The sequence below is a fragment of the Helicoverpa zea genome, chromosome 4, assembly GCF_022581195.2.
Source record: "Helicoverpa zea isolate HzStark_Cry1AcR chromosome 4, ilHelZeax1.1, whole genome shotgun sequence".
NCBI lineage: Eukaryota > Metazoa > Arthropoda > Insecta > Lepidoptera > Noctuidae > Helicoverpa > Helicoverpa zea.
Genome location: NC_061455.1, coordinates 3,798,370 through 3,870,458, shown reverse-complemented (window position 1 = coordinate 3,870,458; position 72,089 = coordinate 3,798,370). Strand labels below are relative to the sequence as shown.

At 36.5% G+C, this 72,089-nt stretch overlaps 3 protein-coding genes across 4 annotated transcripts; 1 reads left to right on the top strand and 2 right to left on the bottom strand.

The window, feature by feature from the left end:
- Positions 1 to 37,742: 37,742 nt before the first annotated feature.
- LOC124629998 (nose resistant to fluoxetine protein 6-like) lies at positions 37,743 to 45,266 on the bottom strand. Its single transcript, XM_047163700.1, has 13 exons — positions 44,990 to 45,266; positions 44,276 to 44,618; positions 43,753 to 43,941; positions 42,654 to 42,733; positions 42,144 to 42,337; positions 41,649 to 41,763; positions 40,743 to 40,957; positions 40,189 to 40,382; positions 39,835 to 39,970; positions 39,509 to 39,695; positions 39,239 to 39,381; positions 38,983 to 39,091; positions 37,743 to 38,854 (listed from the first exon to the last, which is right to left on the bottom strand). The coding sequence occupies exons 1-13, from the start codon at positions 45,168 to 45,170 to the stop codon at positions 38,538 to 38,540; spliced, it is 2,403 nt and encodes an 800-aa protein (XP_047019656.1). The 5' UTR covers positions 45,171 to 45,266; the 3' UTR covers positions 37,743 to 38,537.
- Positions 45,267 to 48,369: 3,103 nt separating this feature from the next.
- On the bottom strand, positions 48,370 to 54,548 carry LOC124629999 (O-acyltransferase like protein-like). 2 transcript variants are annotated; one of them, XM_047163702.1, is made up of 11 exons: positions 54,422 to 54,548; positions 53,408 to 53,487; positions 52,922 to 53,115; positions 52,369 to 52,483; positions 51,262 to 51,476; positions 50,712 to 50,905; positions 50,213 to 50,348; positions 49,845 to 50,031; positions 49,596 to 49,738; positions 49,326 to 49,434; positions 48,370 to 49,190 (listed from the first exon to the last, which is right to left on the bottom strand). In XM_047163702.1, the coding sequence occupies exons 3-11, from the start codon at positions 53,102 to 53,104 to the stop codon at positions 48,916 to 48,918; spliced, it is 1,557 nt and encodes a 518-aa protein (XP_047019658.1). In that variant the 5' UTR covers positions 53,105 to 53,115; positions 53,408 to 53,487; positions 54,422 to 54,548; the 3' UTR covers positions 48,370 to 48,915. The 2 variants fall into 2 exon arrangements, with proteins under 2 accessions (XP_047019658.1, XP_047019657.1); XM_047163701.1 differs by having other exon boundaries at positions 52,922 to 53,487.
- A 13,740-nt stretch (positions 54,549 to 68,288) lies between these two features.
- On the top strand, positions 68,289 to 71,077 carry LOC124630093 (juvenile hormone epoxide hydrolase-like). The gene is made up of 7 exons (XM_047163819.1): positions 68,289 to 68,511; positions 68,679 to 68,906; positions 69,158 to 69,322; positions 69,446 to 69,592; positions 69,776 to 69,986; positions 70,214 to 70,448; positions 70,622 to 71,077. Exons 1-7 carry the CDS (start codon positions 68,329 to 68,331, stop codon positions 70,953 to 70,955), a joined length of 1,503 nt encoding a protein of 500 aa, XP_047019775.1. The 5' UTR covers positions 68,289 to 68,328; the 3' UTR covers positions 70,956 to 71,077.
- Positions 71,078 to 72,089: the final 1,012 nt, after the last annotated feature.

Sequence of the window (72,089 nt, the reverse complement as noted above, 5' to 3'; positions counted from 1 at the left end):
TGCGGATCACGCACATACATGCGGAGAAACACGCACACCCGCGCGTAGATGCGGGGCGAGACGCAAGGTATGGCACACTGAATCCCGCATTGCCGCGCGTGATTTTGAATGGGCGTGATGTGTATATTTGAAAATGGAAGCCGCCGTGTGTGAATCTACTAAACGCACCTACGCGCGTGAGTGCGCGAAAAACCCGCACGATGATGCAGATCTGCACTCCCGCAGGAACGCGCGTAGGTGCGTCGACACGCAAGATGCAGCGTGATGCGGGGCAGTGTGAAGATCACCTAAAAGTTTCACTGTAAGAGTAGTACACGTCTAACTTTAAGTCGGCCGATAGTTTGCTTGGGCTCGTGAATCAGCATGAAGATGAATGGGAGTTCGCACATTATAAAGCTCAGGTATTTCACCGGTATCAGAGCGACATATGGGGTGTCAAAACTTGATTTTAGTGACGATTTTCTTTTTAAGTCTATCGTATCAACTGTCGACCAACTCTTTAGTCTGCAGTGTATACTTGTACTCTAAAAGTTTCAATGTAAAATGGATTTTTAAGACTTCGGAAGTATGTGTCCCGTAGGAGGGTACGCGCTAACAGAGTTTTTGACAGCCGTGATGTTTTATCTCCTTTCAGCGCTTTTAGCTGTCATGGCGTTTTCTCGCTTCTTCGTTTTGAATGTTTTATGTGTAGCCAAACTTATTATCCTACTTATATTGCCGGGGTCTACAAAAATTGAGTTTGGTATTTTTGGGCACGATTTTTTTGCCGGTAGTTTGTGAATTTCTATTTTTGTCGCGTGAATTTACATTACAATAACAACAGACTCGTGAAACTAATTTTTTTATAAATAAGTACCTAAATCTTTTTTTAAACCATGTTGTTTTATACTTCTTTTTTAGTAGTATTTAATAAATGATTCACAGCGCTAGCCTCTTATCTCCATACTTAAACAAAGTACCCAAAACACCTTAACGTGTGAACTTAACATCATATAAAACTTAATTAAAAGCATGTAATCAAATCACGAAGAAACAGCGCTTTAAGCCTAAGCAACCAATATAAATTGACGCGCGCGAAAATTCGGAACTAAAATAAACTGTTCTGAATTTGACGTGATGATCGTCATTTGTCTTAAGAATTAGCGCCACTATAAAGTGCCAAGTAATATTGGTCGTATTGGTAAATCTTGAGTATTTAATTAGAATCAGATATCAAGTCACAGTTGCTACGTTATGAGGTTTCCGGTAATTCTCAGATTATATTGGATCGTATATTGTTCTGTTAAGTACTGTTGTATATAGTTATTATAGCAATCCTATTATGTATTTACCTAATGCCTATTTGCAGCAACAACTAACGCCTTAGGTAATGCGAGTTAAAATCAGTTCGAAACACACCTACTCTTGCCGGTTTAACTGTGTTTTTCATTGTCAATTTTTTGTAACACCCTGGGTAGTTGCAAGATTGACTTGGGCCAATGGAGAGCTATCATATGTAAACGTAATGATCATCTACAATCAGATGTAACATTGGAAGTCTTAACAGGACTGCGCCTCACATATCTATCGATTTCGTACATCAAGTACACGAGACAAAAAAAAACAAAACCAACCACTTAAAGATAACACTTGATCGCAGTCAAGTCCCGATTTCAGCAAACGCCTAACAAGCCAGGGGCAGTTCAAAGAAGGCAACAACCAGTCTAGTAGATTGCTTCCTTCCTCTACCAAGTGCGCCAACGTGACTCCGGACCATGGAAAAATAAATGGCGAGAGGATATGACATAATGGGAAACCTACTAAGAAAGACGTGTCGCCAAAATGCGTGGATTCAGAGGACGAAGAACGTGACTGCGTACGTCCTCATACGCTTTCTTTGGAACCCGCTCATTTTTTAAAATCTAAAATCACCATTCAATCACCAGTAATCATTGACAGATGTCTTATGGGACCACAATATCTCATTAGTCTCATAATATTGCTAATTAAGGTTGGGGTCCTACTTAGTAGCTTATCGTTTTGGTCACGCCTACTGTAGGTCACTTGACCTACTAGAAGGCGCCTGACCGACCTGCTTCATGACATCTCCGCTTATCGTTCCTTCCTCCGTGCTCCGGTCACACCAGTTTAGATGTGGTTCTGACTTAATACAACGCTTTGTATGCCACAGTCTTGTAAGCGGTTGAACATAATGCTGCTTTAAATAAACCGTTTATTTAAATGAATTTGAATTTAATTTTTGAGGTGTAATTTTTAAGGTGTGGTTTGCGGTTTCTTTTATGAAGAGAAAAAGTTAAGAAAAACGAATAAATTAATTCACTTACAGGATCTGTTTCGCAGAAAATTGAGGTATGCACTGTACTAAGCATTTTCCTCTTAAAACTTTGACGAAAAGCTTGTTGTCTATACGTAAATTTTAGGAATTTAGGTAAAGGTATTTCAGAGAAATAAAGGTTATTAGATTCTGAGAGATTTATATCTAATGGGAAGCTGCATAATTTTTGAGTAGATTTTATGTTGCGAACCTTCATGGAAGAGAACTACGTAATGTGAATTATATATTTCATACAATGGTTTCAATGATTCGCAATTCCCAAATAATACAAACAATAATTAACAAAAATTTTAAATGCGAAATTAATATTGTCTTTCTCTCTATCTGTTGCATTTTCACACCAAAACCACTGAACCGATTTAAATATTTGGTACATAATGAGATGCAATAAATGAATAATGATTCAGAAATATCATAAAATTATAAGAAAACAATAAACACAAGAATTCATTATTAGGCACTTATTCCAAGCTTTTACTCATCCAACAAAAGCTACAGCAAAACCGAAAAACCAAACCAAAAAGTCGCAGCTAAATCACAAAATTATTCAAAACTAAACGCGAATAAAGGCGAAATATTCAACAAATGAAGAAGAAGTAACATTTGCGTTTAATGCGGTACTCCTTCAAGCGGAGCACCACTAAATCAAATTAAAATCACAATAAAGAGCAGAACGGTTCTAACTGGCACAGACAATGTTATTCAACTGTAATCTTCGTAATTTTGTTTGAATCACGAACGAGTTTGAAAAGGAGCAAATTAGTTTGAAGATGCATCGATGGAACAGCTGTTAAGGAATGGGTTTTTAAATTTGGAATATGATGAAAAATAGATGAAGAGAGAATGGTGGCCAGCAGAAAATGAGACAGTAAGAAAGCTGTAGGCCTTTGCAATAAGATTACACATACTTAGTATAATATAGTAGGTAGGTACTAAAATATACGAATATTGTAGGCGTGTGAAAATTGGACGCTTTTTATTAGGAATTTTATCTCGTCCCTTAGGCAACCTAAAAAATATAATTAATTGCACGTAGAAAGTTTGACCGTAAAGTTTGACTTCGGACCTTTTAGTCAAAAGGTCATAGACATAAAAAAATCCTAATTATTTCCCCAACCCGGCTAGGGTAAGGTGAATAAATTTTTCATGTTTAAAAGGTAGGTAGCTTATATATATTCACTAAACGATCCCTTTTAACTTTCATATCATTCTTTACTTCTACATACACATATCCCGCGGTTCTACTTGCGTTCTGAGAGAATCTACTGTTGTGGGCAATCGGGCAGAAACTTAATTTCCTATCTGTGGGTAACATCCAACATTACATGCCAAATTACATCTAAATTGAAGCAACAAAGCGAAATAAACAATTGAATTGAATTTCACGAAAACGGGAGACTCATGCTTGTGTGTAGATGTACATTGTCTTTCTATGCGTAAAACTCTGCAGTACTCAGTAGTGGCCGAGTCCTACGTAGATGTTATCATGCTGTCCATGTAGTAGTTAAAGTTACAGTTACGCACACCAGCACCGATTTCGTGAAGTAAACCATCTATGGCGTGAGGAAATTACACGTTTACATACATTAGGACCTGAAACTGATAGACAGACAGACACGAACAAACGAACTAGTTCGCCAAATTGCGAGCTAAATTCAACATTCCTTACGAACTAAAATGCTCAAGACTAACCTAACATTTCCGATCTCCGATATTCCGGGCAGCGCTAGTATTTGTAATATTCATGAGAATATCTCGTAATCGTCTGTTCGGGAAGCAATCATCCAACTCATTCTATTTTATGCTAGTAAGTGGGATATTGGATACTGATAAGTACTGGCCTTTTTTGTGTCTTTTTATTTTCATGTAGAAGTAACATCGTTGAGATACAATTAAAAAAAAAAGGATAAAAAAGCTTTAAGTATGAGTAATCTTCAAGTGCCACTGTTATGTTTTAAAATATTTATAGTCAAGACTAAAATTCTCCTCTCATGAGGAATGTTTTTTTAGACCTAAAAAACAATCGTTTTTGTAGCTTCACTAAGAAAGTCTTCCCATTTTTTATTTTGCGGAACAGCAAATGTTCGATCACCCTCATCCATCTATTACAGGCTAGAACTTCGATAAACCTACTTCCAGATATCTTCCTCCATTCATCGATTTTCCTATTAAGGACACGTCTACATAAAACAAATAAGATTTTATCCAAACAAAACAAAGTAAAGTAAAACAGACTGTTATAATTTTCACCGTTTTTGAAAGAGTCATCATCATCAGCCTAGTCTTTTCCCAGCAATGTTGGGGTCGGCTTCCAGTCTAACCGAATGCAGCTGAGTACCAGTGTTTTCTTACCTCCTCAACCCAGTCACCCGGGCAACCTAATACACCTAGGTAAGACTGGTTGTCAGATTTACTGGCTTCCGACTACCCGTTCATTGAAAAAGTGTTTAGAAAAATATATACCGACTAGGTTAATAAAACGTTTCGGTATTTATGAAATAAATACTTTTCCGTTCGACCTGTTTTTTCTTTTAGACGATAAAATAAATAAATCCTACTATTGTGCTCGTGACCTTTTTGCGATATCGATGAAGGCTTTCCACCACCAATCCGTTATCTCGGTAATCAGAAACATGATACCTACTACCTAATATTGGTAGGAAAATTAGATATTGGAGATTAGCTTGGCTTGTTCTTAGTTTGAAATAGATTGATGTAAAGCGTCTAATGGACTGTTTTATTAATAGATCAATCGTCTAGTCTGTTCTCTACATAGTCGTTCTGGACTAAATACCTCGGAAATGCAACTACATACTGTTGAAAATAAATACTTTTCTGGGAAGAAAATGTCTCAGAGAACATCGTATTTCTTCATCTTGAGAAGTTAAGTTTCTGCACATACGAGGTTTGTGGTCGATGATACTAAAATCAAAGTATTCTAAATCGTTCTTCAATAATTGCTAATAATAAACTATTACAGTAATATTAGTTTCGCCTTTATATCGATATGGAGGTCATTTGGAAAATTTAATCCGAAAATTCTCTTATGGCGGCTTTAAATTAAATTCTGATTGCCTTTAGGGATTGGCCTATGAAATTTGGTCAAATTATTTAATGTTACCCCTTAATAATCCCATCAGTGATCCTTATTCCACAGTAAGGGTCATTAATCTATATCTAATCATAGTTTGGAACGAAAAGGGTATGTAGAAAACCATTAATAATACTAATTGCTCATTAAAATACTTAAAAGATTATTTTCTGAATAGTCTTAAAATGTGGACGTAAATGGGTAATATCTTAGAGATCTCAAAAGAGTTACCTTATAGAAAACTTTGCAATTAGTGCTTCTCTTACTAAAGATGGCTTTAAAACACTTATTTTGAGATTAACTCAAGTTGGATTTTGACTAAAGTAACTATGTATTTCTTTTTCCTTTCCAATACCGATAGCAAGAAGAACCGTACGGCAAAAATATTTCCACTACAGAGTGCAAATTCTAGACGCATAAAACAGTTGGCACAAACAGGCATTGTCTATGTTCCTGTGACCCACAAAGATAGCTAAGTGCGTTACACTTGCAGCATACATTACGGGCCGTGGATACATCAAGTGGCAAGCATTAGGGGACACATTAACTGAAGGCTGGGCCATTAATTACCTCCCCCTACCGGGGCGGGTGGAACCGTGATGATATCTGCATCAAAGACTTCTGTTTCACATAAATTTAACCTCGCATTATCAGAGGTATCTATTTTAAAATGGCTCGTGCTAATTGTAAACTCGTTTGTTTATCTGTTCAGCTTTGAACGTGAAAGTTGAAAATTATAGTTTGTTTTTGTATGTAACATAAATGTACCTAACGAATAAACGGTTTCGTATTTTTCTTCTGCAGTTAAAATACAGCTAGAATTTAATATAAATGCATTTCTGAACATATACTTGAAGAAATCTAAGTTCCAAACTAAGCAGATCACATGCAGGACAATTAAATTAAATTAATTTTAAAAAATATTTTCTTTCATTCTAATATATCTAATATCGCATAAATTATGAGCTAAATGAAAATGAGTTTTTTGCAGCGCCTAAGCTATTTTGACATTATCTACCTCTCCCTAGGTATTTTAATATCTGGGTCCCCGATTCTCGTCTGTTACTCTCAATGAAGATATTGCTCCGACCGTAATAATTTATTTGACAGCCAGAAGTGTCATGATAGCGTCCAGAACTGAATAAATGATTTCAAATATAAATTTCTCGGAAGCACGTACTGGTTTCCTACGAAGTAGATATGAGGATTTTATGGTTTAATTTTTATTTTATTCGAGTATTTTTAAAATGGAATAATGGCCAGTTATGATTGTTATGCCAGTTTTTCTACTAACGCCGATTCTTGGGATTTTGAAAGTCTCGGAAAACGTTGTATTGTGATTTTAAGAACGGTTTCCATTCACTGCTGTGTACACATCAAAAGAAATAAAACCTGGAATTCATAGCACGACCTCTTTTCACAAAACTCAAAAATAATTTTAAAGGTAAAATTAGTATATAAATCCTAGTGCTTTTTATGTAGCCTACGTAGGTACTCACAAACACGTAACGCACAACAGAGGACTGCCTTAAGCCCATTAAAACCTGACCTCACTTTAAAAAGGGATTTTAAAACGTTTTAATGGTACTTTAGAGTTCAAAAGTAACTCAATTGTAGCCGTAAAAGGTCCGCACATGTGTGATGATCGCATTATAAACTGTGTGAGGCGATAACTCGAATCGTTAAGAGTTGGCTCCTGTTCTGAATAAATTGTGAATTATTCAGTTACTGTTGACTTTAAAAGTTGTTCTTTGAACGAAGCGGACCGAGAGGTACTCTTAACAAGCGGGGTAACTTAGTAGGGATTATAATAATATATACCTTTTGTGAAAACGTAACATTTGGAATGTAATTGTTCAATTTAATATACGAGTTATGAAGTTCTGCTTAAAATTAGAATACGGTTCGTCTGTTGACGTCGATAAGTTCTATCTTCTATTTTTAAAATTTGTGACGCGTGCCCAAACCTGCTGAGGAAAAAAAAGAAAACTCACCCACATAGAGTAATAATGCTGGCCATATTATTTGTAAAACCTACATAGTGACGTCACATTTCCATTCTAATTCTGAAGTTTTCACACGGGTGTTGTGAGGTTTTTTAGACGTTCATACGTTTCCTTTGTTACAGTTAACATATTTTTATGTCCATGCATATACAATGAGTTAAATTACAGGGATGTCGTAAAACGTGAGCTGGACCTAACGAATATGTCCTTCCTGATCTGAAATGTGTGACCATAAAAGTAAAATTTTATATGGAGCTTGATTATAAAAACATGAAATTCGAAAAGTTGTGTCGCAATTTCATTTTGTTTGTTAGAGAAGTTTTATAATGTGATAATAATGTTAGGAAAAATTGGTGTGAAAGCTCATCCCAAAAGACTGTCTCATTTTTAATGGAAAGTCGGACTTAATGTGAAAATGAATTTTAAATAAATACCTATAACTTATTTGTAGGCCTACATATAGGTTTTTTAAGCTTTAGTTAAATATTAACCAGTAATTAGAAGAAAGTCAACAATCAGTTCAATTTTGTCTTGAGAGAACAATAATCAATAATGGCAATAATAAACAAACTAACAACCATAGAAACACCGTAGGGATTAACTCAGCAACTATTGACCATAACTTCATCTCTTTACCTAAAAGACACCCATGAGAAAGCTACAAACCCGACACCAACCACCGATCCTTTCTGGCAAAAATTATCTAAATTAAAAAACTCAACTCCGGTATTAAAGCGGGTTCCCCGTGGAGCCAGGCCCCTGGTTGCTCAACACTTGGCAGGTTGTGTTCGCCTGGCTGCACGGGAGAACTCGCAACGTGCTTGGGAGCAATTGCTCACCTTCCCATATAGAGTTTTACACGTTCAGAAAAATTTGGCAAACAAAAAGTCCTTGACAAAACAAATTAAAGACAACTGCGTAAGTTTAGGCCAAGAAGATTTCGATACCAAATTACCGACCCAAAGAATTTCTAATATACCCCGCCTAGTGGAATCAAAGCTAGGCGAGGGTGACATTCGGGGGGCTGCTAGAATTCTCTTTAGCAGTGATGTGGTGGCTCCGTGTTCTCCAGACACGCTCTCCGCTCTGGAGAGTAAACACCCAGCCCCAGCAGATGGCCTCTCTTTTCCCGACCCTCCTGATTCAGACGCACATACCCTCACAATTTCAGGTCGACACCTGGTCACAGCCATAGGCTCCTTCAGGAGCGGCTCCGCAGGCGGCCTCGACGGCTTGAGTCCGCAACACCTGAAGGATCTCACCTGCCCAAGCGCCGGGGAAGCAGGTGAGTCGCTCTTGAAGGAGCTTACGGCCCTGACCAACCTTATGCTCTCCGGCAAGGTGGACGAAACCGTCATAGACGTTTTGTATGGAGCAAACCTCTGTGCTTTGCGCAAGAAGGATGGCGGTATTCGTCCAATTGCCGTGGGGACCACTTACCGTCGTATGGCAGCCAAAATCTGCTGTAAATTTTATAGTGAGGACGTTTCGGAAAAATTTCAGCCCCTGCAGCTAGGTTATGGCTCGAAAGGGGGCTGCGAGGCTGCCGTACACGCCCTGTCGACCTACCTAAATTATGGGAACGGAGATGTCATCTTGAAGGTTGACATTAAGAACGCATTCAACTCGGTGAACAGGGACACCTTGCTGGCAGAAGCCAAAAAAGAAATACCCCAAATTTTTAGTTTCCTCTGGCAGTGCTACAGACATCCAACCAAATTACTTTATCGGGACAACCTATTAGAATCCGCTGTTGGCTGTCAACAAGGTGATCCCCTCGGGCCTGTGATCTTTAGTTTGGCAATTAACCCAATAATTCGGCAACTAAATTCTGAATTTAACGTCTGGTATCTCGACGATGGGACCCTGGGAGGCAACAGAGATACCGTACTTAATGATTTCATTTTCCTAAGAGACAAACTCCATAACATTGGCCTTGACCTAAACATTTCCAAATGCGAACTATTTATATCTGACACAACCGACAGACAGACGACACTCCAAAATTTTAACGCAGTAGCCGATGGCATAAAAATAATAGACAAAAGTTCTCTTTGCCTCCTGGGGTCACCAGTACTAGAAGAGTCATTTTCGGATTTTATTGAGAACAAAATTCAAAATTTCAATGATATTTCGGAAAGGTTATTCAAAATTAATATACATTCAGCCATCACCATCCTACGATACTGCTGCTTTGGCCCCAAATTAACCTACATCTTGCGTGCTTCTCATTTATGGAAGCACATCAACCTTTTGGATCAAATTGATAAAATAATTCGACACACACTTTCATCAATTTTAAATGTGGCCTTGGACGACAAAGCTTGGTCTCAAGCTACACTTCCCATCCGTATGGGAGGGCTTGGCGTCCGCAAAATTTCCAGTATTAGTTTACCGGCATTTATTTCCTCCGTCCATGGCACTGACAAATTGATCAGGAAAATCCTACCTATTACACTGATCAATTTTGAGGTGCCATGCCTGGCGGAGGCTATTAATGCCTGGAAAGTCACATGCCCGAATACCGATCTACCCGCCAACCCATCCTCCCAGAGACAGTGGGATGAGCCGCTCTGCAGAGTAATACGGAAAAATCTCATTGATACGTCAATCACTTCTGCGGAGCGAGCACGCCTACTGGCTGTGGGTGAATGGGAGTCAGGTCTTTGGCTTCACGCATTTCCGTCGGCAAACATAGGCACCATGTTTGACGACACCACTTTCAGACTCGCTGTCTGCCTGCGTCTGGGTGCTTCATGCTGCACTCCTCACCGCTGCCACTGCGGGGAAGCTGTCAACAGCCTCGGTCACCACGGCCTGTCGTGCAGCCGGAGTGCGGGCCGCATACCACGACATGCGAATATCAACGACGTGATCCGTCGGGCTCTTGTTGCCGTCGGCGTGCCAGCCGTACTTGAACCAAATGGTTTGGCACGCGACGATGGCAAGAGACCAGACGGCATGTCGCTATTTCCGTGGAAGATGGGTAGGACTTTAGTGTGGGACGCGACCTGCGTCGACACTCTTGCGCCATCCCATCTTCCTAGAACTGCGTGTTGTGTCGGCTCCGCCGCTTCACAAGCAGAAGACCTCAAACGGCGCAAATATAGTAGCCTTATCGGGAATTACATGTTTGAGCCGTTTGGGGTTGAAACTCTCGGGCCGTGGGGTCCGAGTGCTCACGCGCTTGCAAAGGAAATTTCTAAGCGCCTTGTTGACACTTCTCGTGACCCAAGGGCTGGCTTTTATTTCGCACAGAGGTTGAGCATTGCCATCCAACGTGGCAATGCTGCCAGCCTTCTGGGTACATTACCCGGTGACAGCGATGAGGAGCAATTTTTTGATGCTATGTATTAGTTTTAAGTTGTATATATAAGTTTATTTTTAATTTTTAAAATTAATGTAAATATTATGTAAATATTTGAATAAATATCGACCAATAGAATTGCACCATTCGACGTCACGTGGTACAACCTACATGGGCCCATGAGAATAATCCTACCAAAACAAAAGCACCAAGAAATATTACATAACCTGAAAATGTAACCTGTCACCCTGAACTGCACTATATAGTAGTAGTAACATGGAGTACACAATGACGAGCGGATATGTCATAATGGAAAATCACCTAAGGAAGTAGAGTCGACAAAATGCGGGTGTTTGGGGGACGAGGATCGTTGCTGGCTACGGTATTATATGCCTTCTTTGGAACTCGCAAATTTTTATCACTTCTTTGGGCCAATCTTTGACAGATATCTCAAGAAACCCGAACGCCTCGTTAGTCTTGTACTATATAATATTATAACGAGGAAAAATGTATAGGTATATATTTTTTGTTTGTTTGTAAAGGACAAAGTCAAAAACTAATGGACCGATTAAAAAAAATCTTTCACTGTTGGAAAGCGGGACGAGTTTATCCCGAGTAACAAAGGTTACCTATATTTTATCCCTGTATGGGCAGTAGTTTTCACAGGTCACCGGTGAAACCGCGGGAAAACGGCTAGTTTACTATAAACTGAACGTTTTTATCAGGCCTACCGTACGTTATTTGATCTACAAGAAAGTGCCTGACGTGTCTGCCTTATGGCATTCTCGCTCTTTCCTTCCTCCGTGAATAGTAAACTGAAACGTAACCCGCTTACTATATTATGTTTTCACTTAGCAAATTGTCGGGGAACTTGGTATATGTTCCCAACTTTCTTAATTACCGCACATAAATACTGCTGTATGTAAACATGGTGCGAAGAAGATGGCACTTTGTACCGAGTACTTAGCTGAAATATGACTATGATAAGCTTTCGTCTTCAATATAATTTTCATCTGTTTTTCGTCGAGATGGAGTGGTGGGTAGGGAGGGTGAAATTCTGTTTTGGTTAACTCAAACTGAGTTTTGGAAGTGGGTATGTGTTGAGAATTTAGGGGGTAGGAAAAATGCTGATTATTTTTTTTTTTTTTGTACTGGGTTTAATTACAATATTTGGTCTAGGAAGACTGAATGATTTTGGTCGTATATTAAACCTATGTATCTAGGTTTATGCTGATTAACCAAAACCAAACCAAATGTTTTAGTTTATCTGTCGGATAAGTTCATGATAAGCTATCAGAGACTTTTAAGTAACCAGTGAAACTGGCCATAAACTAAATCTGCCCTAGATTCTTTGCCGTGTAGCCATTGGTATATTGATTTCCATATAGTTCTACATAACTTTACTCCAGGTATTAAGAGAACAAGAACCTAAACAAGCTCCCACTGTGCATTATAATAACTACTTTAACTATTCAGAGTGCATTACATAATCCGTAAGTGGTGCTACAAACTTCTTGCTAACTATATCCTTGTTTAGTTAAGTATAAAGCCGTGTAATTTTGGATTTACAATGTTACCTATCTTGTTGAGGAATTACTGTTATTAGTCAATTGTTTATTTATATTCATTTTTAATTTGGGCGCTATTGATTCACGGCTCAGTGATCTTTGCTTTTTACGAGCCAGTTGCGGAAGATTTTTACTGAAACTGTCAAGCAAGATGTTTTTATCTCTATGTCAAAATAAAGTATATATTATGAGTATAAAGTAGGTATATTAGAAATTGTCGAACGTCGCTTATAGAAATAAAGGCTGGCTTTAAAAAAAATGCTTTGAAGTCACGTGATTATGAACGCTCAATCTTTCTTCAAAACACCCTCTACCCAAAAGTGATACCTACTGATAGTTATTTTCTCATTTTTTGGTTTTATGTATTAATGAAGCCTAACTAACCAGTTTTTGTTGATCAAATAACCACGTGCAACACAGCCTATTGTTAAAAGCCCAGTATTGCAGTAACACAATTGCATTGTTAGTTCACACAAAGCGGATCTAATGCATCTAAAGCCGATTCAAACACGATACTGGTTGCCACGACATTAGTCCGCTACCGATTGTACACGTTGATAAATTATATATTAGGTAGCTGTCATTTGTGTGGCTCGCAAATGTAGGATTAAATTATTAGTATGTATAACATCATCATTAGCTTTTTTATTTTCTACCTACAGCGCACAGAGTTATTCTCATAAAGATACGAGCGTTGTCGTCACCCTTGCTCATTCGATCTGGCGATTTCAGACTTTTATGTCCAGGTTTCCTAACTAATGGAAACAAAATGGAAATGTCTCACCTGGAATCGAACCAGCACGCTAATTACGTAAAAACTACATGCGTGCCCAATTGAATGCTTAGGCCCACGTCAGTTTTTTTGAAAACTCAAACATTTTTAGCTCATGGATAGAAGACCTTATTGACAAGCACTAACTCCGTATACAATACTCAACCGCAGTTATAATTACGCGCATTAACCCTCCCGCGGCTATTGCTCAACCTAATTCTAAAACAGACATTAAAAATACACAAGTGCAATTGCATCCATTTTATAGCTTTTCCACATCGTTCGGAAATCCCGGCTATGCATTCTAGCAGATGCTACCAAATCGTTACAAGGATAATTTAGGGTTAACTCGTAGAATCAGAAAATATTATAGGTACCTCTTATTCGATACAGAGCACGTATCTTTTATAGAAAATTTATGATAGTATGGGTTTTACAATACATTAGGTAATTGTAATTCTAGATATATTATGCTGAACATTTGGTATGGTTAGATAATAGTTATTTGTTATACAAGAGTGCAAAGTTGCTTTTTAACCGCGGGCTCAATTTTGATGACCGAGCAAGCGAAGGATTCTAAAATTGAAACACGAGCGTAGCGAGTGTTTCAATAATTAGAATCCTGAGCGATAGCGAGGGAATCAAAAGAGCACAAGGTGAAAAATCTTTGCACTCGAGTGCAACACGTAACTTTTCATCCCACCTCATCGAGGAAATTACTAAATGCAAAAAAACAAAATGGCGCGGACATACGAGAATCAAATTAAAAAACCGGCCAAGTGCGAGTCGGACTCGTGCACGAAGGGTTCCGTAAATTACAGTTAAATCAACCTATCTCAAAAACTATAAGAGATACTTTGATCAAACCAAAAATCGTTGAAAGAGTTAATTAGCATGCATCACCTCTATTTTTTTTAGAATTTTATACCCCGTAGTTATAAAAATAGAGGGGGGGGACATACTTTTTACGACTTTGAGAGCTGATATCTCAAAAACCGTTCACTTTAAGAAAAATGTTTTTTAGAAAACTTTATATCATTTTAAAAGACCTTTCCATTGATACCCCACACGGGTATGTACATCGAAAAAAAAAATTTCATCCCTCAGTTACATGTATGGGGGGCCCCACCCCCAATTCTTTTTTTTACTATTTAGTGTCATATTTTTGTAGCGGTTCATACAACACATATTCCCATCAAATTTCATCACTGTAGTACTTATAGTTTCCGAGTAAATCGGCTGTGACAGACGGACAGACGGACAGACGGACAGACGGACATGACGAAACTATAAGGGTTCCGTTTTTGCCATTTTGGCTACGGAACCCTAAAAATGTACCTATTAAAGTTCATATATTTGAAAACTCACTTTAAAAATGAAACGACGTTAAAAATCTTATGTAAAAATAAAAATAAAAAATACTTAATTAATTAAATAATTATTTTAAGCAGTATTTTATTTGTTTAATATGTATTTGTTTGAAAATTCTGATCAAGATTGTCACAAATGGAGTATTGCACACGATGTTCTAAATTCAAATCACTTTGCCGCTCTAGAGGATAAAAACGACTTTTGCGCTCAGATATCAAAGGGTAAAACTACTCTTTCCGAGATGGTGGGATGAAAAGGAGTTTTTAGGTGTATTACATAATGTTATTATACATATACCTAGTATTAAGTAACTATATGTAAGTACCTACGTTTAAATAATTGTTGTATTGGGCTGTTTTTCGTGAATCGAAATCCTGGAATAGTTTTTTATTTTTATAAGTTGTTCATACAGGCAAAATGAAATGTTTATAAAAATGGTGTACCTAAATGTTTGTATGGGGACAAGAAGTTACGTCAATGGGGAAAAGAAATAATTAAAATAATATTCAAATAATAAACCAAGTTTTCAAACGGCGTCAAGTCTACAACCAAAATATTTATGCACATAAGACAAAAGGTAATTGAATTATATACCTCCTTTTGAGTACAGAAATTATTAAAATAAATACTCGACCATTGCGCAGTAGGTCTACATCCTTCCTTATAATTATATCTAATAATTGCAAAACTCAGTTTGATATGCTTTCACACAAAAACAGGTAAACTAATTTCATATTTTTAGGCATAGATAAATATATATATAGAAATATTGTAGGTTATTTTGGAAAAGGATAAATTTTTATCAGACCATTAGAAATTTTGAATGAGTTCACAAAAACTACATTGCATGTACTGTGTTTTACGTATTAATGATGATAGAGGAGTTATGTTACCACGCTACCGCCTTGGGATATTCCTGTAATGATAGCTGTGTTGTGTGAATAAATAAATAAATAAAGAACCTCGTCGAACACGTCAGCCGAATGCATCCGGAGAGATGGGCCACTATTGTCACCCAGTGGACACCTCAGGATGGACACCGCAGGCGGGGTAGGCCCCGGAAGAGATGGCGTGACGAACTAGACGCCTACTGTCGAGACTGGTGGACACGGTCGAAAAATCGGGAAGAGTGGAAGCGAGATGGGGAGGCCTTTGCCCAGCAGTGGGACACTACAGGCTAGATATAATAAGAACCTGGAACACGAAACAGCGGCAAACAGCCTGTACATACTCGAAACTAACAATTGAAAGTTTGCGTGCCTATTTTTGCCCAAACCAAACGAACTTAGTCGCGGGTGAAATCTAGATATAATATTTTCTCGTGTTATGAAAACATATTCCTTTAAGTTAAGTCTGTGATTCAACTTAAAGTATTCTAATATTATGAACAAACTATGATATGTGAGTTTTAATAAAACTTTCGCGTTTTCTAAGAACAAGTTGAGTTTGTAAAGTTTAAATGAGTTTATTTGAAAACTTTCTCCTTTATAATGTTTAATGTAAGTTCTTTATCAATGTCACTAAGTACATGGGAATAATATCATCACTATCTATACTAAATTTCTTAAAATTGATTGAACTTGTAATTTTTCTGAGAACAGCAATTTCACTAGTGCTTTTGACACAAAAATAAATTGGTACTTTTTAAAAAATATTGCCGATTTCTACCAAAGATACTCTCTCCAGGTTGGTACTTAACGACACTCATAAGGGGCCATAAAAAAAACCAGACGAAATAAGAACATATATGTATGATTGGCCAGTTAGCGTTTTTTACTTTCTGCGTACTTTTGAAACACTAAATTGTTATTAACAAAGTTGTACTAATAACTTCAAACACCACGTTATTCCCACTAATTCCCATACATAATCCGCTCACACACAAGTCATTTATCAGAACAAAAAAAAAACTCCGAACATGATTTAGAGGCCTAATTCCCAACACGGTTACAGCAAACTGCCGAACCCAACTCGCAAAACTTACCGATATAAATATGAAGAACAACATTTACATGGGTATTTAGTATTCTCCGGGTGTCGTCAACTTTAGTAACATTTCACCCGGTAAGACACTTTACCCGGACTAAATCATACGCGGGTGCGTGATCGAGAATTTTGCATGGTGCCGCAGTGGAAGATGTGATATATTTTGTAGCTAGAGCGTAAATAAAATTAATATGGCTAGGTACCAGAATTGTTTAGTGTAGAGAAGCAGAGGACTATTTTTCTTTCCAGTCGTATTCTGCAAAAACTTTTAGACACTGGAAGGTATAGGCAATCAACGTAATAAATAATCCTGTATTTCGGAAAGTTAGACGTTAATATAAAAATGCCTACTCGTAAAATAACATTTTTATCAATACCTTTCTGTTGACTAAGAACCTATAAAAATATTAGCAATATTCTAAAAGAAATAAAACCGCAAAGTATCCAGAGAACGCTTTTCTAATGTCAAACGGAACCGTAAGTTAAGTCGGTAAACCAATTGCGTTAGAACTTCGGTCCTGGAAGAAATCCACAAAGAGTTGCACCTGCAGTGTAAAGGTCTCTGAGGATGTTTGATTACACGCTGCGGTGGAAACAACGGAACATTTTAATTATATTTCATTCTTTATACAGGGACGGATTTGGGCTTTAAAAAGGTTGAGGACACATTGACCCATTTCATATTTATAAAATCTTGGTTCATCAGGGAGTAGGTGCCTACATAAGGAAGTATATGGGGGAGTGCATTAAAGAGTAGGTTTGTAGGGGGAATAAATAAGAGATGAGGGATACATAGAGAAGTATATAAAGGGAGTTATAAATGGGTATATAAGGGCATACGTAAGGGATCCACAGCGTCCACTGTGATAGGTCCATAACTTTCTTTGAATTTACCTTTTTATTTTCACATGCAATCACGTAGTTTATAAAAACAACAACATCTGTTTTACTCATAAAATATGTTTGAATTTTGCAGCAAAATGAAAAACAAAGCTAGAAAAATATTTAAATAAAAAACGTAACAAATGGCAGAAGCAGCAAAAACTGCTGCTCAAGCTAAACGGCGGACGAAGCATATTTATTTTGCCAATACACAAAACCTTTATTTACGTCGCTACTTTGAATTCAGAAACGAAATAAAGCTTTTAATAAATATTCGCCGATCTTTCAGTGTACCGTGGCCGTGGTACCTGAATGTTAAGTTGCTGACCATGGCTGGCTACGCACCCCGAGGCACATAAACTATGAATAAGTCATGCCCACCGAATACGTAATGTATACGGTCCAACTAAGGATTTACTTTGCTGCTACAAATTTGAATTTTTGAATTCCGTTTCGCACTTCGCCGGCGTTAGAGTGTTGATATTCAAATGGTTGAAACTGGAATTTAAAGAGTGGTTGTTTTTAGTCGATTTAAGCTAAGAGAAAAAGGAGGTATAACTTGCATATATTATATCAAACCTATTTGTGAGGTTTGGCCCTGAAAAAGTAAACAGTTTTAGGGAAAGTTGACCAATGTGACTCGGGGATTAATTACCTATTTATTTGCAGTTTAGGAAGAAACATCTTTATTACCTAGACATTTTAGACAGTTATCAAAACACCTTAAATATTAAAAGGCCATTTAAATTCTAACAAGCCAAACCTATTAACATTTACATACACATTAGGTAACAAAGTTCTTACAATAGGCTTTCCATTCCGCTGCGTAGTTCTAGTTAAAGTTAAGCCAATAGACTGTACTTCTGGAACTTTGCTAGTACCTACACTTAGAGCATATAGCTAACTGGATCCGCCTTGAACACAAATTAGAAGTCTGCAAGTAACAACTGATCATATCTTTAACCACGCCAATGATAAATCCACGCACACACACAGTGCCACAGCATCTTTTGTGCAGTTGACAGTTGTCGGCTTCTAAGAGATGATACCGTTGTTTGCACTCATTGACAACAATTGTCAATTGCACCAAAAAACGATCAGACCATACAAGATGAGCGGCGCTTTATTACCTTTAGCAGAGGGAAAGCGACGAAGGGACGATAAAGGGTCTCCAGTTAGTTTAATTATCTAAGCCAGTGGTTCCCAAACTTATTTTGTCTACTGCCCACTTTGAGAATAAATATTTTTTTAGCGCCCCCCATTTTTTCACCTATTTAAAAACCACTATAACTTCAAATTAAATTAATTAATTATTGTGACCTATATATGTTTATTAACGGAGAGTTCTAAACGAAACTTTTACTATAACCCGCAACTTGAAACCTGAGCGCAGGTAGGTAACATACCGCGGCGCTTAGGTCTCAAGTTGACTCTTACAGTGGCGGCGTAGCATCGGGTGGCACCCCCCAAAAAAACGACAAAATATGGTGCAATATGGTCATTCATGGTGCTTTTTGCCTGGTTTAACATAAAGAAACCGGAGACAGATCACTGCAAACTTTTGAAGCGCTAGCGAAGCGAGCCCGTAATTTTTGAGTTTTGGGACATAATAGAACCCAAACATGTTTTATAAAAACCAGTCACAAGTGAAAAAGCCGCGAGCGCAGCGAGCGCGAAATTTTTGAGTTTTGGAAGAGTAAAGTACCAAAACAAGTTAAAAAAAACCGCGCAAATTGTTTAGTTTTGGGGCACAAAAGTACCTCAACAAGTGTGGAAAAAAAACACTGCAAAGAGAAGAAGCCGCGAGCGCAAATTTTTTGATTTTTGGGACGCAATGATACCTAATGAAATTAGAAAATAGTCACTGTTAAGTGAAAGGCGCAAAATTTTTTGACTGACTCAAAGGGCGCAGAATAAACCAGAAATGTTGAAAAAACTGTTTTTTTTTATAACTTTGAGGAATTAATTTAAGTAAACCGGGAAAAAACATAAATAAACGAGAAAGAGAGGGGTGACAGCCGGACTGGCACCCCTCCAGTGCCGCCTCGACGTCATGCCTTGTTTGCGCATGCACTGTTGTAGTTTTGTTTAAAATTTGAATAATGAAGTGAACCTAGGCTTTGCAGATTAGAATGGCACCCTCAGTGACTTGTCTCTTCTGCCCGTGCCATCCTGGTCGTACAACTTGAACCAGCCGACTGATACAGGAATTCACAATTCGGGTTATTTAACAAAAACTTGTTAAAACATGATAGATATCTACGAGTACTAATAACTATCAAAATGCGAAAGTGTGTCTGTTGCCTTTTTATTTGTTTGTTTGTGTCTACTTTAATTACGAAACGGAGCGACCGATTGACATTGACATGATTTTTATTTTTTTTTTATATTCAGTAAAATAGGACAGATATATGAACTACGTGGAGAGAAATATAGAACCGAGTCTGAGCAATCTTGTAATTCATATTAGTTGATGTTCACAAGTCGTTGTCTAAGAGGCCTCCTAGCTAAATAAAATTACAACTCACCCCCCAGGCCTCTACACAACGCCCCTATTTTCTTTCTGGGTCTCTTACCGCCCCCCTTGAGACCTGCAGCGCCCACAAGGGGGCGTTATCGCCCACTTTGGGAAACACTGATCTAAGCTATAATATGTTAAAATATTTAGTTCCATTCAGCGCTCTATGCGATTTGAAATTGTTTGCATACATATTGCCTTGTTGCTAGCGGATTAATTCCGCAAGAATTGGAATTCATACTCGTTGAATTTTAAAACGGTGAAGCTTTGCTGATGGGGAAAGTATTTTTAGGCCATGTTAATGAAGGCTTTTTGGGGTTCCGTAACTTTTATATCAAACAAGATTGTAGGTTCGTCTGTCTGGTACAATTCTCTATATGAAGAAAAATAAGAGATCACTTTTTTCGCGTTTCAGACTTGTACTTCACTGTTTTTCTTAAATACATTTGCACCTACCCTATTTAGCTACAGTCTAGAATATATTTAAGTAATCAATTAATTTCGTTGGAAAAATAAGGCCATCTTTTACCTTGTAATGCAAACATTAGTTTGAAAAATCTAAGTATAGACCATAGAATTACGGTTACGCTAACGAGTAAATACTAAATACCTCAGCAATGTTCTGGAACTCTGCCAATACAAAGTGTGGTTACATCAACCGTTTATGCTAAACCCAGTTTTTAATAGTTGCTCAGTTTAATCTGGGCCTTATTCTTGTAAATAGGGCCATACCTAATTGGATATTACAAATGTCTGAGTGAAAAAAAGAGTGAAATTGAAAAGAGTAATGATGTAATTGAATTTATCAAAAGTCTAGATTTTATCCAATCTTATCATGTCTTGTCATATCTTTCAATAGTTCTTAAAGTTCGGTTTTTTCCACTTTTCTATAAATTAGATCATTAATTAGGTATAAGATTTAAGTCAACTGAAACTGCTATTCTGGAGAAAGATTGAAAAATTGGCTTTACGAGTTTTTTTTTAATTCTGTGAATAAAAATCTCCCGGCAAACCGGCATACTTACCTCCCATTAAAATTCACCATTACCTGATACTTGTAAAGGCATTATAAACAGTCAATGACGTCATTGAGGGCCCTTTTGTCGAAGTAGGTTAAAAATTCATGTTCCATTAGTAGCTGTGAACAATATTTCAAAAAACCCGGTTTCCAGTTCATGCTTTGAAGGGAAAATTTCAAAGGGGGAATGTTTGAAAGACGCGAGCCAAGCGCATTGTTTTCCGAAGATTCTCATTTTGCAGCGGTAAAAATACTAGGAGCTTTATATTTTACACGTTTTTAAACTTTTCGATGGCATCGGACACTTCTGGTGTGTCCGTGACACTTCTTGGATATTTGTTGGAATTTATTTTATTGTTTTCTTTTTTATTTGAATTTTAAAAGTAAACAGAAGTAGACTTTCAATTGCGTACAACTTTCACAGTAGATATAGCAATAACTGATAACTTAATCAGTGTACAGAACTATTTGCAAAATAGCCATGATTTACACAAATAAATACTAAAAGATACGAAGCACGAAAAGCATGAATATAAACCAGGACGATAAAACAAATAAGTAAGTTTTTGATAAGGAGCTCCCTCGAGCCCACCCTCGGACATTCAGACCGTTATGATGTAGCGATAATTTACTAGATTCGGTCCATTTTTCCTCGAAATTCACATATGTATGTACCGTCACGCCTTTTTACTCGGATCCGTGGAGAACAAAATTACTAGCGGAGGTGCCACAATGGTAAATCGCGTAAAAAAGTGGCGCGCCAAAATGCGAGTGTGTGGGGGACAAAAGACGTTACTGGCTGAGCCTTTATACACCTTCTTTGGACCCGATCATTTAATGTAATACCAAAAATCATTGACAGAGGTCACAGAGAACCCGAATGCCTCGTTAATTCAGTCGCAACTGTTCGTTTTAGCCATGCCCACCGTACGAATTTGACCTGAAAGAAGGCTCCTGACCTACCTGCATTATAGCATCTCCGTTCATCTTTCCTTTCTCCTTGCTCGGACCGGTGTGACGTAAAAGTTGGGTCAATAGTATCTTTCCGATAGTTATGTGTGATACGGCAGTAATGTTCCCGATTTTATGGCCACGTTTGTAAATATTGGTAAAGGTAGTGCTGAGCGGTACTGATATTTTCGAATTATATTTCGATTTAATTCGTTTAAGGTGAGAATTTGTAATGTTAAATAGTAGTAAGTTCTCGTTATTTACTTTATAGAGGTACGGTCATAGCTGGTTGCTATCTGTGAACTTACGAGTCGATATAATGTAACATTTAAGTACTTATCGTGTCTGAAAATCTTGTTATTCGTAATTGTAACTGGCCTGTAAGAATTCTTACAACAAAATTATATCCTAGGCGTGTTGTAGGGGTTTTGAGGGTCCTTGCACTCGTTCTTTCTCTTCCATGATTTCCACCACCTCCACGTTAACTTGTTTCACTTCAAATGGTAGCGCACTGTAAAGCATTTTACCAAGAAGTATAGTACTTAGGTATATTTTTAGCTCAAGAAACTAAACCTAACAAAACAAATAGTCACTTTTCTCGATAAAGTAGTTTTACGCAACACTGCGCCTAGGGCGAGACCCTGCACAGTTCGAAGTGTAAAAGCACTCATAACCCATAGAATATACGTACATTTATTTTCCTCCTTTGCCTTTCAAAGTACCGGAACGGTTCAGTCCCGAATACTTCATTTAGGTAGGTTTGATAAATGTTTCGAGTTAACGTTTGAGTATGAATGTTATTACTTACAAATGATTTTCGATCACTGGCTGGCACGTTACTTTAAAAAAATATAATTACCCAGTTTGCTCCAATCAAATCAACATTGGTATCTAATATTTAGTTCTAGCTAAAGTAGATATTTTAGTAAATAGGTTAAAAGCAAAGAAAAAAGAAAATTTTGGCTGGTTGTAATCTTGAGAATGGGTTTGGGCAAAGCGTTTGCCAACTTAGTTAAAAAAAACACAAAAAATCTACCTACGTAAGTATTTCGTTTTTTAGTGGAAGACAGAGGAGATGATAGACATACCAATAATAATATAGCATGATTTTACTGAATTTAATGACAGCCGCTGCTTTATATCAAATTCATAAACCCTACCTCGTAACCTTCTGTATTACTGGTTTAACAAAAACTCAAACTGTCTTATCCATACCCCGAAGTTTAACCGGTCAGTAACAGCCTTGTTATGTAACAAATGTTCAATCAAGTACCTGTACCTCACTTCTCGGAATCTACACTCAGTTAAGCTCAGTCAAAAGTCAGTACAGTGGTGTTTTATCAAACGACTCCGGTCCGGTCCGATCGTTTCCCGCATGGATCAACTATGGTGTAATTGATAGTCATCCTTTTGTGAAAGGAAAGAGTTATATCAATCGTTTTAAAGGTTACAGATTAAGCATTACTTTCTGATTCTTGTTATAGTATTCAAATGTTTAATCAAGTATGTACCTGTACCTCACTTCTCGAAATCTACACTCATAGCTCAGTCAAAAGTCAGTATAGTGTTCTATCGAAGGGCTCCGGTCCGGTCCGATTGTTTGCGGATCTAGTTTTGCCTAATTTATACTCATCCTTCTGCAAAAAGAGATAATGGTTTGAAGGTATTTACAGATGAAGTATGTTAGCTTTCTGAATTGCAGTATTTAGTATACGATAAAGGATTGGTTATTCTTACTCAGAATTTAGCAATTACAGCCTAACTTCGAGTCTAATTCAATGAAATCGGCTTCTGTTGGTACAAAATGAAATTAATTATCGTATCATTCCGCATTCGTAGCAACAAAGCAAAGAAACCGTACCTGTACTGTAAGCCATTAGGATTTCTTACTATTCATAAATTTTTATGGGTGCAAAGAAATAGCTCACACCACCGACTGATATATACATATGCACGTAAAAAAGGGCCAGCACATTATTTTTTTTGTCTCATTGTCACAGCCTTTTTTATCGTCCCACTGCTGGGCACAGGCCTCCTCTCACACGGAGAATGATTGAGCATTAATCACCACGCATTGGTACTTGCCTGACCTGGAATCGAACCCACACCCTCATACTCGAGGGGTTGGTTCTTTACCCACTAGGCCAAAGCCATTTCTTTGCCAACTCTTTATGTGAATAACATAATTTATTTCCAAAACGAAGGTGCTGATAACGTCATCACAATTATTATCAAGCAGAACTCCATACGCCATTTTAGTCACCCCAAACTGTGGGCCCTATCTACCACTTCCCGGATTGTCGTTACATACTTATCTACCGCACTGATCTAAACCGACTTGTAATGGCGCGTGCACACGGACAAACTTTGTGTTGCTTGATCTATGCTTTCCTGTCAACGTGAATAGTATTTGATAAAATGGTTGAAGTAGTCTAATCTGTTCTTGATAAACAAGGGATCTTTGAAAAATGGCATAATTACGACGGTACTTTTGAACGGATCTAGGAGGGTTGCTTTAATTATTATTATTTTGTATGTCTCTACCAGACCTCGGGACTATAGAGTCCCGGATTTTTGGGAGGCGAACGTGGGGCCGAGGCCAACACGCTGAAGCTCTTTTGAGACAACTTTAATGAAATGGTGACACAAAACCGACGATTATCCCTGTATACACTATAGAAATGTACCCAAGGACAATCCCCGGTTCTGTGCTAAACTATTGCTAACTATGGATGAAAACTACTTAGGCTATTGTGATGGGATGTTAATGGACTAGGAATGGGGAAACTACGGGAACTATGGCACCTGCTGATGACAATGTATTAAATACATGTTAAAATGGCAGGTGGAGACTCGCCAACTCACTTACTGGGCCCCCGGGAATCAGTCACTGAAAAGCAACAAGAGGGCAACAGGTACATGAGCGGCTGAAGGGTGAGGATACCTCGGCGGACTTTAAACGCAGATCACGCGCTCCCTGTGGGTCCAGCATCACCGGCCCACTCGCCACTTACCACGAGGCACCTACCCTCCGAGCAGGACTAACCTTGCTCTAGCGACTCCACTCTGACCGGCCGATGAAGGCAAGCCAAGAGGCGGGAGACCTATCCCCCGTCATGCTTCACTCCGGCAAGCCGGAGGTGGGGGACAGTATACTCTCCCTGGAGCACTCGGATATATAGCCCCGCGGGGTCGCTACTCCCCGTCATCCGCCTCAGATGCCCTGCGGGGCTTATTATTATTATTATTTTGAATATGTTCTTTTTGTTTCTTCTCTCGGGAGAGAGAGTTTAAGATCCTTGCACACGGGCCGGGGCCAAGTGAACAAGGGGGTAATTTAATTATTAATATTGTTTTCTTTTTTATTTTTTTCTAATGAATAATAATAATTTGTTTGTGTGAATTTCTGATATGGGTGAACTTGCCTGAAATAAATGACATTTTATTTTATTTTATTTTATTATTTATTTAAGTAAGCTGTTACTAAATAATTTGAAGAATTTGACGGTCACTGGACCGGGGTGGATGGTCGGCGCTCCTTGGTGGAACCTTTTTCTTTTGCAGTTTGAAATCTTAAGAAGACCCAACCGCTCTGGGGGTGAAGGGAGGGAGTATAAGAATTTTACTGAATAAAACCACCGTTGCTCCTTCTAAAGCCCTTGGTGTACCAAGACCTTACGAAATAGTTACGGATTCAAATTGTGTATTCGTTTTTCTTCATGTTTCCACATGTAGATAAGACCTTAAAATCCAGAATGTTATCAACAGTATTATTTTGCAAAGACACTCGGAGATTATACTTGGTTATAACGATTATTGCTTAACCCTGGATGAAAAGGTACTTATTTTCCGTAATTATCTAGTAATTGTACTCGAGTTCGAGTAACAAGTGCGATTGAGACTTGAAGATGGGTAATTAGGGTTTCATTGGATTTCCTAAGGTTATTTGCATGGTGGAATTTTACCGCACGAAGTCTTTCTGTGTAAAACGACATTGTAGCTAAGTACCTCTTTTTTATGTCAAAATACTAACATTTTAAAGAGTACTCAATTCAGTTTTAAAATTCGAGTTTCCGCCAACGGATTTAAATCCACAATTCCTGGCGCTATTATTAAAATCTTCACTCCATAATACCGAAATAGTCACACTGGAAACTTGAAATTTTGCAAACTCAGCGAAGAAATCCAGTCCAAAAGATAGGATCTTAGCTGTAGTCCCGAAATTACTTGCACTGTAGAGTTTTGCTAGGATTTAGCTAAACTTGGCTCGTGAGCGACGCGATCGGCAATTGTTTGGCTCCGAATCTGAGCTTGGGCAGCCATCTTGATTATCATGTATCACTCATTGTTAGCTATAAAGTTACGGAAATAGTGCATTTAGTTAACGTAGGACAGTTCTTTGCGGAATTAAAATGTATTTAATTTGAAATTAATGAAAAATGCTCATACATATATTTTTTCAATAAATAATTGCATTACCGACAGCTGGTGTTTTTCAATACACTTTATAAAAAAATAACTGAAAATTGAATATTCTGTACTTACAGACCTGCTTTACTTTATAACAATCTAACTTCCAATTTCAAATCCATTATTAAGAAACCAAGTAAAATCGACTCTTCACCACAATAATATAACTGTCGACTTGTGATGTCATAAAGCTAAATTACCCAGAAGATAACAATCAGCAAGTTGACTAAAGGGCTACAAGTTGGCTAATTTTGTTAATTATAAAGATAGATATTGCGTTAGTACCTCCTTTGTATTGTAGGGGATAAATTAACGACGCTGAGTGTTTAAATGTAGGTAGTAAGTTAGCAGTTTTAATTACAGGCATGGAAGAATTTTATGGCAAGAATTTAGACAATATTTTTATTCGAATGGGGTTCAGTGACTGAACGAGAAAATTAAAAGGGATGGATTGTGTGAGGAAAGGGTAAGTTAATCTGTGTTTGGGTTCTTTATTATATTGACGGAAACAAGACATACAATTAGAAGCATTATTTAGGTTAAATGTTGATGACATCATCATCATCAGCCTATCGCAGTCCACTGCTGGACATAGGCCTCTCCAAGTGCATGCCACTGAGATCGATTTTCGGCTTGTTGATGACATAATATTCTTAAAATATGACCACAGCTGTGTGGACGAAGTAACACCCCAAATAGCCATTATCATTTCTCTGAAAAATGATACGAATATTACCAATTTGGGGCATATTTATTTACCGTTTTAGTCCAGCAAGTTACAGGATAATACAACAGAATACCAGTTTCCGAACGAGATCGACCTTTAAAGACTTTTTTCAAAACACATCGGATTTTACGTTACGTTCTGAAACGCTCGAGGATAAAAATGGATTTTGTTTTTATACGTTTCGTTTCGAACCATGAAATAAAAACTGGTTGATGACAGTATTTGTGTATTTGCTTTTTAAATATATTCGTTAAATAACGAATGTGTACTCTTTCTCGGTTTGTCCTAAAGTTAATTTTAATGGCGTAATTCAGTTTCAGTGTATAACTGTGAAATTTGGCGGGTGTTAGCTTTAGATATAACATTTAGAATATGCAGTATGTGAGTAAAGGTGTTGTTAGTATGTAGAAAGACGAAAGTAGTCACAATTTCTTGAATACTTAGCATTATAGATAAGTAATACCTTATTTACATGTGTTAGGATCATTAAAGGTATCATGTTATTTCAACACAATAGCTGGCTTATGCCTGTAGCACACCTAACAATGATACGCTATGGCGGACAACGGGCGGAGATGTAGACGGCGCCTAAGCAAATGAGCGAAATCATGTTAGAAAGAGACAACGTCATAGTCAGTTTTGTACGTTAGAGCAGGGAATTTCGCTATTGTTTCGCCGCCCAACAACTCACAACTCACAGCGAAACTATGGCGGTTTCGCCCTTTGGGTTTCGCAGCGGAGGTGTGCTACAGGCATTAAAGAAAAAGTAATCTTGAAATCCAACTAGCAACTATATCATCCCAAAATACAACCTATCAACCATCACAAAGACTTACCTAACCTAGATAGCAAGTTCAAACACAGCATACACTGACGCATAATAAATACTGCACTAATACTGGTATTTACCTGTTCAGGATCGGTAATTCTCGTACATTTTCGTGTCACGATCTCCATTGGTTGTATCGCATGAGCTTGGTACGGTTTAGCAGCCTCGGCGCGTGAAGCTTGCATCACGGCGATGAATAGAAAATGAGCAGGCGGGTACACGTTACATACCTATAGTGTTTATAAAGCTGTTGATGTGTACCTGGCTTTATAAGGGGTATATGTTTAGGCATGTGATGGATAGGATTTAAGAATGAAATGAATGTGTAGGTAAACGAGTAGAAGAAAGTGCTTTTAAAGCAAGTGTAGTGAAATTCTGTAATGACGAGTTCCCCCTCCTTTCGTAATGCACATGAAACTGTTTGGCTATTATCTATTATTTCATCCCAAAAGGCAACTTATCAACCTTCATAAAGATTCGCAGCTAACCTTTAACTGAGCTTGGAGCCACGGTTTAGCAGCCTGGGCGCGTGAAGCTTGCATCCCGGCGTTGAATAGAAAATGAGCAGGCGGGTATACGTTACATACCTATACTACCTATAAAGCTGTTGATGTGTACCTGGCTTTATAAGGGGTATATGTTTAGGCTGTGTGATAGATAGGATTCAAGAATAAAATAATAAGTGTAGTGGGCAAACGAGCAGAAGAAGTGCTTTGAAAGCAAGTGAAGTGTTTAATTGATTTGATTTTATATGTTGTTTAGCTTCTGAAAAAAGTAAATGATAAGGATCATTTATTCGATAAATGGGTTATGTAATACTACTAGAATTTTTAAATCAGACCGAGCCGTCGTGCCGAGTTCTTCCGTATTTCGGAAGGCACAATAAATTGGTGGGACTATCACTTGAATCATCCTTTTCCAGATGCATCCTTTGAATCTCTGGTAAATCTGGGGACTAGTTTAGCCATAATAATTTAATGTCCATAAACATCGGAACACCTTTCATAGCTGCCAAACCGTTGTAGTTTAAATAGAAACGCGGAAGTAATTCCAGCCTCGCTGCGAATCTGTAAACTGTGTGCTCGGTTCAAGCTATAAGCAAATGGCCACTTCATACTATCGCGGCTGCAATAACTGATAACTAAACCGGTGGTATGTTGAATTAGCTGTGTGATTACTTTGCTGCCTGAGAAATAAATATTCTTTTGAACTTTTTAGAAAATCATAGTCCAATGTCTATGAGAAGAACAGACAAGAAACTCCATAGAAACTAGAGAGTAATTTTGCTTTTCAATTCTAAGCCACAAGTCTTACATAGAGAATCATAACGAAACTACAAAATCCTCATAAATAATGTAATCTGATCAACACTTGTGGCAATTTATAGACTCAATGTTCATGTTGAAGGCTTAGGCTTCTTAACGGACAGATTTACTCGTAATATTCTCAGTATTAGTAAGGATTAGTAATAGTTACCTAACTGCTACTAAAACTTTAAACTATCCCCGCCTAAGTGAAAAACAATATTACCAGTAAAGTTATACTTGTCGCTTATATCTTATTCCAGAACTTAAGAGACAACGAAACCCAACTTACTTCAGGGAACAAAGTTCCAAATCAGTTTATCTTGTAGCCTTCGGAACTCGCATAACGACTGCAGGAACCAATTTGACGACTATTACTTACCTACTATTATTTTTTAAAGACTACTTGGTTCGTATAAAAACTCTTTAGAGTGCTGGCACCTGGAAAAAGTAATCTATTTATTTAAGTTACATCAAAATCCGGTTTTTTCCTAACATATTATCATGTAACCTTTCTATTCTATAATATTAGGGTGCGTCCACATCTGGCGAATGCGCCGCGAATGCGCAGCACGCGAGCCGATCGCGAGCTGTCCGCGAGCTGCGCGCGTGCAGTCACTGCAATAGTTCGGTGCGCCTCTTTAGCGCAACTCACGCAAGGCTCGTATAGAGCGCGCGAGCGGCGCGCGAGCGGCGCGCGATCTGCGCGCAATCAGTTCTCGCCCTTACAGTTCCGTATATTGGCTCAGTACTATCGAAGATGGCAGACGTCGCGCGCCGCCTGCGCGCCGCTCGCGTGCGGCGCTTAGGTCGCGCGCGAGCTGCGCGCGGGCGGCGCAGAAGCGGCGCACGAACAAAAATGCACGCGCGCAGCTCGCGAACAGCTCGCGATCGGCTCGCGTGCTGCGCATTCGCGGCGCATTCGCCAGATGTGGACGCACCCTTCGACTTAATCATAAAGAAATGTGAAGGTAGTTATTCCAACTTTTAAATCCAAACAAAAGACATGTTATTGACCTCATGCAGAACATTCGAGCAGGCGTTCGAATTTAAAAAAATTCTAATAGACGTTGTTTTGACTTGTTTACCCCAAAAAGAGAAGTATTTCACAAACTATAATTTAGTACTGATACACATTTTTCATGTCATCAAAACTCAATCCATAGGAGACGACATGTATTTCACAATAAACACAAAAGCCGTTGAGTGCAGTTGTACATTGCACGAATGCTTGCCGAAAATGTACGAACGTGATGCAGTCACCGAATACTGCACACTGAATAACGCAACAAATGCATTGTGCTATTATCTAAGCGTGTCGTTTGTGGAAATATTTCCCACTAGCTATATCCTGTGGTTCACTCGTATTCTGAGGCATTTTAACTCATTTCCCTATAGGTACATTTATTTTGAAGTAAAGGTTTTATCGCATACATATAGAGGTACATACTTACATAAGATATAGACAAAAAAATATAGTAGATAGTTGTGTTGTGTAATTAATAAAAAAAAAATGTTACAAATATCTGTATACACAAATAAATAACAAAATTATAATCATTTACAACAAATATTTCAAACGCACATCCGTCTCAACTTGAGCTTAGTAAAACGCTTTATCTTCATATCAGAGTCTACATTTACCACAGAAATCTTAATAGCATAATCTGTAGACATAATTACATTAGTGAAATTGTATCGATGGCTACACAAAATGTCGGTCCCCAGTACGGTAATGAAAGAAATCCATTAGGTTAGTGAATAGCCGTTATGAGCTTTGAATAGTATGGACGGAAAACCAAATAGAATCGGTGGCTAAACTAGAAATAACTCGCTATTATGTGTGATTGACAATTTATTATGATGATGACCTTTCAGCTTAGGTTTTATGGAATAATATATCGACTATAGACGCTTCTCTTATCCTGAGAGAACAACATTTTTATATCCCCCTAAAACATGAATATAATAATGGAGTCCAAGGCTGACTTTGGCCATGGTGGCTTTTCGCATTACGAGATCAGCCAGCTGCGTAAGACATATTATAGTGCACCAGCACTTGTGCAGACACAGGTGCACTCACTATTCTTTCACACTCTTGGGACGGAAATTCAAGAAGACCGAAGAGAGACCAGACACAGTACTGACATTTAGCTTCTTGCTCTCCGATGCACAGGTGTATCAATCACCAACTTCCAGACTACGGACTGCTTTGCGAAAGTTTCTCAAACCTGTAAAGTAATTTCGAAAAAAATGAATATCCTAACATTTATTTATCAACTAGCTTTCGCCCACGGTTTCACCCGCGTCCCGTAGCCGGATGGTTACAAAAAATCCTATCGTAAAACCTTCTCCCGGGTCTAAGTTACCTCCCCTCTAATTTCAAATAGGTCAAGCCGTTTTCATGTTATGTCGTGACAACGGAAAGCGGGTTTAATTTTTATATATATAGATAAGCTGGAAGGTGCAAGCTAGAAATTCCTATTCTCATTGCAATGATTGCTTTTTGCTTTTCCAAATGAAATTTTGTTCGAAACAGAAATAATATACAATCCATAAACCAGTTGTTTGCAGGAATCAGCGGACGATTATTGAGTTTTAAATTAAGTTTTCCCCTCAAATAGTGAGCTTAAGCGAAATTGAAATTTAAAAACTCTGTGAAAAACGTGAATTGCTATTTAGAGTCTTCCTGGTCTAGACTGAAGTAATAATAAATTCTTCTTGAATGAAAAACCCTTTTTTGTTTTCCCTCTGTTACGATGATCGAATGTTGAGACAAGAGATGTGATGGAGGCTAGGTATACTGATTTAGAGAATAGAGCGAAGTGGATAAGAAAGTTAAAAAAAATACAGATAAATATTCTACATGACAAATAGTGTGGTATCATGTAGCCAATTGCAAGAATATTTCTTAAAAGCAGACTTTAGGCTTCTGAAATAATTCCAAATGTCTTGATCAACAGGAACAGTTACCCAAACTCAAAACAACAACCGAAATACCAACTACAGTTGAACGTACTACGTTTTTAAAAACCTCAGAAATTGCAATTAAAATCAAGATCACACTTAACACAAGAATTGATTGGGATCAGACAATGATTCAAATACACGTGTAAGTAGCTAAATCTACCTACGTACAATAAGGAATTTCAAGAACCTTGTACCAGCTTATCGACAACACCTAGGTATATCTAACGCCTAAATGCTGTAGATATATTGTAAACATATCAAAATAAGGATAAAGGTGGAATTCCGAACCACGAGTCTGACGCGTGCGCCCGTTGACCGACGCCGACGGTTCAATTTCTATATTATATCTTTTACATAGGTATTAGCTCTAAGCCGTAAGTCGCTAAAAACATACGGCAGATGTATGGGTTAGAGACCTACTTTAGGATGTAAGCTAGTTTTTGTCCATGTGCGTAAGTGTGTGTCAAACGTGGGAAACAGACCAGCCGGGTATTAGGCCTAAGGGTTTCCGAAATTTTTAGGACACATTCCGAGAGGTATTTGAAGTTACTACCTATACAATTATTTTTTCAGTGTACCTAAAATATCTGGTAACAGTTCTAAGCTGAGTTCTATAGAATTCGGACTACTCTTAAGTAATGAATTTTACTGAACTGTTATGGTTAGCACAGGTTGGGTTTCGTGGGAATTCTATTCCAGTCCAATTTGCGAACTAAATTAGTTTATGACGAATCTTAAATACTTAGTTATTCAACGACCCCTGACAGTTCGCGGGAAACTATCTCTTTAATCTATACTAATATTATAAAGCTGAAGAGTTTGTTTGTTTGTTTGAACGCGCTAATCTCAGGAACTACTGGTCCGATTTGAAAATTTCTTTCAGTGTTAGATAGCTCATTTATCGTGGAAGGCTATAGGCTACTTTTTATCCCGGTACGGGAAGTAGTTCCCACGGGGTGCGGGTGAAACCGCAGGCAAGCTAGCGTAGTCGTAATTTATATTATAGGTACATGCTCAGTCTGAACAGGAGAAACTAAAAATAAAAATAAAGTAGTTTTCCCTAGCATATCTTATCTATTTAATAATATTGTGCAACTTATATATCAATAGATCAGTGCGTTTATTTTTAGGTATTTGTTATGTGTCGAACAGGGGTTCCAGTCGAGTGATTTGGAACACACTTCCTAGATAAAAAAAAAACATATGCCGGTTCTGAGGTTCTAGATTACTCGTGAAGCGTGTGTCCTAGAAAACCGTGACAGACAGCCGGACGGACCGAATTACTCTCGTATTATTGGTACTTAGAGTTTGTACGTTAATCTAACAGGACGCGGGTTTAGTTCAGTAAAGTATTGTGAAGGGGTATAATATAATCACATAAAAAATTATCAATTTTCCCACCGTAGGTATGTCAAATCCGTTATTCCCATCGAGATTTTAGATTAAATCAATTTTGATTGATCAATTACTGTTTAGTAAGTTGATAACACAGGTCGATTTACTTTATATTTGTCGATTTTTTATACCTATCTCTAATTACCGGAAATGACGATATACAACTAATCACATTGTTTTGGTTTAGATAACTTAGTGGCATAGTTAGGTATAATTATGTCAAAAACAAGAAAATAATGTCAAGCAAATCGTCATATTTAAGACCGGCTGGCTTTTACTTTGCACAATAATCACAACCGTACCTTGCAGAATCTGTTACACTTCTGCTATTAAAACCAGCTCCAAAGAAAGATTCGGTGTATTAATTCAGCGCTCGCAAAGCCACTGGCGAGCCACTAGAACGGTATAAATTAAAACTTCAAGTATTCCAAACACTGCGCTCACAAATGAATTGCAAATTACAAGAATTGAAACAATCTCGTAAAAGCTGACGGTTCCGACGTTAAAACTCCTTTCATTCATTGAAGATTGATTAAAACACCCAACGATTATAGCAAAAAATAGGTCAGTGGGACCACTCTTATAGAAAATGTTCAAAGAACGTTCCGTGGTTTGCAACACAGGGTAATTTTGGCTTTGTTGCGGCATCGTCCGTCCGACCGTGGGAAACATCTGAGAGGAAACTTTTGCTTGGAAACGGCGAAAGCATTTCGTGGTTAGCCTGTTTTAAGTTTCATAGAATTCATTGAGATAACTATCAGACTTGGTTTCACGTCTCCAAATGTGTGGGATTTTCCGAGGTGTTTGAATACAAAATGTTTTATAGAATCAACTTTTTCCTTATTCATGGGTAAGTTAGGTTAGCAAAAAGCCTCGTGCGTCCCATATCTAAATAGATTGCAATTTTCTGAGTGAGGGTCCACTTCAATGCTACAAAAGGGTTGTCCTGATATGATTACACATTCAGCTACCGGCTTGGTCGCATCGGAATATATTCAGCACTTGGGTCAAAGTTATAAACGTATGTAAAATTGTTTTATACCTACATGGATGGAATGTCGTGCTAGTTTATTATATTTAGTATCCAAGGTGCATGTGATGTTTGTGTTTAAGATTTGATTGGTAATCAACCGGTTGGATAAAAGTACAAAAAAATAGAGGCGCACATAAACCGCTAAGAAGTACGATATCTAAGTGCGAAGTCCATTTGATAACCTGAAATGCCTGTTCAAAGTTTCAAAATAAATATTTTTTTTCCTCGTTATTCATAACCGAAATCACAAAATATCGAGTTCACAAGTACACAATAACTTACTTTAGGAGTTTTTCTCGAAGTTCAGTGTAAAAGATTTATTTATATGAAGGCAAGACACGAATTCATAAGGCTGTATCCATATCAATTCATTCGTATCTCTGTGGTCAAAACTCATGAGGACGTGTCTTGAAAAGTTATTTGATTTATGCGTCGCCTTCCTGTCTATGGGAAGGTTAAGCGGGATCTTGCTTAAAGGATTTATATAATTTCGTATTGATAAACTATTGATACGCAGCATTCTATATATCCTTCCATATTAGGTATAAGTAAAGGCTTACGGATTATTCGTGTATGGTAGTGTTTGCGATGCCGGCCTCATTATGGCAAATAATGCTGGCCGAAAATAACGTCATGTTGATTTCTTGAAAGAAGAAGTTTGTGTTTTGTTTCTGATTATTGATTTTTCTGTTCTTTTTTTTCTCCTAGTTTGCATTACAAGATGAACACATATCTTTGTGATTTTAATTTTTCTCTAAAAAATATCGTTGAACTACTACAAAATGTTTTTCTGAGAACTAACTACACGCCGTACTCTGCATGTACCTATATACGCTAAGATATATGAAATTACAAACAATATACATTTGAAGGACAAGAGAGTACAAACATGTAACGATGACAGACACTTGATTTAAAGTGACGAAGGGTATATGAGTCCCTGTCTCATATGAGTGGGCGAGCGAGTGAGTGAGTGAAACTCAGAAACAACTGTATGAGTGTATAACTTTATTGTATGGGAAAGTTAGGTAAGTGGTTTCTTTTCTGAACCTTTGGAATTGTTGTTTGAAATACATTTTAACTTTGGCATTAGTCAGTTTTGGCATTGAGTCACTAGACAAAAGTAAGACTTTCGCGATGATAGCCTTTTATGATGACATTTGTACTTTATCTTGCAAAAAATACAGTTTTTTAGTTGTTTTTTATTTACTTAGTTTGGGTATAATCATCGGCAAGGATATTGAGCCCTGACCTTCACCTGCGCAGAAGTGATTTATTGGTTTATTGCCATAAGTGTACAGTGCGCAAAGCGATCTTCCGCCAAGAGTTCATTATCCGTGCCGATAGCTATACCTTTATAAAGCTCAGGCAGTAGGTAAGTCCAAGAACGTATGCCAAGGGCACAAGTACCTGCCCATTTTGTGTGTCTGGGTTTAATAGAGTAGTCCCACTAAATCTAACACTATAAGCTCTCGGACAAAAGCAAATAAACCGAATTTCAATATAGCACTCCGATTGAAAATCGATGTGCTAATCGTTCTGACCTCCTTTTGCCGGTACCAATTAATGGGCCCAAAGTTCCCAACTTCATTAGTGAATTTGTTAGAAGAACCCCTAATTTAGTCATTGGGTTTTAGAACTTAAAGTTCGTACTTATTATTGTGTCTCCATACAGTCTAGTCAAGCGGCGAAATTTTAATTTAAACAAGACTAAAAGTTGTTTTTTGTTGACATTGTGAAAGTGTTGAACGATGCCCCTAAGTAGGAAGGCTTTGGAATTGTTTAATTGGCAATTTCTTGTGAAGAACAATTTGAAACGAAACTTTATGGGTATTTAAACCTTTAGAATTTTTTTATTATTTTAAATTATGGTATTTACTATATCTCACTGCTTGAAGTTCTTGTAACATCGTGAGTATTTGTGTATACTTCGTTCCGAAAATGGTTGTTTACCCCTGTAACATGCAACATAAATATTTCAAGGTAAGTGAGAATTATCTTTATCTTTTTCGCAGAAACCTTGATCAGTATTCTATATCTAATTGACATGACTTTGGATTGAATTTCAGAGAAACCCATTAATAAATTATATTATTTAAGAAGGAAACACTTCCCTTCCCTCGAGCGTTTTCCTACTGTAATTTACTTCGTGAATAGATTACGTAATTCGTAAACATAATTGTTACTGAGCAAATATTGTGGGCAAGACAATACGCGACTTATTGAGTCTAATTGCGTAAACGCTTGAGCAGTTTAAATCTCGCCCTTATTAGTTTTACTACGAAATATTAGCGTGTTTACTGGGTTATTATCCTTTGTTATGAAATGTGTCTCAATAGTGAACAGTAAACATTTCCATAATATCTTACTTAAACCAGAAGCTTGTTTTCCTTCTAATTTTCAAAATACAATTCCGTTATAGGTACGACGTAAAAAATTAAGCTATCCAACAATAAGTTACGTTCGCATTTCAATAAAGCATCTCACTCAATCGCACACATCACGCACACACACAAACACGGTCAACGACCCCGGATAATGGGCGGAAAACTTTTTCACTGAGCATAAAAGCAAATGCAAACAAGAAACGGTTTTTGCTTTCAGATGTCAACCCACAAAGGGTAATGCATTCCCCTCTTGTATAAGAATGGGAACTAGAGGAGGAATCGTACTGCATGCGATCCGCGTATCTGCAACAGCGAAGGTATATTTTAAATGTATTTGGTTCAAGCACAATGCGAGAGGATTTTATTATAAAACGGCATGAGTAGTTGTTTGCAGACAAAGTATTCAGCTGAATAAGATAAGCTTGGAATGTTATTATATTTCTGTTTAGCTCGGCTTTCTTCTAGTAGATTGCTTATATAAGATAACTTGTTTTTTGTGTGGTTGTATCCAAAATATCATGGTGCGTAGCCTAGTTTTTTTTGTGTAAATGCGTGTCTAATGGAATTGTATAAGTAGGGAATATGAAGTACATATCAATGAGGTTGATCATAAAATAAAATAAAACAGATTTAGCCTATCATGACGTTTGTTTTTGAAAAGAAGAGTTGGTACTTGTGATAAATATTGTTAATTTACATTGAGAAATCTAATAAAGAATAATCTAGAATTAATTGTTATCTAAGATTTAGAAATGTAATGATAATCTTGAAATTCATTAATTAATAGGTAAATAGTTTAGGTAATTTTAAATTAAAAACATGTTTAGCAAAATATTTACAATTTATTATATTTAACTAATTAACTATGCTAATATAAATTATCTTATGATTAAAGAAACATTGCTTATGATATTAGATTCTTATGATAGTTGTGGTCTAATCAATTATTACTTGTGATGCTCTTCGTATTATGGTCTTTGAATTTATTATCTATAGACATGTTACAATAACTTATAACAACAGATAAATATATCTTGAGCAAAATATTGGCGATCCTCAGTCACTTTCTTTCTGCGAAAAAGACGAGACTTCATGTACACAAAACAACGGTACATTTTCATAAGTTATCCATTCGCTGATTTGCGATTAGAAATAGATTTTTTTATCAATTTTAACAACCTTATACATTATATCGAGCTTCAATCTAGAATCACAAAACAGCGCATAGATAGCCTTAAGGAATTTGCAGGTACAAAAGTAAATGGTCATTCAAGAATGTCATAATTGGCCTGCAACTACGTCAATATTTATCAACATCGTCACAAATCCTTGAAATTTTGTTATAATCTTATTTATTCAAATCTTATCAAATAGCTGAAGATATAGCAATAAAATAGCAAATCAGTAACGATAATTTATAATCTAGTGTGTTTATGAATTACTTATTTAATTGATGTAGAATAAATAAGGAGAAGGCGAAGGTGAATATGTAATCATAATGAGATATGGGTTGTATGAGACAGTCCAAATGATGCCAGTCTTGGTTTAAAATGATTTTGTGAACGAATGAACGAGTGGATAAGCTAAATGTTAAATGTTTTTCATGGGTACTTCGAGTTAAACTATTTCTTTTTTCGTTTCATTGTCATCTGTCGTATTAACAATAGCGTCAGTATTGTTGCTATCACTGCTTGAAGCTTCAGAAGTATCTTGAGTGTCGTTTGATGTTCCTTCCTTGTTGCGTTTTTCTAATGGTTCATTTAAACCAGCACTTAATACTTCTACTTCTTTCGTATCATTAGTATTTGCATCATCTTCTTTGTTCATTTCAAGTTCCTTCAAGGATCTTTGGTTGTCATTAACATTTGGATTTTTCTCGTCATTATCCTGTTTAGTTACCTCATTAGGTTTTACAGCAGGTTTGTTTGGTTTTCCTGGAATAAAAGCAAATAAATTAATATATAAAGCATATTCTTTGAGCATATTAAATACACTATTTGACTATGACAGAAAAACTCAGACCACAGTTAAATATAAAGTAGTATTATTAAGTAAAACGTACCCAAATCCATCAGCATTTTAAAGAGAACTGTTATTGGAGAGTCCACGAGAAGAGTTAACACGAAGGACCATATGAATGAATATGTCAAGTATGACAAAAATTTGAATGCCTGTGAATGAAGAATAAAAAATTACTTAATATTTTTTTTACTCTTGTCGTCAAAGCTCAAAGCTACCAAATATACATTTGAGTTTTTTATTAAAAAATGTCATGAAGAAAAATCGAGGGTATAATAATCATTAATTGCAACACTTACAAAGCCTCCGACGGAGAAATAGATGGGGGTGACCATAGTAGCATTCAAAGAGAACTGGAGAGGGTAGTGGAATAAAAACACTCCATACGACAAACGAGCTGGTAATCTCCATGCTTCAAGAGAAAGGAACCAATTGATAGGACCTGAAAATTAGAAAAACAATAGGAGTTTATACTGCGACAAAGATACAAAATGACAACAATGATACAAAAGATTAGAGAAGAACAAAAATATAACAAGAGGATGAGATCATAACCAATTTACACTTACCAGCGTAACCATGGACACATGCTATAACCAACCAGGAGATAGCACATGCATAAGCAGGCCTCATGAATGAATTCATAAAATTTTCCATAAATTCGTTGTCCCAATCAAATTGCATGACTCTGTATACGAAGTAGAAGATACTTCCAATAATACCAGCAGAGCACGCCCAGAAGAATAAGGCTAAGATCTGAAAATTAATGATAAGAAGAGTGAGTTCATGGATCTTATTATAGCGATCTCAGAATAATATTTTTATCTTAACGAAAAGGTTGATAGAATGTTCTCATGGCATTAGATTCGAAATTCCCAACAACAATCAAACTTACCCATGGTATTTGGATTCTGGTTTTACGGTAAAGGTGCAAAACGTAACCAAAGATCATGCCGACGAAGAACGGACCAGCACGACATAGCGTGTTGAAGTAGTACTTTGTCATGTAATCCGTCATCTCAGCAATACGGCTGAAACACAAAAAAAGCTTTATTAATTATTATAAGAAAATTAAAATCCAAAATTCGGATCTATAATATTCTTTGGCGACGAAAAGAATGCCAAAAATAGCTCAATCGCAATCATAATACTAACATAGATTGTTACTTACAAAATTAATCACATAGAAATCGAATAAGAAGAGTTCTTTCATTAAAATTATAAAATCATCATACTCAAAAAAACTTACGTCGGCACAACATTGTGTCCAGGCAAATTGTGGTGGAAATTATAAATTGTCGATGCTACAAGTACTGCCGCAAAAGAACCGATTAAGCCAATCCAAGAGTAGATTTTCTTGCCACTTAAGACCCAGATGAGAACCAAAGGTGAGACCACGTAGAGTTGGAAATCTATAGCCACATACCAGGAGTGAGGGACGCACTGAAATAGAAGAAAAATCTGAATAATCACATTTTGCTCTTAATACTGTGTTAGGAGTCCCCAAAGGTACAGTCTTGGGTCCGCTGCACTAAAGCAAAATATTTGACAATCACAGGTATTAGAAGTAGCATTTGTTTTTTAAGTTGTTACTGATTATTTTTTATCTCAGTGGAGTAAGAGATATTACTAAAGCCACGCGTTAAAATATTAATATTTACATGCACAACATACATAAGTATGTATGTGTCGCAGGGATATGATAAAAACGGGGATTTGATCAATTCCCTAAGAGATTTGGTCAAATCACGGAGGATGTTAAAATAACAACACGATTTTATCTTTTCCCTAATATGTACATACCATTTCTTCCACGTGGACGAAATTTTGAACATGAAGAAGAGTAGACCACCAGTTATTTCTACAGTGGTTCGTGATTGTGGCCACTGTTAACCAGAAGGGTCCGTCCGTGAATCTATTGAAGTATGAAGCTGCTAGCAGTGCAGTCACAGCCAGGAGTGGGGTCAGCCTGACGAAGCGGTTTAGGTAGAACCAATGGATGTTTTTCATAAATGTCACTGAAATAAATTACAACATTTGTATATGTACTGCTGGAATTGGAAAATAACTGAACTTGGAAAATAAATGTAACATATAAAAAAGAGAATAGTTAACCATAAAGCACTTTTCCACAATCTTTTTTGTAATACTCAGGTGAGCCAAGATCACATGATCTTAAAACGTCAATTTTTACTATCTGATAATTAGAAATAACTTATATTAATTTTATCAATTAATTGATTCGCAAAATTATAATTGACGTCACTGGGGTTTCTGTATAATAAGAAGATTTTTTTATTGCCTGAAAATTATTATATTTCATAATCTGAACAATTGTTAAAACTGATAATTGTGATTATAATTGATGAGCAAGATAAACTTGTTCAATATGTTTATTGTCGATTCAATAACTTAGGAACATTAGATATGCCAAAACATTGTCACATGACTTAAGTTTCCGTTTAAATATTAGATACTAGTGATTAGAGCAATGTTTACAGGTAATCCTTTATTTATCAGCGTCTATCGAATCTCAAAGTACAGTTTTTGTAGCCTTGACAATAACACAACTAAGAAGTTTGTACTAACCAAGGTGATAAATAAAAAAAAAAATTGGTGAAATATTTAGTAAACTTGTAACGCTACTTAAAACAATATCATCAAAACATATTCTGTCGATTTACAACCCAGAATATTCCAACAACTTACCTTGATTCATCTTGTTAACAGTGGTGTAGACTAGAAGTATCCCAGCTATTGTGAAAAATGTATCTACCGTCATAGTGGCTGCAGTGATCCACAAACCCCTTGCAGAGAACATCCACTGCAATCAAAGCAACAATTTATTTTACCTATCAGATCATCTCGATTAATCGGTAATCGATAAAATGAAAGAAGAATGCAGCCAATCATTATCGAGATTCTAGATTATCAAAAAGCAGACATGGAATGTTTATCGCAATAATATTTTTGTTATTATTGAAATGATAAACTTTAAATTTTTATTTCACACTACTGCATTTTTCTACTAACTCAAAGTACATGTCAGTATGTCATAAGACTAAGGTCCGGTTTTTATCTATTCGATCATATTGCGAGCCTGTAAAACCAAGTAGCTTATCAGTCAGATAAGTTCTTCACTGCCTATACTGAGATTTCATCAGTCGCTCCTGAAACTGGCCATAAATTAAAAAAAAGTCTTACGTTGGTGGCATCGAGAGGGTTTGCTTGGAACGGTTCGGTACTATAGGAATGTCCCACCACGACCCACACCATGGCCAAAGTTCTAATACCATCAAGACATTGCATACTTCCAGCTGTAGTACTGAAGGTCGTTAACCTTTGCCCATTCGTGTATACTGAGAATGATCGGCCCAGTGTGCTCATTTGTTTTGGGTCTGGAAAAAAGAATGATAAAAAGTTTTAAAAAATATTGGAACACTAAGTAAAAGGTCTTTCTGTTTTTATCTTTTTTTTTATTTAGTAAAATATCGCTGTGCAGAAATTAAGATAGCAACAAGGTTGTTATGAAAGCAAGTCATGAAATTAAATCAAAAGTACTGATTACATTCTCATTTGATTTTATCAATCGTTTTGTTATTAGAAAAAGAAATAAACACCCGTATCGAGAACCTTCTCTATTCTATAAATATTTTTTGGAAAGTTAGTTAAAACAAAGAAACTTTGACTAGGTACTAGTGGTGAAAAACTTACCTTTTTTGAATACGAATCGATAGCAAAGATCGTAACTTGTACTAATTAAAGTTAGAAATCCAAGCACTGAAAATACGACTCTGAAAAAAAAAAACAAAACAGACGTGTGAGAACATCCCTTATCGATAACCTTCAGATTAACAATACAAGCTACCGAGCCTACTTCTATTATCCCGATAAAAAGTAACTTAAGGTGAAAACACTCATGTGTCGTGGCGTGTCGTGACGCGCCAGAAGCATGTTGGTTTCATACACTTAATACACAAGTTGCAACACTACACGACATGCATATATGTTTCTAACCATATTAAAATGTATAGAACCGATATGCTAACCTTTATTTTACTGCTTAGGCTCGACTATCAGTCAAAGTCATCTGTTATGTAGTTTTAGCACGAAATACTACAAAAAGAGTTACTTTCACATTTACGATCTTAGTGACTACGAATTACGACATAAAATTGAGATGTGATACAAAATATTTTCCCTAAGATAAAAGATTAAGTATAGACGTAATTCTGGAGTCTGCATTTCCTATTGATAAGTTTAATCATTGTCTTTGTATCAAGGCAAAATAAAATTATTATCAAACGGCAATTGTAATACGATTAAATTAATCGGATAGGAGAAAAAGTTCCGTATCATTATCAAAAATAAAAACGCTTCTTATGTGGGAGTCCCTAAAACGTTTACCTTATTCCAGTTATCAGTTAAAAACTAGCTATTACGGGTTATGGAGACAGCTCGTTGACAGGCAGACGGACGGACATAAATGGTCAACGAAGTCTTACTAATAGAGGGTTTTTAACCCTTTTTTTACGGAATCCTAAAATTCTAATGCCCACTCACGAAAGCCATATATTATACAGGGGCACAAAAACAACAATAATATTGAAGCAACCTAAGATTATTAAACTAAATTTTGAAGAAATGAGTCTCTAATGGGTATCGGGTTGTCCGGGTTACTAGCTTGAAGAGGTCAGATAGGCAGTTGCTCCTTGTAAAACTCTCTTACTCAGCTGCATTCGGTTAGACTGGAAGCCTTCCCCGACATAGTATGGAAAAAGCTCGGGAGATGATGATTGTCATAGCTACTTACACAGCGGCAGTGTCAGCACCTGACCAAGGCTTATCGTCGGCTATTCGAGTGTAGTCGTCTTCATACCGAAAGCCTATAGCGGTGACATTGAAGAAGAAAGAGGTTATCGCTTGCTCTATAGTGCAGGGTTTAGGTGTGCACAATGCTAGTCTAAATGACATGCGAATTAATGGATTTGCTGGTCCGCTCCTGAAAGATATTGAACAGTATTATTTAACAGCATCTAAAATCTAGCAAAGTCATGATTAAATAAAAAAAAAATGGTTTTGGTTGGGCATGTATTGATTTCTATCGAAGTTTAGATTTTAAAAGGGATATTTTATCCATAACTTACACATCTTTAATACACATTCCTATACATTAATCTTGGGTGTCAGGTTCTATCGAAATTATTGGACCCGTTTGAGTATGAAGAAGGAAAAACCCACAATCATTCGTCTTCACTCTTCATAATATTAGAGTGAAATGTAATTCTTTGTGATTGTTGTTATTTTCAACTTAAACATTACACTGTTTGACTTACCTTTCGTCTTCATACTGTAAATGATAACGATCATCTTTTTCAAAAATTCCACTAAACATAAGTAATTCCCTTCGCATAATATTATATTCCTCTATCTTCTTAGCAAGTTCTGGGTCCAAATATAGGGTTGTTGGATCAAATTGCGTTGATACTGTATCTCGTGGACGAGGCCAGTGGAAAGACTGGTTCAATGGCACAAAAATAGATGCATATTTGCCCTGAATATGCATATTGTCTTCTTCTGCTATAGTATGGTTAATTGCTATACATTGGTGGTAATTGCCCATGTCTATTGTGTTGCCTGTTAAAATACCTCTTGGAGTCCTTAGACCGGCATCCATGACTGTAAAATATCGAATAGTGATGAAAGTTATTTAAGGACTCACGAGAAAGGCTATGGCGTCTGTTCTCTCTAAGGGGATCAACTAAGTGCGCAGGACGTATTATAGTGTACAAGGATTTGCGCAGATACAAGTGTAGGTACTCTCTATTCTCTTATGCTCTTAGTCCAATGGAACAGCTATCCGACCGAAGAGAGATGCTCAGGAGAGACATTTATGTGGTCTTCAATACACGCGTAAATCTTGGCAACTTTTAATCTCCGGGCAGTTTAGTAAAACTTTCTCAAACCAGGACTATGGACCACGAGATCTAAGATTCTAGAGTTAAAGTACTGAGACTATGAAGGATAATGTATGGATAAATATTACTTACATTGCAGCAACAACAGCGCATTACTTCTAATGTAACGTATTTGGCGATGGCACTCCTCAGCATCCAACACATCTTCGTATAACTTATTATCTAACGCTTCAATACTTCTTTCCACTCCATTGGAACTATGCACTATACTAACTAAACATAAAAATAAGAATAATAATTCTTTGTACACCATTCTTGTATTTAAAATCTTCAGATCTTTGTAAAAATCTTTTTTAGCATCTGGGACGCTCCGCACACAAGTGTTAATTTAAGAGAATGCTAATTAAATGGACAGGGAAGATAAATATTACAAATTTATGGATATTTCCCATAATCATATCTTGTAACTTTGATTAATTAGTGTTGATCATGCTTTTTAATATCCGTGAGTATACTTACTTATCAAGATTATTGATATGCGTACTTGCTGACCAGCTAATTCAGGTACAGAAGATAATAGATAGTTAGAATAGATTACTATGATATCATTTTCTGTTAGGTCATAGATTTTTATAAGTTGTTCTGGAACCTGGGGTTTATTTAATACCATTTTATATTGAAAAAGTTAAGTGATGATTCACCATTTTGTTTGCTTTACAGTTTCAATGCTGTTAACTATTTGTCTCATTAAGAGTGTGTAAACTTCTTTTTTTCACCCGTAGTTGGCTTGATGTTTTGCTGCCTGTTTATGTTGAAGGTAATCATGAATACAATACACTTTTTAGTCGGTCTGTAGTAGTACTGCTTTGGTATGTGGGTGGAACCGCGGGCAGAAGCCAGTACCTACTTTATAAGGAATCTTAGACAGAAACTTAAAAGCTTTATCAAATTTCAGATTTTTTAACCGTTCATGACTAATCTTCTTTGTTTACATGGATTAGTCATATTGGTCAGTATGAATCATTTGTAATCTACTGATCTCTATTTATCGAATAGGTATAGACGTTGTAAGTGGAGCGTAAATATACAATTATGTTAAGCCTATTTGTTTGAATCATCAACATAAATATAAACAGAGTCTAGCATGGTCGGTCCGTGGACAAGACCATCTTGTCTCACCTTAGTGATTCTGAAGGCATTGCCTAAGCCTGTCATTTCTATCTCTTTGGCAGTAACGAGACGGAGAGTCAGCCTGACGGAGACGGAGAGTCAGCCTGGTTGCTCATGTGTTGAGGAGGTCGGACAGACAGTCGTTCCACGTAATACTTACACTTAGCTGTATCCAGTCACACTGAAAGGGTAAACCCCAACATAGTAAATGGCTAAACAGACAATGAATTTTATAATGATGGCAAAATTTACCTTCGGTTCTAAGGCGTTTTTAAATATTTCAAATAATATCCAAACCATCTATTCCTATTATGTACATAAATAAAAAAAAAACAGACATAAGTGTTCGTTCAATTTCGTAGTAGTGCTACAAAGTGTCACCTACTAGGTAAGTGATATTATTTAATCTATTTGAAATAATGAGTAATTAGTGATGGATGGCATAAGACCAAAACAATAACGAATATTAATCACGTTTTATCTTTGGTTTTTTACTTAAGATTACTTCATTTATCAAAACAAAGATCTGTGTGTCAGAAATATATTAATAGCCTATGGTTTGCAGGTGTTCGAGAAGATATAGTGCCACCACATTTTATGTGCAGTTAACAGCTATCGGTTTCCAATGGATGAGAAGAGAACATTTTAAAACTGACTTACAGCACGTTGAATTATGGATCCCAATTGTCATCTGAAAATCTTAAGCAGTCATTACCGGTTGTCAGGACCCAGACAGTCTGACAACCAGTCTTTATTGGGTCCGTTTTATTGGGTTCCCGGAGCAGCGCAGCGCCCTGTGTTCAGCGCCCTATGTGCCCCTGTGTGCAGCACCCTGTGTTCAGCGCTCTATGTGCCCCTGTGTGCAGAGCACCCTGTGTTCAGCGCCCAATGTGCCCCTGTGTGCAGCACACTGTGTTCAGCGCTGTGTTCTCGTTTCTCTCTAACTCAAACCCTCACGTCCAGCCTTAGTTAAAGCCATAGTCCGGGGCGAGAAGCACGAATCGATAGAATTCGAATACGAAGCAGTCATGCTAGAAAAGGAGGCGGCGGAACGAGTGAGAAATGTAAAGGTGAAAAAAGACTGAAGAGCTGAGACAGGCATTCGCTCCACGTAAAACACGGGAAAAGTTGCATTCGGTGAGACTGAAAGCCGATCCCAACATAGTTGGGAAAAGACTAGGCAGATGATGGTTTTCACGTTTGAGCTCGTGATATCCCACAACTGATTAAATATCTGATTTCTTATCACAATGTCTAAGCAATTGATTAGCCAGTATTATCCTATACGCGATTAATATTACAAATTTATATAACCTATCAAGTGCATAAAAACCACGCTTATTTTTTTTTACTTGAAATAAAGTTGTAACAAGTATTTAAAAAATAAGAAAAAAAGAATGCATGAGTGTTTGAATCCGTATTTGTGTGAATGAACCTGATTCAACAGTTTTGCAGGGAAAGTAACACAAGTATTTTAATGATTTAAAGATCATTTTTTATGTATGATTGCTTATTTTCAGCTTAAATATTTTCTTATAAGACTGTTTTCGAACATTATTGGATATAATATTTTGTATAAGTACACATTCTCATAGATCAAACTATGATAATACCGTGCGGATTACAATATTCTATACTCATGAAATTTATTAGTCATAACATAATTACTAATTGATAATAAACTAATCGCCATGCTAATTGATCTAGTTAATACAATTAATTAACGCATTCAGGATGATCATTAATATATAACAATTGTTTTAGCAGGTCATAATTGATTCAGTAAATTCTACAATTTATATTGTACGCAAGAAACTTAAAAAAAACGAAACTTTATGAGAATAATAGTTATATTTATTTAATGTTTAACGTAGTATTGCTAAGTACGTATAGCTCTTGTATGAACCAATAACAATAAATATGACTTTGTAAACAAACATACTTATAAAACAAGCATGCAAAATCGACTACTTCTTATAACTAACTAGCCTTTGCCCGCAACTTCGTTCGCGTGGAATAGTGACTACCAGCAGATTTTTGATTTGACCAATAGATGGCGCTATATGTCCGGAATAATTTTATTTTTATTTTTATTTTTTTATTGTAATAAAAACTATCCTATGTCCTTTCTCAAGTTTCAAACTATGTCTGTACCAAATTTCACACAAATCGGTTCAGTAGTTTAGGCGTGAAGAAAAGACAGACAGACAGACAGAAAGACAGACAGACAGACAGACAGAGTTACTTTCGCATTTATAATATTAGTTTGGATTTGCATCTACTACTTATTATAACATAAGAATTGTCAGGAATAAGAGTTTTTAACATCGAAACAAATTTCATAACTCAACAACTCTTTACATTAATTTATTGAGCAAAAAGCCTTTTCCTCCCGAATTCCTTTAAAACAACATTCCAATATTTACAACAGTAATGTTAAGGATCATTCTTCTAAGCAAACAAAAGTACGCCTAAATTGAACGAAAATATTTAACGACCTTCCAAATTGTGATTTAAAAAACACGAATGTCTTTCGCTCGCGAGCATACTTGAGTGTTTTTACTTTTCATCACTTGGAAATTAATTATTGGGAAATGGTCATTTTTCACTGTAATGCACCCACCTACGAATACAAAGTCGTTTTTGACACGACCAAAACGATCAGTTACAAGTGAACTAACGAGGCGTTCGGGTTCAGATTGTATAATGGCAATGAGCCATGTTTGGTTTGAGACAGTTCAGATGATGCCAGCCTTGGTTTGCAATGAATCTTTTTCTGTAAAAAGGCTTAATACATTCTTCGGTTTTTATCCGAATTAAGAAGACGAAAGATCCATCGATATAATGAGTGGAAAAATTAAATATTACTTATTCATGTGTGCTTCGAGTTAAACTATTCCTTTTTTCGTTTCATTCTCATCCTTCGTATTAACAATAGCATCAGTATCGTTAATATTGCTTGCATTGTTTGATTTTGCTAATGCTTCATTAGAATCAGAATTCAAAACGGCTACTTCTTTTGCACCTTCAGAATTTCCATCATCTGCTTTGTTCATTTCAAGTTCTTTCATGGATCTCGGATTGCCATTGATATCTGCATTATTCTCGAAATGATCCTGTTTAGTTACTTCATTCGGTTGCACAGCAGGTTTCTTTGGCTTTGCTGAAATATAAGCAAATACATTAACATTCAATAAAAAACCTCATTAAGCATATTAAATACCCTACTTTATCGTGACAGAAGGATCCCTTTTGGATCACAATAAAATGTAAAGTACTAATATTAAGTAAAACATACCCTTATCCATCAGCATTTTAAAAAGAACTGTTATTGGAGAGTCCACAAGAAGAGTTAACACGAAGGACCATATGAATGCATAAGACAAGTATGCCAACGATTTGAATGCCTGTGAAAGAAAAATAAAAAAATAGTGCAGGAGAAAAAAGTCTTCAAGTATATGATTTTTTTCTGTTCTGTACTACTTCTTATTTTTTATTCTTTTTGAATTCTTTTTGAGGTTAATTAAAAACAATGGAAAATGAAATAGTAATTAAATGCAATACTTACATAGGCGCCGACGGAGAAATAACTAGGTGCTAACATCGTGCCATTCAAAGAAAACTGTAGCGGGTAGTGGAACAAATACATTCCGTATGACAAGCGAGCTGGTAATCTCCATACTTCGAGAGAAAGGAACCAATTGATAGGACCTGTAAATGAGAAAAAATAAACTTACACTGACGCAATGGTACAAAATGAGAGTAATGATACAAAACATTGGAGAAGAAGATGAGATTATAACTGATTTACACTTACCAGCGTAACCATGCACACATGCTATGACCAACCAGGAGATAGCACACGCATAGCCAGACCTCATGAATGAATTCATAAAATTATCCATAAAATCGTTGTCCCAATCATATTGCAAGACTCTGTATATGAAGTAGAAGATACCTCCGATAATACCAGCAGAGCACGCCCAGAAGAATAAGGCTAAGATCTGAAAATTAATGATAAGAAGAGTGAGTTCGTGGATCTTATTATAGAGATTTTTATATCAATCAATAGGTTGATAGAGTGTTCTCATGACATTCGACCCGAAATTCCCAACGTAATATAGAATCCAAGGCTTGAAATTTAATCGCACTCAATAATGTTCTCATTTGCAACATCAAACTTACCCATGGTATTTGCAATCTAGTTTTACGGTAAAGATGCAAAACGTATCCAAAGATCATGCCGACGAAGAACGGACCAGCACGACATAGCGCGTTGAAGTAGTACTTTACCATGAAATCATGTAATTCAGGAAAACGGCTGAAACATAAAATTAAAGTTTTTATTATGAAGAAATTAAATACAAGACACAAATCTATAATATTCTATTGGGACGGTAAGAGTGCCAAATATAGCTATAATCGAATTCATGATACCAATACATTTTAATTTTCTATTTTTACACAAACAAATTTAATACAAACACACAGATAATTTATGTACAAGGGTGAGCTTAACCCAGAGTTGGGTTCTCTAACAGCAAACCTTAGAGCAATAGAGAGATGCAATAGGGAAGAGTAAGTTGGAAGTGTACAAAAATATATCATAAAAAACAGATCATATTTTTTAAATCGAATCAGAATAGTTTCTTTGATTTCATTATAAAATTACTAAAGTACTTACGCTGGAACAACACTGTGTGCAGGCAAATTGTGGTGGAAATTATAAATTGTCGACGATACAAGTATTGCCGCAAAAGAACCGATTAAGCCAATCCAAGAGTAGAGTTTCTTGCCACTTACGACCCAAATGAGAACCAAAGGTGAGACCACATAGAGTTGGAAGTCTATGGCCACATACCAGGAGTGAGCGACACACTGAAACAGAAGAATAATCGGACTAATTACGTTTTGCTCTTAATCTTGTGTTAGGAGTCCCAAAAGATATTATTTTTATTTTTTGATAGAAAATAATCAAATGACTCCTCTCGCTGTGGATAGTAAGAGTGAGGGGAGTGTCAGACTGTCACTGACTAAAACCCATCATGTTTATTCGAAGGCCTTCAATGTACCAGGGCCGCGGTAACACTTTCGAGCAATCCCGCAGGGTTCCCAATTATGTTCTTTAGGACGTTACTCATTATATTTTATCTCAGGGGATGGAGTATGAGACATACTTCAGTTAGGAGTTAAAATATTGATAATTTACATTCAAGACAGAAATGATGACATACCATTTCTTCCACGTGTACGTAATTTTGCACATAAAGAAGAGTAGACCACCAGTTTTTTCTACAGTTGTTCGTGTAGCCGGCTACTGTTAACCAAAAGGGCCCGTCCGTGAATCTATTGAAGTATGAAGCTTGGAGCAGTGCAGCCACAGCCAGGAGTGGGGTCAGCCTGACGAAGCGGTTCAGGTAGAACCAGTGGATGTTCTTTACAAATGTTACTGAAATAAATTACAAGATTTATTATAAAGCATGCCAAATTAATGAAACTGGAATTAGGATCTAATGAATGACCTTGGAAAAGGAAAGTATTTTTTTTATGGGAAAGACCACTCCCGCTGTTTGTTAACAGCGTGAGGATTCTTCGACTTTTACTGACTAAAACCTCATCATACTCCATCTTAAGCCCTTTATGTACCAGGGCCGCGGTAACTCTTTCGAACAATCCCGCAGCCCCGGCTGGCCTTGGTCCTTGTCAGCCCCGCTCGGGAAGGGAAAGGTCTTGTGAGCATTTGAAAAAGGTATTAGTCAACCATAAATCACTCCCACAATCTTTTTATATTTGACTTATGTAAGGCAAGATCATATGGTCTTTAAAGATCAATTTTACTATCTGATAATTAGAAATAACCTGCACTTACATAATAATATGTTATCAATTATGTGATTCGTAAATTAATAATTTATGTCGCTGGGATTTTTAAGATATTTTTACTGCCAAATTAAACGGATAATTTAACGGTAAAACTGTTAAATTAAACGGATAATTACGATCAGAATAATACTTCCAAGGCTGATTTAGGCGGCTGTTCTCATATAAGGAGATCAGGACATATTATAGTGCACAACATTTGCGCAGACACAGGTGCACTCACTATTCCTTCACTCTCCTAGCCCGATGCGATGGTAATCCGACACGACCGGAGAGAGATCAGGGGCAGGACCGACATTAACGTGCCCTCCGCTAAACGAGTGAATCAATCATCAACTTCCAGACTACGGGCTGCTTTGTAAGTTTATAAAACCCACAAAGTGATTTCAACCAGGAATCGAACCGGAGAGCTCAGTCATAGCAGTCGCGATTGCAACCACCAGAATATTCAAGAAACTTACCTTGATTCATCTTGTTAACAGTGGTGTAGACTAGAAGTATCCCAGCTATTGTGAAAAATGTATCTACCGTCATAGAGGCTCCAGTTATCCACAGACCTCTTGTGGAAAACAACCACTGCAATCAAACAAAATTTCATAATATATAATCGCATCTCGATTAATCGATAATCGATAAAATTAAAGAAGCAGTGCAGTCAACTGTTATCGATATTTGAATTTTTATAGCAATAATATTTTTGTGTTTATCGGAATGATAAACTTTCGATTTTTATTCCACATTAAGTAGCAATTTCCTACATTTTTCTACATAGTTATTTCAAAATTACTATGTCATAACCATAAGACTATATGCTCGGTTTACTGGTTATCGATAAAGTGTCGATTAGTTATCCGATAGTCATTTTATCTGACAGAAAAAAGGACGCTAATAATTTCTGCCAGATATTACAAGACTGTAAAACCAAGTAGTTTATCTATCAAATAAGTTCCTGATAACCTTTAAGAGACTTTATCAGTAACCGGTAAAACTGGCAGTAAATTAAACAAGTCTTACATCGTAGACTTCAAGAAGGTTTTGTTGGGTCGGTTCGGTACTGTAGGTATGGCCCACCACGACCCACACCATGGCCAAAGTTCTGATACCATCAAGACATTGCATACTTCCAGCTGTAGTACTGAAGGTCGTTAACCTTTGCCCATTCGTGTATACTGAGAATGATCGGCCTAGTGTGCTCATTTGTTTTGGATCTGGAAATAATAATGACAATTTATTAAAAAAAAACATGTAAAATAAGAAATAAGGGAGATTAAAAACAAAAAGGAACTCTAAGTAATAATATTGCTTTGAATAATTTAAGGTAGCAACAAGATTGTTATCAAAGCAAGTCATGAAATTAAATAACAAATACATAATTGATAGTACTGATTACATTTTGATTTGATTGTATATCAATCGGTTTGTTATTTCCAAAGGAAATACTTTTTTTTGGAAAGTCAGTTCAAAATCAAAAACTTAGAGAACTGATGGTGAAAAACTTACCTTTCTTAAATACGAATCGATGGCATAAATCGTAACTTGTACTGAGTAAGGTTACAATACCGAGTAATGAAAAAAAGACTCTGAAAAAAAAAAAAACAAACGCGTTAACATCAATCATCTTATCTACCTACATATTAATAATACAAGCTGTTATCCGCGGTTCCGCCCGCGTCCTGGGGGAATCTACTCCTATTATATCGTACTTTTGATATGAAAACGACTGAAAGTGTGACTTTCATATTTCAAATATTAGTAAAAATTACGACGGACAGTATTTTTATTTATTTACGAAATGAAATGGAAATGTGATACAAAAATAATATAAATATTTTCCGTAAGATTAAACATATTGACGTAGGTATTCCCGAAGTCTGCATTTCCTATTGATAAGATAAATCATTATCTTTGTATCACTATAATCAAAGCAAAATAAAGTTGGTATCAAACGGCAATTTAAAAAAATAATCTGATAGGAGAAAAAGTTCCGTACGATTATCAAAAAAAATTGTTTGTTGCATGGGAGCCTCTAATATTTTTTTTCCTTTTCAGTAAACAACTGTCTAGCTATTATGGTTTATGAAATGTAGCCTGTTTACAGACGGACAAACACACGGACTGCGAAGCCTCAGCAATACTTTTCTTTTACCCGTTTATTACGGAACCCTATAATTAAAATACATACACCCGTAGCCACATTATACAGTAGCACAAAAACAACAATAATATTAATTAATAGTACCTAACTTTATTACAAAAAACCTTTATATTTCAATATTAAGATCAGAAAAGGCTGCACGATTAATTACACGAGCAGAAATGAGTATCAATAAGGAATTTTTTTGGCAGTTTTTTTTTGTATCTGACCTACATATACTTGTATTTGACTGTAATGGGTATAGTCTGGGTGTTTTTTTATTGCAGTTGGCAGTTTTTGTCAGTCAGTACCAAAAATGGTACTATCCCTCGAATACTGACAGTTGCCAACTGCTCATAAGATATCCTGATAATACTTACACAGCGATAGTATCGGCCGCTGACCAAGGCTTATCGTCGGCAATTCGAGTGAAGTCGTCTACGAAATTAAAGCCAATAGCGGTGACGTTGAAAAAGAAGGAAGTTATAGCTTGCTCTATAGTGCAGGGTCTAGGTGTGCACAATGCTAGCCGGAATGATTGAATATATGGATTCGGTGGTACGCTCCTGAAAAATATAGAAATTTTAATGAGCACTTGGTAAACAGCATATAAAATCAACCAAAATAGGACCTGATGATTGCAAAATTTTAAAAATTTATATTGGAGTTTAAATTCTGAAAGATATATTTTAGGCTTCGGAGAAACAGATTCTATCGGAATTGTTGCAACCGTTTGAGCACGAAGAAGCAACAAACACAATAAGTGTATAATTTAAGTTTCACTAACTGGACACGGATCAAAATTTTAACGTGTCGAGTTGAAGACATGATAAATGTTAAAATTTTGAGTTTCACCATGTCGTGTGTCCACATTCGTGGTGAGTTAAGTGTGTCGAGATGACGAATGACTCGATCATTGTTGTTATTAATTTAAAAAATTACACTGTTTGACTTACCTTTCGTTTTCATCATGTAAATAATAACCATCATCTTTTTCAAAGTTTCCACTAAACATAAGTAATTCCTTTCGCATAATATTATATTCCTGTATCTTGTCAGCAAGTTCTGGGTCCAACTGTAGGGTTGTTGGATCAAATTGCGTTGATACTGTATGCTGTGGACTAGGCCAGTTTAAAGTCTGAATCAGTGGCACATAAATAGTAGCATATTTGCCCTGAATATGCATATCTTCTTCTGGGTTAGTATGGTCAATTCCTAGACATTGGTGGTAATTTCCCATGTCTACTGTGTTGCCTGTTAAAACCCCTCTCGGAGTCCTGAAACCGGAGTCCATGACTGAAAAATAAATATTCATGAACATTATTTGAAGACCCACTAAAAATACTAGTATTGGTAGTCTTGGCCGATTGGCGGCCATGGCAACTACTCTCTCTGAATAGATCAGCCAGCTGCGCAAAACATGCTTATTTTATATTGCATAAAAAATGCGCAAATTCACTTATTATTCCCAGTTGCCTCACTATATCATAGCTTGATATGTTGGCCTGCTCATTGGTCTAGCTGTTGTAAGCGTGGATGCTGAGCACGAGGTCTCGGGTTCGATTTCCGGGTCAGGCCGAAATCGCTTTGTGAGTTTTAGAGACTTTCTTAAAACATCCCGGAGGTATAATATGTCCTGCTCAATTGGCTGATCTTCTTTCATGAGAACAGCCGTCGAAGCCGATAATCGGCTAGGAGAACATCATCATCATCATCATGTTGACAATCCGACACGACCGAAGAGAGATTAGAACCAGTACCGACATTTACGTGGACTTCGGGTTACTTAATAAAAGTTTCTAAAAATCCTCAAAAACAAGATACGACTCGGAAATGAAATCCACAGCACTGTGCCACTACTAGATCTTAGACTCTAGAGTTTAGTCTTGAGAGTACGAAGGAAAAAATATTATAATATGTGACCAAGTATTTACTTACATTGCAGCAACAACAGCGTATTATTTTTAATGTACTGTATTTGGCGATCGCACTGCTCAGCATCCAACACATCTTCATATAACTGGTTATCTAACGCCCCTATTCTTCTTTCCACTCCATTGGAACTATGCACTATACTAACTAAATATAAAAATACTAAAAATAATTCTTTGTACACCATTTTAGGATTTGGTATTTTCAGATCATTTTAAAAAAAATTTTTGCATCTGGGACGGTTAGCACACGAGTGTTAATTTAAGAGAATGCTAAATAAATAGACGGAGATGATAAATATTTCAAATTTATTTATATTTCACGTTATCATATCTGATTAATTAGTGTTAATCATGCGGCAGTATTTAGTATCCGTAATTATAGTTGCTCATCACGATAACTGATATGCGTACCAGCTGGCCAGCCAATTCACGCACAAAACATATAGATAGTCAGAGTAGATTACTCATAGATATGTTCTGTTCCTGACCTATGTTCTGTTAGGTTAGGTTAGGACTGGACAGAACTTAATACCTTGTGGTTTATTTTATACCCTCCTTTAGTTAAAAAGTTAAGTAATATCTCATCATTTTGTGTTTCACAGTTCATTATTAGTAAACTAATTGTCCCATTCTTTATGTCCCGTCTTTGCACATGGCAGACTAAACTGTCGACCCATAATATAGTTAGAATTATTTGTCTCATTATGAGCCTTTGCACACGGCAGACTAAGCTGACCCATTATACTAGTTAGCCAGATGGTTGGCGGACAGTTAATTTTGAAAGTAATCGTGAATACAATACAAGATTTTAGTCGGTCTGATACAATAGTAGTGCAGTGGAAACCGCCGGCAGAAGCTAGTGCATAAAAACTTATCTCAGATACCGAAAGTTTAATTAAATTTCAACTTTTAGGGTTCCGTACCTCGAAAGGAAAAAACGGAACCCTTATAGGATCACTTTGTTGTCCGTCTGTCTGTCTGTCTGTCTGTCTGTCTGTCTGTCTGTCTGTCTGTCTGTCAAGACCCTTTATCTCAAGAACGCGTGGACGTATCAAGCTGAAATTCACATGAAATACTCAGGTCTATTGTCCCTTTAAGCTGTGAAAATATCAATCTTCTAAACCAAGCCAATCACAAGATACATCCGATTATGTCGATATTTTCAACAAATTTTCGACACTCGCAAAGGAATCAAAACCTACAGGATACTTCCCGTAAACTCAGAGTCTTGAAATTTGGCACGAAGCATTGTCATATAATGCAAATATAGGAAAAATTTCGAAAATCTCATTTTTTTAGTTATATAATATAAAAAAAAATATTTTAATAAAATGAAACTTACTACCTTATTTCTCACGAACGAATAAAGGTATCAAATTGAAATTTAAATCAAATACCAAGGTTTATTGTCCCTTTAGGCAGTCAAAAAATCAAACTTCTAAGTTAACGCGATCAAAAGATACAGCAGTTTTACCGACACCTTAGACGAATTTCCGTCACACGCTAGGGAATCAAAACCTACAAGGTACTTCCCGTGAACTCAGAATCTTAAAATTCGGCACGAAGCAACGTTATATAGTACAGATAAAGGAAAAATTGCGAAAATGATAAATTTGAAGTTACATAAAATATTAAAATATTATTTTTGCTTACATGACATAAAATATTTTTTTAATAATTATAAACTAATTTTAATAATTACTACCTACCCTTTTTCACATGAACGCGTTGAGATATTAAAGTTTTGAATAAAACGTGAAATTCATATCAAACACTTCTTATATAATGGCCTCTAAACTGTGAAAAATTTTAAATCATTCAAAGGTCATTGGGCACCTTAGTATGAAAACCATACCCACGGCGGATACGAACGAAATATAGCACAGTATAATGATAAAGGCTCTGATTTACTATGGCATTAGTCGCATCAATGTGAACCATGGGAATCTAGAGAAAATCAGGTGTAAACATCAAATATTTTCCTCATTTCAATGGGGAATTTAAACGACCAAGTTTGACGGATTTGAGAAATCATTTCTTTGTAGTGAAAGAGTATACTCGCCGTTTATTTCCATTGTCATCAGGTCAGGATCTGATGATGGAAATCCTGAGAAATCGAGGGCAACTATCAGAAATTGTAGGCATGCATAGGATTAAAACTTGATTCTCAGATGTATGTCTGGTGATACTATCAAACAGTGAAGGTTAAGAGCTTATCTGATGATGGAGACGTGAGAAAGTCGAGAGAACTCGGTATGTTTTAGTTACGTCGTGTTTGGGCTTATATTATTCGTATTGACGAGAACTTTTCACAAAAGTTAAAAATAAAAACTTTTTACAAAAAAAAACAACTTCTCAACAAAACTGTTTATATGCATCGGTCTAGATCTCGGTGGTTAAATAAATATAGATGCATCCTCTAGCTAGACACCGACTTCTAGACCGATGCACCTAACATCTTTTTAATTTCTTTCTTGCTTTTGTTTTCTTGTTGCTTTTTTATATGTTTGAAGTTGGATTTGTTTGTAAAATGCTACAAAATAAAATAATGCCGACTTTATAAAACAAAGAAAGGGACAGAATTACACTTTTGTCAAGGCTCTAGAAACGTAAAGCCAGCAGCCCCGAATCCTACTCTCTAGAAGTCGTTGTTACAATTCGAAAGCTACAAGTCGTCCGGCGGTTTCGAAAAAACCTGAAACTGGGGCTCTTTAGGTGATTAATCCCTCAAAAATAAAAGATCCCATTCCTGCAATGGCTGCTTTAACCCAAGTTAGTAGTGAATTCTCATCACCTAAAATAAAATAAGCTCCAACACAAGGTTACGTTATAAATTGTAAAGGAGTTCCCATAACTATATCTGATCTTAGCTGTCGATCCCACAATGGCAGTCAAACCTATCTTTGTGGAAAGTCTTCGCCAATACGAATAAAATATCCCCAAACACGTGGTAGTTGCAACATACCGTTCGGGAGTTCCCTTGACTCTCTGTAGTCTCAATAATCAAATCAGCTCCAAACCTTCACTGTTTACCAGTACCCTCAAAAATACACTCACATGTCTGGTTATGACTCGATGCGTGCCTACAATATTCAAGAGTTGCCCTCGATTTCTCAGGGTTTTCAGATCCTTATCAGATCCTGGTCATCCGGATTGGCACCTTCCTTCTTTATGAAATGTCTTTAACAATAAAAACTAGCATTGCAACCTGTACAATCCTCTGAAACTGCTTGTCTTTTATATTTTTCAAACGATCCTGGACATTCGTCTCCATGGAATTTTAATAAAATATTTATATTCAAAGAAACGTCATACCATTCTCCACGATTTAAAACTACTTTGATTCATGTCCGCCACTTTTTACAAAGCGGGTCAGATATGCCCCATGACCTTTAAGACATGTAAGACAGTTATTTTCAATCAGATTTCTGAATGATGACTATAAAATGTTGTATATAAATAACTTCAATAAAATAACTTTTACAAGGTACTGGCCTACTATTTTAGTTATATTATAAAATAAAAAATATTAACTATTTTGACTCTCACGAAATTACCATAACTATGATTGTTCTAAACTGAACGGTTGGCGCGAAACTCACTTTTTATCTGTACAGCATTTGTACGGAACCCTCGGTGCGCGAGTCCGACTCGCACTTGGCCGGTTTATTTTAGTGCGGATGACTAATCTTCTTCGTTTACATGCCTGAATCATATTGGTCAGTATGAATCATTAGTAATCTACTGATCTCTGTTAATCGAAAACAGACATAGTCAATATCTATTTGAGGCTTAATTTGTTGGATCATCGGCTGACTACTGTTTTGAAAAACGCGCTTGAATAATCTCACTGCTGTACGATGACAGAAAGTCAGTAGTAAGTAACAGCGCGCGTCATCTGAATACCTTCTCAACAAATGGGCTATCTTATAAAACAGTTTTTAAATCGGTGTGTACACAAATAGTTATTTAATTAATAAAGTAAGAACACCAATTACACAAACATGTTTTCGTTCCCCATTAGAACTAAATGCACCTTTCAAATTAACTGACGAAGTTATTTAACGGTCGAGTAAATTAGACGAATAGGTACACTGAAGTCCTAAAGTGTTGGACTAGGTGAAACAAAACCCAGAAAAAATGTTCCTAGAATCAAAACAAATTTCGTAACGCAACTATTTATATTAATTTATTTTATTTTGCAAAAAAGCCTTTTCCTCCCGAATTCCTTTAAAACAACATTCCAATATTTACAACAGTAATGTAAACGAAAATTCTTCTCAGCAAACAAAAGTACGCCTAAATTGAACGAAAATATTTAACGACCTTCCAAATTGTGATTTAAAAAACTCGAATGTCTTTCGTTCGCGAGCGTACTTGCGTGTTTTTACTTTTCTTTCCCGTTAATTGGAAATAGGGCAACATCACTGGGAAATTAATTATTGTAATGGACATTTTTCAATGTAATTCACCCACCGACCTACCTATTGCAAAGTCGTATTTCCTCAAGCAATTTCATGGAGCGAATTGAAAATTGATTTTTCTAAGTTCAGTTTTTACAGTTATTGAAAAGCTACTATTACTTTTTTATTTTTATTAAATATCTTTGTAAGGTTTCAAAGGTAACGGAAATGGAGTTATAAAATGAAAAAAAAATAATACCTAGTCACTTATTAAAGTGTACTTACTATACTTGTTGAAAATCACATCATCTAAGACAAATAGTGACAAATTTATTCTAATCTAATTTGAAGACCTCGACGGCGCAATGGTCACCATGCCGGACTGCCGACATTTGTATGATGAGCATGCTTGTTGGCCGTGGTCTGGGTGTTATAATATGTTTATATGTAGCTATATGTAATTTATCAGTTGTGTCAGCACCCATCACACAAGTTAATTAATAACTTACCATGGCCTTTTCCAGATCTCAAGCAAGACCTTTCTCGATGAAGAACCCAATACTCGTTAAAATATAACAGATCTTATGCCCACACTGAAATTAATCACATTTGCTCACGATATGTAACGTATGTTAATTGCAGTTTAATATTCATAGGATTACCAAGTAAATATCCATCACAATTTCATGGAGCCGATTGCTTTTACCTTATATTATTTACGTGGAGACAGTTTTTATAAATAAGTAATTTTTTTTTTTTAAGAAATATTTTGGTCATTGAAAAGACTTGGATGAAAGCCAATTTGGGTAGAAAGAATGTTACTTATTTGTTAGATGACGGCTGATAAAAGAGTGTGGAAGAAGAAAACATGCTGCGACGACCCCAAATAACATTGGGGTAAGGGAGGCTGATGATGATGTCTTTAGAAATTCAATTCATGCCCTATTTATCTTTAGTATACTGAAAGCTAATACCTATCGCAAAAATAAAATAAGTATCTTAATTATGTATCTATTAATATTATTTTGTCTCGTTTTTTTTTCAGCTTAAGTTAAGTGTACCTGACTACCTATGGTCTAAGTTTAGCTTTAATATTTTTAGACACATGTAAGCAAACAATATAGCAAGCCATTAAAATAGATATCTATTACGAGTATAGAAGAAAATGGGACAACCTGATAAATAACCCAACTTGGGAATAGAAAGTAAAGCCTCAGGCCAGGCTTATTTTCGTCACAGAACATACGGCGTAGTATAATAAGTGTAAGTAAATAGTGCACACATATGTACAAAGTATAAGAGTGACACACTGCCAACTTTAAGTCGGCCGATAGTTTGTTTCAGCTCATAAATCAGTATGAAGATACGGTACCTATATAAGGTAGTACGCACATTACAAAGATCAGGTATTTAGCCGGTATCAGAACCTCTGAAAACGATCATAATATTGGAATCTAGATGATTTTAGAACATTGCTAACCATCGGGTCAACTGTCGGCCGACGGTTAACTTTGCAGTTTGTGGGTACTCTAAGGCTCCTTACTTTGTTGCTACAAGGAAAATGTGTAAGTATTTAAACATCTGGCATTTTTCCGAACCAAACAACTACTTATTGACATCAAGGTCTCTCCAATTTACAAAGTAAATACAGCTAACATCAAACATTGCTTTGTGTTATGCTTCATTTAAAATCATTATTTTAAAATAGGTATATTTTTGTGAAAAAATATGTTTTAGTTTGTTTTGCAAAACCATACCCTACCCTAAGCATATACAACAATATGTTTACCTTTTTTTTTTTTTTTTTTCCGACGTTAAAAATCATCAAATGACCCCTCCCGCTGTGGGTTAGCAGCGGTGAGGGAGTGTCAGACTCTTACTGACTAAAAACCGTCGTGTTCCGTGTGTCATAGGCCTTTTATGTACCAGGGCCGCGGTATCTCTTTCGAACAACCCGCAGCCCCGGCAGGCACAATATGTTTACCTTGAATAAAGAAGGACATACATATGTGTAAACCTATTTAAGTACCTTATGAATACTTAATCTTTTCAAGAAATAAATTAATTTTGATTAAAAATATAACCTAAAAAAAACGTTCCAATGTTAAACACCATAAAGTCCACTAAAACAAAAGTCTGTTCAGGACTTTTTGCTTCACGGCTTGGGCACTCGAGACTACTCAGTACATAGATCAGGGCTGCCGCAAGCACGTCCCGTCCTCTAGGGCTGTCCAAGTAATTACGCCAGCTGACTGATGATGATGGCACTCGGAACACTCCAGTGCCTCAGATAAACAACCGTATGTAGTGAACCAGAGTCCTTTTTACACCAAAAAAATATGCCTCGACCCATTTAGTTGGAGCTCCGAATTTTAGGAAAGGTTTTTTTTCTGAATTATGATAATTAGAACGCAGCGAGTGATGACCCTTTGCTAACTGAATTAGGGGTGTAAAAAACCGTTTGTAGTGCTGTACATACTAATGTCTTTTTATTTCTGAAATGCATGCGAATGCTTGATTTAAATTTTAAATGAGGCGATACTCGTAAAACTCGGTATTTCAATTTACGTGTGACATTAACAGGGGATGTAACTGAAGTGTATGCAATTAAAGTGTATATGACCGTGTCTTACGGTCGCATGTTATTACACCGCCAAATTGTGATTTGGGTCACACCGATATGTGGGGCGTATGTGTTTATAGTTTTGCTAGCATATTCTATTTTGTTTGGCTGTTTTTTTCGATGAAAAAAAAAATTGAAATTATGAATTAATTATAATATATTATGGTGGAGATCCCGGATCCCATGCCGCTTCAACCAAAAAGATTCATTATTTGTAAAAAAAATCCCCGAGTTTTGCCAATTTGAAGCACACGGAACTCCACTAATGCCAAACTGATATTAGCGCCTATTTATCTTAATATCGTAATCCTAAATCAAATCTATAATTAAATCTATTTATCATAATCCTGTTTTCTCTGTATGGAAAAGACCCTTCCAACTTTGGAACACAAAAAATCTGCGTATTAAAATTATTTTATTTATTTACTCATCAACCTTATCACTAGCATTACAGATACAATACAATCTAATGCGTTACTGAGGTCCTTATCTTACTAATTAAAAAATAATTACAAAAATAAAAAACAGCTAACCCTCAAAATATCTACTGCGTATCAATATTTGTGATTCACTGCGGTCATTTCTATCTGTGGCTATCTTTTAATGCGTTTGATAAAGCAAGTCATATTTTTTTAAATATATATTCTACAAATACATAGTTCGTGAAGAAAAAAAATAAGAATCTTGCTGGCTATCTTTTAATGCGTCTGATAAAGCAAGTCATGTTTCTAAAAATACATGTTCTATATAGTTCGTGGAAAAAAATATTGTAATTCAGCCAAACATAATCCAGCTTTTAGCTGAAAGGTTTTCCTCTAAGCCGTAGTAAAACCAAGTGTTATGTGATATTGTTTTCGTTTTCCTTATCAAATGAAACGCGCTTCGAGCGATTTCCGCATACAAACCATTGAATACTCAGTATTGCTTGAGATTGAATTAAGGGTTTTTTTGGTGAATTAATGAAGCAAAGAGTTTCGTTTTGATATTCGTTTTATCTTACCAAGATAAAAAATACAAAAGTCACTCTGTCTATCTTTCCCCCTTTCATGCCAAAACTACTGAACCGATACAGCCATGATAAGTACCGGTTCAAACGATGACATGTGAAATCGCATGACAGTTTCCTTGTCGCTCAAAATGTGTCCGAAAAAAACTGAATGGAAAATTCACTGGTGTGAAACCGCTGTAAACCTCTTCACTCATTACCACTTTTCTCTGTAATTAAAAGAACAAGTCGAGCGTGTAAGATAAAATGTAAAAATCATTCAATCCATTTCACCACTCACAATGTAAATAGCTTAATTCTTAAATGAGAATTTAACGTCTGAATCATTAATTGGTAAGTGAAAGCCGGACGAGTAGAGTGGAACAAAAAACGGACAAAAGTCGCGATAATGGTTTGTTCCCGGGGTGCGTAGCAGTCATTAATTGAATCGTTTTACGTGGCAACTTGTGTTACGTGAACGGGTTTTTATTGCTGTATCAGGCTGGTAATAAAGTCTTGGATATAAATAGACAACACTACAACGGTTCGTTTTCCTGGTATCTGCAAAGGATTTGGGATAATACGCACAAATACTCCAGCTTACAGTGCTGTAGAGGTTGTATGTGAAATCTTCTTTTCTGCATTCTGGCCGAAACATTACCATCCGTAGCGAATTTAAAATAAGAACTATTTAGAATATATTAAAAAATTACGCATTTATTATTCAAACTTTAAAGTCAAACCTACAAATTATAACAATAATGTCACCGATTTCCATAATACTGGCCATATAAAAGACAAAAATATGTTTGAAATCTGAACATTTGAATGCTGCCAGTATTTCACAGCCCAAGTCAGACATAGTGGGCACTCCGTGGGAAACGTGACTTATCACAATCAGAGAGCTCTCAATATGAAAGCCATAATTTCCCTGAGGTTTCAAATACGTCATGCAAGCTTTTATGTTAGCAAAGGAAAAAAAGAAAAATGTTAAGAGTCTTTGAACTTTGTTCAGACTACTGTGGATTAAACCTGGATATTTGTAAAATACGTACCGATAAAAATGTCAGGTATTTTTTAATAGATCTATTTGGATAGTTTTCTAGCTTCTTATAACTATCACGGATGTTAATAATCTAACATATGACGCATACGACGAATTCCAAAAAAAAAAAACACACAGTAATAAGAGAACATTTTGAGACAAACAGAGAATATTAAGGTAATTATCCTATAGGTAATAGTTAATCACATAATTATCATTAGCGATCAATCGTCCAGGTATCACGATACTATAGTACTTACTGACTTAAGTTCAAACAAGCTGGTTTCTGAGTCACATTGCGAAAAAATTTAAATTATTTAACGTTTAAGTGATTTTATCGATAGATTTGTACCTAATCTATATACTCGTATCCGCAATCAAATATAGATAAGCCTAAAAAAAGCAGAATAAATCATATCAAGAATTAATTCTAAGATAATATCAAAGTATGTAATTAAATGAGGTAAATATAATTATGAAATTCGTAACCAGTAACTAGTATCTGTACTAAGATCTATTAAGTCGATTAATATTGGCTTCAAGGTACTTCTAGTATTACAATTTAAAGGAATGTTGATAATTTCCGGCCAGTTGTTTTAGTTGAGTCACGTGGGAACTATAATAACATTGACATAAAAAAACCTTCCTGTATAAAAGTCACAGAAATATCTTTTCAAATTGGACGGACCATCATTAGTAGTGACTAATATTAGCTCGTTGCTTTCGTCCGCAGATTTATCAATAATCAAGTTTAAAAAAAAGTACGCTATGTTACCCAAGGAACTCAGACCCCGGCCCCCCCGGCCCCCGGCCTTACAAACACACATTCTTATTTGATTGATTGTTCGAAAAAGTTACCGTGGCCCTAGTACATAAAAGGCCCGACGGAACACGACGGTTTTTAGTCAGTTAGAGTCTGACACTCCCTCACCGCTGCTAATCCACAGCGGGAGGGGTCATTTGATGATTTTTGATGTCGTTAATAAAAAACATATTAGTTTCTATAAAAGTTGATGTAACAATTGTAATTTTCCTTATAGTTTTTGGATATCTGTGACGTAGATCTTAGTACCTGTTTCTATGTTATCATTTTTCTTTAGTTAACACAGTGTTCAACAGTTGCATAAATATTTGCTGTATTAATTGTGTAGGTAATGAAATATGCATTAAGTTTGAAGGTTTAATTTTCCAAATTTCAATTTATCTCGAATAAAGATAATTGAATTCACGGGTATTTTTATTTATATCTTTCCTTCTACTTTCATTGTTTGGTAATTAAAAATGTAATCTTAAGCAGCTTATGAATTTCTATATCATATTAAAAATCAAACATAACTTAAGTAGAAACATAAGTTCATCAAAACTGATGAATATTATATTTGTATTTTTCAGCAACTTATTATCACGTTAACATATACATTTTTTACCCGGATGCCGCTATTGGTCCTTCGGGCCGGATCACCTACCAAAAGAAATAAAAGACACTTGGTATTGGAAACATATACCCTTTACATTTCAATATCACCGATAGCTACATAGTACTTAGAGGTAACACGAACATAACACAAGTTTATTTAGCAAAGCACTCCAAAAACTCGTAGGTATCACATTACGGGAGAGATAAGAGTAAATATGATACACACATCCGCAACATACACAGATATTTACCTCTCAGCCGTATTCGGTTGGCACTCCATTTAAAGCACGTTTTTGCGGGCCCTCGAGCCAGGAGTCTGTTGCAAATTACATAATTTATCATGTCATCCCAAAGTATATGCTTGTTGAATACCATTTCTTTGGAGCCCGATGAAAAAATCGTTCAATTCGCACGGATATCAACGATGGATGTTTTGAAGTGCTTCAATTTATATGAATTTATTGGAAGAGTACTTCTTGTTTATTCTTGAGGGTGTGTTAGGAAATTGTATTTATTTGATTTGGGTTTGAAGTGAAATGGATATTTATGCGATATTTATGTGTGATTGTAAGATATTGATATTCCGCGTATTCAAAATATGGGATGTGTTTTACCTTACGTCTTTCAGCTGCCGCTACGGATTTATATGAGACCCCGTGACATGTTACAGTTTGGATTTTGTGGCTCGTGATTAATTCGTTCTTAAATAATTTAAGAACCATCGTGAGGGAGCTATAGTAACACGACACTTGAAAAAATGTAATAATAAATTGAAATCGTGCTATATACATAATTGGAAGCTTTCAAAAATATCTTAATGACCTGGAAACTCTTACTTCTGAAACAATAAAGAAAGACCGTATGATGAAACACAAATAATACATTTTCAAGTCTTATTTGCGCAGTTTGTTTCAATTTTCCTTATTTGGAGAACTAATAGTTCTGTACGTGCCAAAAATATGTACCTTCAAAACATATTTATTTGAACGGTTTCGACTGGAACTAATGACATACAGAACCAGGTGTTAATTAATAACTATGCAAATTAACAAATTAGCGACACATTTAATATTCAATGTGGCTATTATTAATGATTGTTGATTTTAGTGCCTGAAGCAAATAGAAACTGAAAAAGTTGTATTAAGTACTAAAATGTTTTTATCTACTTTACTTTCATGTATTCCCAGAAATGGCCCATCTAGGTTGAAAATGGAACTTAATAAGTGGTCAAACACCACTTAATTAAAGAATCATTATTGAGTTCTAAGAGTAAAGATGGTTTAAGTAACAAAAACACAGTTATCAGTTATTTAACCATTGAAAACCTATCAAAACAAACAACTCTATTATTCCTATTTACTTTCGCAGCTATGCTGGAAGAATTTGATTTAGAAATAGGCTTTACCTTTGTAAATTCTTTCTTTCTTTCTTTCCTGTTGTTTTTCTTTATTTCGTATGTAAAAAATCGTAAATAAATAAATAACAAATGAGATTTCAAAATTCACACAATACACTTGCCTTAAGGAAAGTGGGCTGATTTTCATATTGTGTGCGGTCATTTGTACTCGAATACTTTACGGAATTGCACCGTCGAATACCGGAGCGCGGGTATGAAGTACACTCCACTGGTTTTTAATCATGCAGACAAAGCGAGGAAACATTCTTAGTCAAGCAAAAATTGTAGGCATTTTTGAATAAGAAAAGGAAGCACACCTTTTTTTCATTCACTGACGAAATTGAGCAAATATTGTAAAATTAAACAATTTAATGTTAATATTAAAAATTTAATATTTAAACAATTGGTGTAGATCGAAATAAACTAAATGGGGAACAGTATATAAGCTGGGACTTCGGTTAGTCGAACATTGAAATCAGCAACGATGAATACGTTCTTAAGAGTATTCGTGCTTTCGGCCTACGTGACTCTTGTCCTGGGTGTGTCCGCCAAGGAGGTCACCTCACCTGAATTTCTATCAAGTATAGAAAAATGGTGGGGTCCACTTGGACAAGAGGGGAAGATTAGCGAGGATATCCGACCTTTCAAAATCCAGTTCACGGATGAGGTAAGTGTTTTATTTCATTGTTTAGATACATTTTAATTGAAACTTTTTTTTTTGTAATGGAAATGAACTTGGCTTGCAAAAATACATATTGCAATACGCTCTGTCGGCTCAAAAGACGGAACAACTACAAATTTCTCATCCACCAGTTTTCCTTCCTAATGTTTCAGATGGTAGCTGACCTAAGAAATCGTATCAACAATCGCCGCGAAGTGACCAAACCTCTAGAAGGTATTGCCTTCGAGTACGGTTTCAACTCAGATAACCTGGACTACTGGATGGACTTCTGGGCTAACAAGTACAACTTCACTGAACGCGAAGATTTCTTGAACCAGTTCCCTCATTACAAGACTAATATTCAAGGGCTTGATATACACTTCATTAGGGTGAAGCCTGAGGTCAGTATTATCTATATTATGTGAGTTTCTTGCATTGGTCTCGCGTTTCAGTAGGAACTTAGTAGGTTAAGGTTGCTAGGATTACATTTCTGAGCTGGACCAACTCTTTCAGAATTTTCCTAAATGTTCGAGTATGTTATTAACTTAGCCAGAAATCGTAGAGGTCCTTGAAGCAAGGAAAGATTCTGCTGGAGACTTATACTTCTTATGTGATTTGGAGTGGTACTAAACATGGCGCTTCTTTGTTTTAGGTACCTGAAGGCACGTTGGTGCTACCTCTTCTCATGATGCACGGCTGGCCTGGATCCATCAGGGAATTCTATGGATCCATTCCACTTATTACTGAATACAACGAAAAGAGAGGTTTCGCTGTGGAAGTTGTAGTCCCAAGTTTACCTGGATTTGGTTTTTCTGATGTAAGTATTTTGGGAACTTTCAATACATATGACGTTTAGAGATTAGATAAATTGCTAATTGAAAAGCTTATATATTATTTTGTTCCACATAATTAAGCAAAACCTTTTTTTCTTATTTGGCAGGGAACAACTCGTCCAGGTATGGGAGAGGTGGAAATTGCAGCTATCATGAAAAACCTTATGGCCCGACTCGGTTTCGAGAAGTTCTATGTTCAAGGCGGCGACTTTGGTGCCCTAATAGCTAACGATATGGTCACTTTCTATCCTGATGTAAGATTTTCGAATACTCTTTTATTATTTTAATTATAGAGTTTTCTTAAAAATTATATTTGTAAAACAATTAGGAGTTTTTTGATGGCGGTTTTCAATTATTATTTTAATTAAATACATGATAGTTTTTCACCATAGGTTACCTATTTTTAAAGAAATTTTTCCTTCACGTTTTATTTTCAGAAAATCCTTGGCTACCACACGAACTTCCCGATATCTCTAGCTCCTGGTTCACTGCTCACCTACTTAGCTGGTTCACTGAACCCGTTGTTCCAATCGCTGGTCGTGGACTCTTCGGTGGCGGACAGAATGTACCCAATACTTGATGTCGTTCTGGGACTCGTTGAGGAATCCGGGTACTTGCACATGCAGGCTACTAAGCCAGATACCATTGGTAAGAATATAATATCGAAATGCATTTTATTAAATAGTTTTGCTTGTATCTATTTAATGCTCTCTAGAATTGATTAAAAGATTATTTATTATTTTGAAAATACATTCATGTTACACGTAAGACGACGGCAGATAGAAGAGTATGGAAGGAGAGATCACGTTCCCCCAGCCCCAAATAAAATTAGGATAAAGGCAGAGGAAGATGATTTCATAATATTTCTATTACAGGAATTGCCCTGTCAGATTCTCCAATGGGTCTCTTCGCGTGGCTGATGCAGCCCCTTTCTGGTGGTACTCGTAAAGCTTACAAAACCAGAGTAGACGGAGGTCTTTCCCTCTTGTACGCGCCCGAGACACTTATTGATGACGTCATGATGTACTGGACTGAAAATAAGTTCACCACTGCTGTCAGAGTATATGCTGAGTCCATTAATAAGAGAACCCTTGGCATGGGAATATCATCGTAAGTAATATTTTTTTAGTTCCGAATTTAAAATTGCCAAATCTTCTGGATACCCCGTAATTTTGCAGCTGTCTACTACATAGAAACAACTTGAACTCTTTACCCTCCATAAAATTGTAGGTATTTATTTATTTCTTCTTTATACTCAATACTTACACTTTTACCTCTTTCAGAATCCCCACATCAGTACCGACCTGCACCATTCACGCTAAAGACGAAATCATCTACGAATCTCCGATCATGCTCAAATACAAATTCACCAACCTACTGCGTTCAACAGTTCTTGACAGCCAAGGACATTTCTTGGCCATGGAGGCCCCAGAAGTATTTTCTGAAGACGTCCTCTCAGCACTGGACTTATTCTTGGAATACAATGAAGAAAATAACAAGGTTGAAGAGTCAAACTCCAAGTTCCCTATCAAACTACCCACGTTACCTATTGTAGACACTTTAGAGAAAGGAGTGGACAAGATCAAGGGTGGCTTATCACAATTGTTCGGCCGTTGAATACAAATCGACAACTTCTTCTCTGCGTACTGGTACCTACTGCTTTTGGTCTTCTTTGATTTTTGAACACAAATTCACGATTTTGTCATAGATTTATTTTTAAATAAACTGTTTGGCTGTAACTTTTTTTTACTGTGTTCACCTTGATGCCTTGATGATGATGATGATGACTCCAGACCGATTTCGGTCACGGCGACTGCCTCAACTCCGTACAGATAATTGTCGCTGGTGTGCTCGCATATGACTACAGTAGCCAATCTTCTTTGAGAAGGTCCGCGCACATTGCGGACATGTGAGCACACCATTATCATAATTGTAACTGATTGCCGCGGGTGGTCGGGCTTTCAGTTCGTCGCGTCTAGAATCAAGCTCTGACCGACGACGCTCCTCAAAGTCAGAAACTTTGTTTCTAACTAGAGCTCTCCAATCAGGCCGTTGGGCTGCTAGCCCTTCCCATTGCGAAGGCTCAATGTCACATTTTTTCATGTGACGTTTTTGCACATCTTTATATCGGAGGAACTGTCCGCCCTGCTTTCGTTTGCCCTCCTTTAGTTCGGAATAAAAGATGCGCTTAGCCACTCGCTCCTCCGCCATACGTGACACGTGACCGCACCATCTAAGCTGTCGCCGCATAAGGTAAGCCTCAATGCCACCGACATTGGCTCGTCGCAGCACTTCGGTGTTTCGCACACGATCAGACCATCGGATCTTAAGTATTTTACGTAGACATTTGAGGTGGAATTGGTCTAGTGTGCGGATATGCCGGCGGTACACAGTCCACGTTTCAGCAGAGTATAAGATGTTAGGCAATACTATTGCCATATAAACCGATATTTTTGTAGCCAGTTTAAGATCATGGGAACGGAAGACCTTGGCATCCAGCTTGCCGAATGCTGCGGCAGCAGCACCGATTCTGCTGTTGATCTCTACATCAAGGTCGCACTTCGATGTTAATGTGCTCCCCAAATAACGGAATTTATCGACCTGCTTTAACGAGTCCTCACCGAGTCTTATAGTCAGTGTCTCGTGACCGTTATTGTCCAAGGACATAACCTCCGTCTTCTTGACACTGATCTTCAGGCCAAATTTTTGACAAACCTCGTGAAAATTGGACATCAATTGTTGCAGGCTTTC

Bases quoted from the DNA above. Each gene is read 5' to 3' on its own strand.
- LOC124629998 (XM_047163700.1), bottom strand. From the start codon at position 45,170: ATGGTGTACAAAGAATTATTATTCTTATTTTTATGTTTAGTTAGTATA. The intron at 40,958-41,648 runs GTAAGTTGTTGG...AATTTATTTCAG, and splicing joins TGTTAACAAGATGAATCAAG to TGACATTTATGAAAAACATC. The intron at 38,855-38,982 runs GTACGTTTTACT...CTTTTATTCCAG, and splicing joins TAAAATGCTGATGGATTTGG to GAAAACCAAACAAACCTGCT.
- LOC124629999 (XM_047163701.1), bottom strand. From the start codon at position 53,278: ATGTATTTGTTATTTAATTTCATGACTTGCTTTGATAACAATCTTGTT. The intron at 52,484-52,921 runs GTAAGACTTGTT...GTTTGATTGCAG, and splicing joins ACCTTCTTGAAGTCTACGAT to TGGTTGTTTTCCACAAGAGG. The intron at 50,032-50,212 runs GTAAGTTTGATG...ATTAATTTTCAG, and splicing joins CTAGATTGCAAATACCATGG to ATCTTAGCCTTATTCTTCTG.
- LOC124630093 (XM_047163819.1), top strand. From the start codon at position 68,329: ATGAATACGTTCTTAAGAGTATTCGTGCTTTCGGCCTACGTGACTCTT. The intron at 69,323-69,445 runs GTAAGTATTTTG...CTTATTTGGCAG, and splicing joins CTGGATTTGGTTTTTCTGAT to GGAACAACTCGTCCAGGTAT. The intron at 69,987-70,213 runs GTAAGAATATAA...TTTCTATTACAG, and splicing joins TACTAAGCCAGATACCATTG to GAATTGCCCTGTCAGATTCT.